This window comes from Cupressus sempervirens, chromosome 11, assembly GCF_028749045.1.
Source record: "Cupressus sempervirens isolate cs-2001-9-10 chromosome 11, ASM2874904v1, whole genome shotgun sequence".
Lineage (NCBI taxonomy): Eukaryota > Viridiplantae > Streptophyta > Pinopsida > Cupressales > Cupressaceae > Cupressus > Cupressus sempervirens.
Window position 1 is genome coordinate 486895186 of NC_143128.1, and position 72089 is coordinate 486967274.

At 35.2% G+C, this 72089-nt stretch overlaps 1 protein-coding gene across 1 annotated transcript in view; it reads right to left on the bottom strand.

Annotated features, from left to right (window-relative positions):
- Positions 1-70052: 70052 nt before the first annotated feature.
- The window catches only part of LOC149530492 (pleiotropic drug resistance protein 1-like), a 14431-nt gene continuing 12394 nt past the window's right edge, over positions 70053-72089 (bottom strand). The window contains exons 20-24 of the mRNA XM_089809568.1: positions 72027-72089; positions 71492-71719; positions 71180-71351; positions 70645-70899; positions 70053-70563 (exon numbers count right to left, since the gene is read on the bottom strand). The exon at positions 72027-72089 is cut by the window's right edge and continues 71 nt beyond it. Coding sequence (XP_089665694.1) covers positions 70294-70563; positions 70645-70899; positions 71180-71351; positions 71492-71719; positions 72027-72089 — 988 coding nt within the window. The 3' untranslated portion in view covers positions 70053-70293. The remainder of the gene's footprint in view (positions 70564-70644; positions 70900-71179; positions 71352-71491; positions 71720-72026) is intronic.

Consider the following 72089-nt stretch of genomic DNA (forward strand, 5'->3'; position numbering starts at 1 on the left):
GTAATTACACTATATCTACCGAGTCTCCAATATTCACTAAGTTTGAAGCTATGTTGAGTTATTAGTATGGACCATGCCTCTACTTCTACTGAATGCATGACAATTTCAAGTAATGCAGTGGATGTCAAGTATCAAAAGGTCACCAAGTCAGCTTTTAGAACCTGAGTTTCTACATTTGGGCCAACTCAGTAATATTGGTGTTAACTTGTGTTTTGGCTGACCTTGTAAATATGAGAATTGGGATGGTATATATGTAATATATTGTATCATACCCAAGCATGATGAAGAAGTAATGTGTTGAGAAGATTGAATGGTTTATGTTGTTAAGTGCTAAATTTGTTAAAAAAATTGAGGTTACTGATTCACCCCTCCCCTCTTAGTAACCTAGCTAGTCTTGATTATTTCCAATAGGCTTAACTTTAGGTCTATGGAACTTTGCAGAATCATAAGGGCACACAAGATTACAAGAAAGGAGCTTTGTGAATATCTCTTCATATGACACCCAATTTTGTAAAGTTACATTTCTCTCCTTTAGGCCTTTCTTGATATCTTGACTTGTTACTTTGTTGGTTAGCACTAGCCAAATGGACAACAGCTTGGTCTTTAGGCTTAGAGGAATCCACAACTCCATCATTAACCACTTGTTTGTTCTTATTTCAATATGTTTTCTTTCCTTTATCCTTGTTATTATTGTTATTCTAACCATTATTATTGTTGTTTCCATTTTTTGTCAAAATACCTTACTCTCTCAAACATCCTCAATTCTAAATGCAACTTTAACCATGGTATCAAAGGATACAGAAAACATCTTCTTAACTTTGTACTTCATCTCAGGAACCATGTTACTAATGAGAATTTCAATCTTTTCTTTCTCAAGAATAGTCCTAGAATAGCGAGAGCACTATTATCTCCATCTTTGCAAGAAAGTAACAAAGGATTCTCCTTGATTTTTCTTTGTGTGACGTAAGTCCAATAGCAAGACAGATCATGAAAGATTGTATGCAAAGTGTTAAACAAATCTTTAAATTAACTCAAGGAACATCTTAACAAGAGGAGTTATATTGGTAAACCATTTCATTTCTTGACCCTTAAGACTCCTTGGAAATAATCTCATAAGATATGAGTCCTCATGATGAAACTCAAAACTCATAGTATAGAACTAATGCACATGATCATTTGGATTCCCATTTCCATCATATTTGTCATATTGGGGGATCTCAATTTTTCTAGGAAAATCTTTCATGTCAACTCTCTTATCAAAAGGATTAGGACAAATTGAATCAAGTGAAAAAGAACTCTTGGGTGTCAATATTTTCTTCAATTGGCCAATTTCTTCTTTCATAGAGGGATCATGCTTTTGAATATTTTCATCTACATCAAAGTTGTAAGGGACCTTAGCACCCTTTTTTATTAAATGTTGAGATTATGCATCTCTGTTTTGGTACATATATGCTTCCATACATTGTTGCAAATGTGGGTCTAGTTGCATAGCTAGGAAATCATAAGCATTATAGTCAAATTTTGAGCTACCACCTCCATATCATGAACCATGATGAGCTTGTTGTGAAGGTTTTCTTGAAACTCTAAGAGGTGTTGGTCTCCTATAATAATCATGTCTTGAAGCTCTCCTTCCTCTAGGGCTAGGGGATCAGGAAGATGTTCTTGAGTGTCTTCCACTTCATGAGGTCTTAGGAGGGGCAAATGGAAGAGAGTTGTTTCCACCACCAATGTGCACATTGCTGAATTGATTGTCAAGTTGTGAAGCCATGAGAAGGTCATGTGCTTCTTGATAGGATTTCCTTTCCATCTCAATAATAACTTGCCTTTCTTTCTCTAGGCATCTAACTTTTTCTTCCTTCTTAGCTTTTTCATCTAGAAGGGTTTTTCTCTCATGCTCAAGTACTTTGAGTCTACCACTTGCATAACCTAAAGGTGTCATGAGCAGTGTACATGGTCTTGACTGTCTAAACTAGTTACTAGTAAATGTTGCATTCACATGAGTGTTAGAAGGCTCACTCATTCGATCATCATATTAGGATTTCTCTTCTTGATATGCATAATGCTTACCTTTCTCAGCCCTTTGGTATGCATCCAAATATCTATCCTTAATATGGGGCGAGGTTGGTCTATTTTCATGACTAGGACCACCACTCAAGAGGTCAACATAGTATTCACCACTTTGATTCTTCTTTTTTGAAGCCATTGTAAAACCCATATCCATATCTGAGTGAGGTGATACTAAGGGTGTACTCAACTCAACAAGGTCACTATTAGGGTCAAACAAAGCTTTTGGAATATTCTCAGGCGACTGAACAAACACAGGTTCTTTTCCCTTACATCTTTGATGAGTTTGAACTAAAGGTAATTGTTTAAAGAAGACTTGAGGTCGCCTTCCTTGATCTACTTGGTATCTTGTTGAAACTAGCATGAAGGAAAAGGTACTAGGTGATAGGATAACCCTAAGAAACATTGGTACCAAACTAGGATAGTAAAAGCACTCACTTGTCCAAAAGAGATGTGATGAGATAGAATTTTGCAATAGGCATAAACCAACACTGCCACAGAGGTGCCAACAACTTTAGGTGAATACCTTAGCACATATGGACTAGGAGGATGATTTACCCAAAATATAAATAATTAAAATTGATTTTGTATGAAAGTGGATGGACAAGAAATTACTAAGACTCTCCAAGCATAATATCAAAGAATCCAAAGGTATATCTTTCTCAACAAGGATGGTCTCTAACTCATCAACTCCAAAAAAGGTCACTTGTGAAACCAAAGATCACTAATTCAAGGTGTCAAAGTACAATAACCCAAGGTAAAAAAAAGTTTCTAACAATGGGGTAAGTAGCCTAATCTGAACTAGATCAACCTAGGGAGACTAGAAATAACTAGATAGCAAAGAAGTTTGATCATAGAGTCTCGATTTAGGAAATTAGATTTCATTTGTTTTAAATATCCAACTAGGTGTGATAAATTTTGAATCATAAACCAAGCACGCAAGATAGAAATTAGGGATTTCAAGAAAACATCTTCAAACAATGAGCAAGGGGCAAAGAAACCTTGCACATAAACAAGAATAGTGTCATAGTATCAGGCTAATCCCTAAAACCACTACTATGTATGTTCTCAAAATGTTTTCCAATCACACACGTAGTCCTAGAAAAAAAAATTGGCAACACTATGGTTCTTAGTAATGTCCAACTCTACAACTTTTACAATCTAGAGTGGAAAAAATCCAATCTTGTCGCACTTGGGTTTTGACATCTTATGAGAATTTAATCAATCAGAGATATTAAAGAGATCTAACAACCAAACAAAAGACTACACCCATGAGGATTTCCCCCACAAGGACATTTATATAGTGATTTCTACTACCACATCAAAAATGGCTACTACCGCTTAAGATTTTGTCCATGTGGTTGACCCAATAAAGGGAATGTCCACTACAGTTAAACCTCTCTAATCAAGGAAGACTCACAAAGTTGTACCATAAGGGGACTTTGTTTGAATTCAAGGGTTCCAAGTTTCTAATGTGTCCAAAAGGGAACAGAGCATACTCCTCTAACTTCTTCACCTTACCCAAACATAGAAAAAAAAATTCTTTGACACAATAATTCAAAATCACCTAATCAATATTTTGGAAAATCTAACAACAAACACTAGCAATCTCAAAAGAAAAATTACTAATGGAAGTTGAGAACAAATCCAAGCAGAATAGTGAGATAATAACAAATATCCTTCCCTACCTACAAGGGGATCTATCATTGAGAAGAGCTTTGCATGTAAGGCAAGTGAATGAAACACATTCCCTCAAGAACTCCACAAATAGTGTTCATAAGGCCTAATTACTATGTGAAACACATATGTGTGAAAGTTAATCTAGATCCAATTTTAGAGAACCAAATGAAGTGTGAATTTATGAAAGCATGTAAAAGCACTCAAGCCAAACACATGAGAGGATTCACTTTACTTCCAAATCTAAATTTTATAGAGATCCAAAAAAAACCTGGTAATCCTTGCAATGCATCTTTTCTCTATTGTACCTTTTTTTACGCTTGAATGCTTGCTCGCAATGAACAAAGCAACAACTAAAACAAGAAAACACAAGATATGCAATATATATCCAACTTATGCAAAACTAGGGGCAAATCTAAAAATATAATTTTTAAGGGTGATAATAAATAGAAAATAACCCTAATGAAAGTTCGCATCATGCATTGATCCATACGAAAATTAAATGCAAGCTATTCATTAAATTCCCTTTTTTAATTTTGATTTTTGACCTAGTCAACAAGATTGGACGTATATGATATGAATTTAGATCCAAAACCCTAAATGCAAAAAAGTGACCCACATCAAAAATCAAAGATATTTCCAAAAAAAATAGAATTATGAAAAGATCTTTTCATTTGTGCCCTAGAGAGCCATTTTTTCAAAATAGACCAATTTTTGCAAATCAAATTATTGAGCCCTACTATGATCTCTAAAATCAAAATACAAAAAACCAACTCTATTTAAAATTTAGAAAGCTTTCCAAAAATGTAGAGTTTTCCAAAAAAAATCGTTAATTTGTGCCCTAAAATGACTTTTCATGAAAAAACAAAAAAAATTATAAAAAATTGAAAGTATCTTAGAAAAATCTAAAAATTGGCCTAAAACTTTTTTGATATGTTGCCACCCTGAAAAAAAAATCAAACCAAAAAACCAAGTCGTTTGGGAGATATGATCAAATCTTTTAGATCTAGGATTTTTTGTCTCCAAACAAATTTGCACAAGGAGGTTAACTCCAAAAATATCTAAAACTAGGAAGTAAAGGTGGGTTTCCCCATAGTGGGCACCAAAGATGTATGCCTAAAATGTGAGTACACTTCTATGAGTCATTATATCCAAGATTGCTCAAGAATGAGGTCTCAAATGGTGGCTCATAGCTCTCTATTCATGGAGTGCAAGGGTTTATGATGGAGGCCCTCAGTTTGACCTAGTTTATCCCATACAAGTACACCATAAAATGAGAGATTCAAAGATCAAAATATGAATGCAAATGAAGATGCAAACTAATCTAAATGATAACAATGCAAAGCAATGCAAGAAAAGAAATCTAATCTATGAATGGAAATAATAATGCAATATTAATCTATGAAAAAAAATATGACTCTAAGATAATATGAAAATGGAAGGATGAAACCTCATGATGGAAGCCATGGATGCAAGAGAGAATAAGACAAGAAGAGAGAAGTTGCAATGAAGATCCAATGTCCAAACCCTAAGGCTCAAACTCCTCCAAAATTTCTCTCTAAACCTATAGCATAACAATACTATAGCAACGAGCTATTTTCTCTATATCTCTCTCTATTGCTCTATATTCCTCTATATTTCTCTCCATTGCTCTATATTTCTCTCTATTGCTCTTTATTGCTCTATATATCAAAATGAGAAGGAGAGGGCTCCTTATAAAGGAAAATGTGGAGGTGAGTGGCTTCTCACAACCAATATGAGATAATAGAGTTTGATCCATATGAGACAAAATTCTACCAACGATAAAAGATGAGTTTTTCAGAAGAAAGTGGAAAGAGGAAAAAGAGTAATCCCACTTAGAGATATGCGCATTTAAGTGTAGAGGAAAAAAAGAATTTATTTATTTTTATTTAATTTATTTCCTTTTTCAAGTGGGTTTAATTTTTATTTATTTAATTTCCTTTTTCACATGGGATTTTATTTAATTAAAAGGGAGCAAGTTCTTTTAATTAAATAGGAAATATTTAATTTAATTAAAAGAGGGGTTTTTCTCTTAATTAATTAAATGTGGATTAATTATTTAATTAAACAAGAGGTTTCCTTTTAATTAAATAAGACTTAGGATAAAATGATCAAACCTTAGGAAATGTTGAAATAATTGAATTAATTACAATTTGATCAAAGAAATTGATTTAATAAAATATTGCAAACCATTGATTCAAGAAATTTGATAAATTGAATAGTGGGGGCCCATAGTCTAGGAAACCATTTTAGGGTGCATACAATTAATATGTTAACTAATGGTGATTAACTATAGAGACATGTCTCTTCATGAGACATGTCTCCTCCTCTCATATTTATGAGTCTTCAAATCTACATTTGGAAGACATCAATTACAATGACAATGTTAGTACATTTGCAAGAAACATTCCATGTTACTCAACAGTATCTTCTTATATTATCATGTTAGTATGACACATTTAATTTATTATGACACATTTTGTTAGTATATGGTATGTTCTTACGTTATCATCTTATCCTAGATTTTATGTTATCATACATTAGACCATGCTATATTATGTTTGTACAACATGTTTAGTAAATAGTATGATGAACTTTTAGATTTCATCAATTTTGTTATCATTTTTATTTGACATGTTTACACAAGCATATCTAATGTACACTTATATTTAATTAAACATAGGAACAATAATTTATACATGTTTGAATGTAAAATTAATGGAAACATATAGGAGATAATTAAAAATTGACTAAGAATTTAATATCAAGTGGACACCAATAACTTTCAAATACAAGTGAACTCATATATTTTAAACAACTAAAAAACATATCATATATTTAAAACAAGTGAACTTGTATATTTAAAAAAAGTGAACTCATGTATTTAAGACAAGTGAACACATATATTTAAAACAACATGAAGGACATAAATAGAAGTAAAATCATATTTTTAAATGTTTACAATATGTTTCAATTCAAATACACAATTGGATGAAAACATTTTTTTTCAAAAGGGACCTTGCAAAATAAGAAATGAATTGGTTGAAATGTTAATAAAAGCATGCTTTTATAAGTTTTGAATCTTCCAACCTTCCCATCTTTCAAAGGATATTCAATAGTTTTGAATCTTTTCACTTCAACTAATTGTTGTCCAAAATTAGTCAAATAATTTTCATGCAAACATGCATCTAACAAAGAAAGATTGCCACACAAATCACATGTACTAGAAAGACATGCATTTAAAACAAAATATTGCTGATAAGGTGACTTGTAAAAAAAACCTAATATGAAATCCTTTATAATTTGAGGTGGTATTTTTATACCACATTCCTACAACATTTCATTAGTATGCATGGTACTATGTATAGATCAAAATATATCATAATGGTAACGAAACTAAAAATGAGTTTTGCAACAACGTGTAACTATTTCCTTAAAAATCCTTACATACCATGATTCACAGTTTTCAAAAGATCTTTGACTAATGCTAATAGTTTTTTTTTTTTTTAAATAGTGACAAAGCCACTTAATATATTTATATATAAATTTAATTCTATTACAGTTTTAACTGATTCTAAGATATGGAGCTCCCAAAGAAAAGAATCAGGAAGAAAAACTCCATTCATTACCCCATCAAGAAGAAGAAAAGAGATAAGAGAAGAGGAAAGAAAATGGAAGTTACACAGATCTGGTTATAAAAATCTAGGAATGAGACTTCCAAATTTAAAAAATACATTGGAAGAATAGGAGGAGAAGAAAAGTATAACTAGAATGTACAATGTATCTTAAATGTACAAGTATTTACAATTATAATCCAAACCAGTCGACTAATTTAGCTGTTGTCTAGAGTGCTGAAAAACTCCATGCAAATACCTACACACAAAAAGAGTGCAAAACACAAGACCAAAAATCCACAAGAACCAAGTAACATTATTCCTCCATATCCCCTACCATGAAAGCACTATAGCCAATCTTAAGAGTAAGATTGGGAATGACAAAGGAAGGATTAGCCACAAGTGAAAAAGGGGCCTAACAAGGTTCATGTTCTAAAAGATCTAATAAAGCAAAGACAATTTGATGCACATTATTGACACAATTTTTGGGTAAGCATCCACCATGTTGCTACAATGCAGCCTTAACTAAGAAAAGCAATTGCCTCTCTAGAGTTTTTTTAATGCTCTCATAAACCACATAAACACTATGATTACTAAGGAGTGCATGACGATGAAACAAACTACCAATGAGGGCAACACCACTCCAAAGGTCATATTTTTAACTGGCTTTATTAACTTTACCCCTTGCAAACAATGAGGTCTAATAAACTTGGTAACTATCAACTCCAATTGGAAAGACGACTGCAATAAATCCATAGCATTAGAAACAAAAAAAAACCAATAAAATGTGAGATAGATATATTAATCTTTTTCTAGAGGGAAAAAGAATCTCATGCCCAATAATCCTCTTGATTCCTCTATGGATATGAGGTTAATCACAAATGAACATGATAGCTAGCATGTCATCTTTGCAATCAAGAAATGGCTTCTCCCAATCTTCTAGCTCAAGAAACACCCTAAAATTCATTGGATAGTATTCAATATGAAGGGAGGAACAGGTCGAACAAACTTCAATAGGATAGCTTACTCCAACCAGAAAACTATGTTGACTTGACATTATAATGCTATAGACACCTTGTGAAAAATGACTCAAAGAAAAGTAGAGACCAAACGAGAACCACCCAGGATCCCAAACACCTAAGAAGAATTCAAAATTGAGTACTAAAAAGATCTCACACTAACGAGGGGCTCAAAAAAATGTAGAAGCCAGAAGCAACCAACCTAAAACCTAGAAAACCAAGAAAAATGCAAGAGCCAACACTAAAGAAATCTCCCACTCAAAACCATAATGAAAAAATATATCTATAATCGACATCACTAAAACACAATTCAGTCTACATGAGTTGGATAGTGTAAAATGAAACACATTAAAAACACAAGAAAAATCACACAAGATGGGTACTAATTAGCAGGACAAAATGGAGAAAAATAAATATCCACACAAATATAGTAAAAGAATTGGATGCCAATCAAAGAATAAAATAATAATAAAGTACAAACTACAAGAGGCCAATTCCTAATAATGTCAAAAATATAGCCATCTAGTGGATCTTATAGCCACAAGGGAGTACGACATGATACTAACCAACCACACACACAAAATACCCTCGTAGGATAATCCTAAAAAGTACAAGTGACAAATCCTCCTAATGCCACTTGAAAACATAAATGTCATCCTTGAATAAATTAGAGCTTTCCCCACTTGATATCACTTACTAATCTAGTGCAAAAATAATTAGTACATCAAATATGTCAGCCCACTTTAAACCATATCTAACCAATAAGATATGCATAAGAAAAATGTATCTAGATGTATTAAAAATCATTGCACTAACTTAGTAAACCACACCAAGTAGGAAAAGTAACAATTAACTTATAATACAAATGACCAAATCATGCATCCACTACAAAGGACAAGAAACCAAGATTGTATAGACATTCATACTGATCTGAAGCTAACAATTGTGTGCCCTATATACTTTAATCCCACTTGATGCCAATTACTAACCCAATGCTAAAACGATTAATGCCACAAAGATATCTTCTTGCTCAAAACCATATCAAATAAATTAGATATACATAATAAAGCATACCTAGTGACATTAACCACCTTAACACAAACCTAGTAATTCCCACCAAATAGGAAAGTTAGGATTCACTTCTATTGATAGAAGTAATACAAGGAAACATGTCTAGCATATGCTTAGATGAACAAAAGTCCAAGATAGTACCATCATAGCCAATATTGGCTAATCTGTCAGCCAGAGCATTACCTTCCCTATACACATAAGATAACAAATAATAATCCAGAGAATCAATGAGGTCCCAAATATGCTGGAAAGTAAAATCCAAATGCCAATTATTGATCTTCCTATGGATGCATGCATTAATAACTATAGAAGAATCACCTTCTATATGTAAACATGAAAAAGAAATGTACTTAGCTAAGATTAGCCCCTCCAATAGAGCTATGGACTCTACCATATTATTAGTTCTAACCAAGATCGGTTGTGCATAAAAAGCTACCAAAACCCTGGAATGATTGTGCAAGGATATCCCAATACCTAATTTTCCAAGATTCCTTCTAGATGCCCCATCAAAATTTAGCTTAATAATAGAAGAATCAAGAGGCTTCCATTTGATAGAGTTCCTATAGATTGGGATAAAAGACGGAGAAATAAGCTTCCAATTACAAAGAATTAGACTATCCCAAGAGGAAAACATACCATTGGTCTTAAAATGACCATTAACAAATTTATTGACTAATTCAAAGATAATTCATTCAATTGTGTCAATCACACTGTTTACATTAAACACTTCCTTACAAAAGATCCTCTTATTTTGTTCCCACCAAGTAGACCAAATGATTGAAGAGGGAACAAAAATCCATAAAAATGCAAAAATAGAATTGGTAAATAGAATTGGCCAATATTGGAATAGGTCTCATAGAGACTTAGGAAAAGGAAGGTAAAGAGGCAATTTACCCAAAACAAAATACCAACACTGCATGGAAAAGTGACAATGCACAAAAAGGTGATCAATAGTTTCACTATAAAGACCACACAAGACACACTTAAAGGAATCTACAATATGTAGCTTACATAGCCTATCACTAGTCAAAATTCAACCTTGAATGGCCAACCAAGCAAAAACTCCCACTTTTAGCAAGACACTCTTATCCCAACAAAAAGTGAAAGCCTGCTTTGCATCATGCTACTTGGACATTCCTAGAAGGGCCTCATATCCATATTTAACTGATTACATCCCAATCTTAGAAGGGCACCACATGAGCCTATCACACCCTCTGGACAAAAAAACCACTTTGCTAGCCAAGATGACATCAAAATTCCTACCTAATTCTCTATCAAAGGGCAACAAAAAGGGATCTTTCTAGAAAACCTTATGGGATAGAATGTCAACATAATCCACAAAGTCCATTAGATGAACTCCCCATCTATTACACGTAATATCCATAACCTCATGCAAAGAAGGATTATGACACAATGGATGATTTCCATTCCAAGAGTCTTTCCAAAAGGAAATATCAATGCCAGAATGAACTTGCCAAGACAAGAATTTAGTGACAACTTCCCTAGATGATATTATAAAATTCTATGAAGGTGATCCTTATGGAGGATTAGAAATGATAAAGATTCTATGTGTACAATTGGAATCAAGATACTTAGCTTGCATGATTTGACACCATAGAGATTGAGATTTAAAGTACATATTCCAAACTAATTTCCCAGCAAAAGCTTTATTCCTAAGCGAAATATTATGGACCCTAGCCCCACCATAGGACTTACACAGTGACATCTTTTGTAAGGATATCAGAGGTATTTTCCTAACATTGTTCATATTAGAAGACCATAGAAAATTATGAAAGATTTTCTCAATCTAAGCAATAATAGAAGATGGAGCTTGAAGAATAGAGAAGTAATAATTAGGGATGGCTAGAAGGATAGTTTTAATCAATAAAATTCTCCCAGAGAGGGAAAGCCACCTCACTTTCCAAGCTGAAATCCTACCTTTTAATCTATTAATCACATTATCCTAATACGATGGCCTCACTGGGCCCAAGAAGAACGAAAGCCCCAAATAAAGAGACGACAATTCCTCCACTAAGAAGCCAAGAATCTTAACTAATCTATGTTTGACTGACTAATGCTAATAGTTAACATCTTATCATCTAACTTTTTTTTGAACAATTCAGTTTGAGTCATGTCCAAAAGGTGTTTAGGATGTGGATCACATAGTTTTGAGCCAACTCTCGATTTAATAATATCTCTTGAATTAAGTGATACTCTTGTATTATCATGCCAAAAAAATTCAACCAAACTTTTGACTTCACTAGTAAGTTTCACATCAAGTTTCATACCAGATCTTGGGAGGCTACCACTAGAAGTCTACAAACTATTTGCTAGATTGCATTCAAAGTTAGTTCCCCTCTCTTTACAACTCTTTTTAAATTTTCACAACTCACATTAATATATCCACTTATGTTACCAATCAAACTTTTATCAAAAGTTGATTTGTTAACTAAATCTTTTGTTATTACTCGATGTGCTGCATTCTTATCTTTAGAGCAATTTCTCTTTCCAATAACATTAAAGGTGCTAGCAACAATGGATACAACTTGTTTTAAAGACTCTTTTTTATCTTGGGTTTTGCATACATTCCTAACCTTTTCATCACTTCTCACACTTTAGACATTTTAATTAGTTGCAATAGTAATTGACATTAAAACCCAAATTTCTTATTAAAAAATATTTATCTATATAATCTATTACCATATGTCCTAATCTGTCTCCACAAAGATTATCTAGCACATCATTAGAAAAATAAAAATGTTCATGTACTTCAGTATCATTCAAACATGTTTCTTCACTACTTGGTGTTTCCATGTTTGTATTCATATTGTTGTTTTTAATTGGCATTTAATTTTCAATGTTAATTGGAATTTGAATCTCATTTTTATTTTTTCTTTGTATTTCTTTTGTGGCTTAAATTTCAATTGGATTTTTTTGTGCATGATCTTTTTTCAATCTTTTCTCATGAAGAAAATCTAAATTATCTAAATTGTAACCTACTTCTAAAACATCACCAATTTCATTATGAGAATAAACTCAAGGTTGTGCAGACACACTTGTATTGAATGTTTGATTAGAATGTGCACCTAAATCTCCTTGTTTTGGGTTCTCTTTTTTGACATCTTCATCCATCATGGTATCCTCAATGTCCTTCTCTTCTGAAATAATATTTGAAATTGAAGCCCCAACATTGCTCAACTCTATAATTATTTGTCTTCTCTCTCATTGACTTTGTGCTTCCTTCTCTTTGTTTTCTTGCAATGATTGATTTTGCTTCCTGTGGGCCAATTTTTGGACCCAAAAAAAGTTATCTATGAATTAGGTGCAATATTTTTAAATCAAGTGCCTAATTGTTTAAATAATTAGGTACCCAATTTTTGAATTTAATAACCGAGCACCCAAGTCTAAAGCCATGCACAAGGATATTTGATTTCCATCAAGATTTTCCTTGGGGAAAGGCATGGTATAGGCTTGGTGGGACCAAGCATGTGCCTTGATCTATCATTGAAATTTGACTAAGGCAATTATTTGATGATTTTAGGCATTGCTAAAAAATTTAAAGGTTCTTCCTCATCGAATATTTTGACATAACGAAAACCCATTATAGACCTCACTATACTGATTCCATACACACAAATTTTATATTGTTATGATTTTATTTTTTATTTTTATATTATTTATTAATAAAAAATGTCACCTAAATGTAAAATAATGAGGTTCACTAAAACTTCAAAAACTTTATTAATTTTTGATATTTCTTGACTTAATTTACATGTCATCAATTTGTACACAATTATTTTGAAGTTTTTTTTTTAAAAAAAAAAATTAAATTAAATTTTGATCAAATTATGGTGTCCATACACAAGAAGTTTTAAAAATTAGCTTAATTTTCATTTAAAAATTAATAAAAAAATATTCAATAAAAAATAAAGGAAAACAATTATCATCAATCTTCAGTGTACTAGGTAACTTCCTTTAAAAGGATTCACAAAAAAATATTTATTTAAATTTCAAATTATGGTGTCTATACATGAGTGTGGTATGGTCCTAAAACAGTCATTTTGAAAAAGGTGGCTTTTAAAGATCCATATAAAAAAAAAATCTATCATATAAGTATTCAAATAAATTACATATTCAAAAAGTAAACCCTTAACACTACAATTTCTATTACTAAATTTTTATGATATTCAAACTATAAGTGCCTCAAATTTTGACATCATTTGACAAGAAATTCTAAAAACATAAATAAAATTAAAAACACTTCCATTTTTTGCCCAAAAGTGAGACCCAGCTTCTTGCACTAACCCAAATGTTAAATGTTTGATCCTCAAACTTTAGATTTTCTATCTCACTTAGTAAAAGTTATTTTCTTCGTTCATTCATAAGATGCTCTGTTTGGGTACAATTTGTTTGAGGTTGTCTTGCTAATAACTATTATATTCTCTTAAAATTTTTGTTATAATGGATAATATTCATGGTAGTGTGGCTCAACTTTAAAGCTAAATTATTTTACCATGTTCCGTAATAGGTGAAGAATTTTTGCTCTATTCATAGGTGTTTCAAGAGGTTCCTCTCATCCATTTATTAATAGATTGTTATCTTGTATTGCTTCGATCAATATGTGAAGTAATTTATTGACATTGATTCCTTCCTTGTTTTTCTTGTTGGATTACACCGCTTGGGTTCGTGTATGCAAGGGACTACACAAGCAGGATGATGAAAAGCATATATCTCATGGGAAGTTCTTTATTTATATTACCTGTAGCTTTTGTTGTACATTTTCCTAAGTATTTTTCTACCACACTATCCAACATATTGTGGGTGTGTTTGATTTTTCCTTGTTCAATGACAAAAACATTAGATTGGATATGGAATTGGAGGGTTGAGACTTGGTGATTTTGCCTTGGATTGGACTTCAATATCGACATTTATCTTCAGTCCTTTGATTTCTCCATTTTTTGCTATCATAATGTGTTTGTTAGTTATTTGAGTTTTGTCTACAAAAAATGTTTACACCAACTGTAAGTCCTTGGTGAGGCATTTTTTCACCTAGTATCACTCATGCATCTCATGTAGAGGTTTCTAATTTACTGGTATGAAATGGGCATGATTCCAAGATAAATATTTTCACTTGTTTTTGAAATATAAAGAAACCAAAACAAGGGGGTCAACCCTTACAAAAGGAAAGCTGGTAACCAATAGACTACTGGCAAACACCTATAGAATAAATAGGAGGCAACATAGCCACATACTATACTAACTAACAAAATTCAAAGAGAAGTAAGCAAGAGTAGCATAAGCTTGTAATGATCAAACCATCTAAGATTATTTGGAATAACCACTGTTGGCAAAAGTAAGCCAACCCAATCCAAAAACAACACACAACCAATAACAACAACATCTAAATTACAATACTAAACAAACTATAGAGTTTTGAATAAAAAATTGTTGGCATAAATAGGCCAACCCAAGTCTTAGTAACAGCTGAAAACCAGCAAACTATGAAGTAGTAGAAAACAAAAGAAACTAGGATCATTAGATCCCCTAAGAAACAACCAAATTATTTCTCATCTTTTTCTCTTGACTAGAAGAACTTGAGCCTAGTCATCAACAAGAAACTTATAGAGGAGCTTATTATCTTCCATGTCCATCCCCGAATCATCCTTCTTCTATGCCAACAATTGAAGGGTGGTAGCAGTTGCATGAGTGACCTTTAATGTAAATTTAGAGAACGTGTAGAATCCCTCCTCCAAGGTTTTGACTCTTGTTTCTAGCTATGTGGTCTTTTCATTTTGTTCCTCTTCTTTTTCCTTACTTTCTTTATCCACCTTTCTAGTCCCCTAATTAATCTTTGTTAGTTGGTTTTCATCTTGCAAAACTTGAGGTTTAGTAAAAACATTACATTTTTCCTTAACTAGAGAGGAAATTGTGATGGGGAAGGTGTCCACTTTGTTACTATCTTCACAGAAAGTAATGGGCTAGAGAGTGAAGCTAGCTGACACATGAGTCTTGGTGGTAATGTCTTTACCAGTCAACGCTTGGATATTACCAACAAACACCTAGGTATTATCCACCGAATTCTCACTTTTTTTTTCCATTCCTCTTTTTCTCTCTTGGAGTTAGAGAAATTCTCCTCCTCTAGCTCCCTTTCATTTTTCTTCGAATGCTCCTCTTCCACCTTATATCTTTTGGACTTTTTTTTATACCTAGCCTGGGTTTTAGCAAGCCTTCTTGACCTTCTCCTACCCTTTCCTCCTCCCTCCTCTTTCAAATCCTCAACTTCCACCTCCACAGGTTTCTCAACCTTAATTTTTTTTATAATGCTTTTGTTCAATGGTCAACTCTGATTTATTCTTTTTCTTATTATCTCTGCTAGGGGAGGGTCATGGGGTGTAGATTTTAGTACTTGTGTTGGTACTCGAGGAGGGGGGGAATTTTAGTGGTGACGTTGGTTATCAACCACTATAAACCTAGGGGGACAGAGAGCAAAGTGGAACTGAGATAGTCTAAAAATATGGCCTTGGTGGATAATGGTAAAATTTTGACCCTTGCTCCTTTTTTCCCTAACATCACTAACCATATCCTCCAGAGAATGTAAAAAAAAAATGGAATAGAAATGAAATCCCTCTTTCTAAAATGATTGAGCAAGGGAAAGTGATAGTAGTACTAAACTCCAAACTTTCCTTCTAACGTAAGGTATTTCATGATCACTAGGTAGATGTCATCCCACAGGGCCAGTAGCTTATCCCTCCCAAATCCTCCCCTATAACGCACTAGTTCCTCATCTTCCACAAAAAAAGATCATACTAGCCTCGTCCATTGTTTTCATGACCTTCCTCCATTTTTTCTCATTCATGGACAACCCAATGGCCATTGCAATTACTTCCTCATTAACTTGAAAAGTAATGCCATTTATAGTAACCTTGTGATCATTCCACCCATTCACAAATTGGAGTGCATAATTTTCATCATGTCCCGCCATCACATGCATGTAGAGAAAAAATCCTCCCTCCTTTAACAAAAACTAGGTTGCCATTCTGTCTTTAAAATTTTCAACCTTTGATGGTTCCAGTCTATTCAAGTCTCCACCCATTTCTTCCTGACTAATTTCTGACCCTCCAACCTCAGCAATTTGCATTTGAACTTCCCTACCTTCAGGCTTCTTGTGAATATTAATCACTAACAACACAAAAATGATACAAATAACACCTATAGGGGTTTTAATCATCTCCCAAACTAGTTTTTGAGACACTTCGAAATCCCAATAAATTTTATGAAGGGATTCGCACATACTTAGCATCATTATTTTAACATCCTTGAATTCACTAACAACCGTGGTATTGTAATTTTTTATACTTTTGAAAAGGGAGTAATTCAAATTTTTCTTTATGTTACCACAATGGAAAAATAACTGCCACCTCAAATCACCTCCATTTATAATCCAATCAGTACGGTGCTATCTATCAGCTTCCCCTTAAAAATTTTATTAAATTTAGCAAATTTCATCTTCCTAGGTATAATGTTGCCAAAATTGGCACTAACCTTTATTTGCCTAACCATACTTAACTTTTATTCCCCTCCTTTTCCTTTCCTATCAAGGCCTTAATTTCCTCCTTCAAAATTTCTATGTTTCTCCAACACCTTAATTCAAATCCCATGACGACAACAACATCTGCCACCCTATTTCCTTCTCTATAAATATGTTGCAACTAGACTTTCTCCATCCCGTCTATGATATGTCTTATATCCATGATAAAATTTTGGATGTTCCAACTTGGTTTGGAAACTCCCTTCACCAAATCAAGGATTAATTTGCAGTCACCTTCTATAGTTATTTCCTTTAACTACATTTCTCTTATCAATTTCAGACCCCAAAGCAAAGCCATTGCTTTAGCTAGATTATTACTTCCTCTGCCAACATTCATAGAATAGACTAGCAGTGCTTCTCCATTTTCATTCCTCAGCACTCCACCCACCACTCCTATACCCCCTTTTGCAACACCATCAAAATTTAGCTTGAATTGTGTTAAAGTTGGTGGTTTCCATCTTATTTGTTGTCTCTTTAAAACCTTGGAGTTATCAAAATGGTTAAAACCCCCTTGGATACCCCATCTTTTTGCTATTTGGCTTTCTTTTCTACCTAGTTCTTCCTTTGGAAGCTTACATTTGGCAATCATTATGTTTTTCTTCAACAGTTTCTGCATGATTCCCATAACTACCTCCTTTGTTTTTTCCTCCTCCTGAAAGATTCTATTATTTCTCTCTTTCTAGATATGCCATCAAATATATGGTGGGACACTTTTCCATAGGAGTATATTAGCTTAGGGTGATAGAAGGGGCAATCCTAGTTTTCCACAAATTGACATAAGTTATATTTCAACACCCAATATAGTCCCAATTTCTCCCATACTAGCTCCCAAATCTTTAAAGCATAAGGGCATTTCAAGAATAAGTGGGGGATATTCTCCTCTTCTTCTTTGCAAAGATAACATCTATTCATTATAAATAAATAAAAACCCTTTTTTTTAGATTGTCCAATGTTATAATTTTACCATGTTGAATAGTCCACCCAAAAAAAATGATTTTGGGAAGGAGATTACTTATCCAAACTTTACTCCATATTAGGGAGTACAATTCTTTGCTCCATAGATGTTTGTAGGTAAATTTGACTATAAAATTGCCACTAGGAGTTAAGTCCCATACTACTTTATCCTCCTGTATTAGGATTGGAATTCTTTGTGCTTCCATCAATTCTTTAAGAAGTTGAATATCCTCCTAGGAATACACATCATTTTGAAATTTCTTCCACCTTCTTCCTAGGTCAATATAATCCACCACTCTTAGTCCCATATCCTCCTTCAATTTTTCCATTAGTCCCCTAAATTTACTGTAAACTAGTGGGTTCCCTCCCATCCAGTTATCCTCCTAGAACTTGATATTATGCCCATTTCCCATAATCCATCTTACCCCTTCCTTCAATAGACCTCTACTCCTAACAATAGTCATCCAACTTTTGGAGCCTCCCAGGAGGTCATTATTAAAGAGATTAGGGGTGAATAGGGAGTTTGAGAGATATTTAGCTTTCATGATATTGTTCCAATCAGTATTGTCTTCTCCCGGTCTCCATCCAACTTTCACAAGGAGAGCCTTATTTAGCTCTCGAAGTCTTCTAACTCCCCATTCCCCCCTCTCCTTTGGTTTACAAACCTCCTCCCAATTGACCAAGTTTAATTTGTTCTTGTCTTCCATTCCTGACCAAAGGAAGTTCCTTTATATTCTCTCTATTCTATTAGCCATGTTCTAGTTAATTTTAAAAAGGGACAAGAAATAGATTGGAATACTCTGTAGAGCCACAGAGAGTAACTGTAATTTACTAGCATTAATTAGAATCTTCCCCTTCCATCCTGCTAGCTTCTTTTGGATTCTTTCAACAATAGTATTCTAGAATTTATCGGTCACCTCCTTAGTGGTTAACGATAGTCCAAGATAGGTGTCTAGGAGGTTGGCTGACTAACAACTTAATATGTTCTTTATCCTCCTCTTCACAACAACCTCCATGTTAAAAAAATAAAGCTTACTTTTAGAGTAATTTATTTTCTATCCTAAACAATCTTCATAATTTCTAAGTATATTCTTCCATGCCTCAACTTCCATTATAGAGGATTCACCAAATAGAAATGTAAATTGTTGTAACACTTTAGTATCAACACTAGTTGTAGGTTTTATTCCATTAACACATCCTGAATTAACCAATTTAGAAAATGATCTCCCCAACACCTCTGCCACCATAATAAAAAAGTAAGGAGATAGTAGGTCACCCTGTCTTAGTCCTCTTTCTACATCAAAATTGCCCTAAGGAGAGCCATTTAAAAGGACCGCATACTAGACTATCCCCACCATCATCTTGATAAGATTTATGACTCTACCATTAAACCCCACTCATTCAAGCACATCATATAGGAAGTCCCACTTTACCTAATCATATGCCTTAGAGATATCTAGTTTGAAAGCCATACTAGGTTTTTTTATTCCTTTCCATAGAATGTATGATTTCATGAGTAGTAATCATTGCATCTAGGATTTGTCTACTTAGCTTAGTACAAACCCCTTCTATGGTGTTCCTATGATGCTCTCAAGGAAAGGCTTAATCCTGTTGACCAACACTTTTGAAAATATCTTATACATTGTGTTACAGAGGCTTATAGGTCTAAAATCTAGGAGACTCATGGGTGTTAGAGTCTTAGGGACCAAGGCAATAAAGGTTTTATTTATCCTTTTTAATAGCTTTCTCATTTTGAAGAAATCTCTAGTGGCCCATATCAATTCACCTTAACGACCTCCCAAAATTGCTGGAAAAACACTGGGGGGAAACCATCAAGTCTTGGGACCTTATAGGCTTTCATGCAAAACATAGCCCTTTTTACTTCCTCTTCCATGATGTTTCCTAGGATGCTATTATTTTCCACATCTCCCAACACCAAAGGGATCATGTTAATCAAACTTCTTCTAATAACTTGATTTCCTATACTATTATCCTTTTTATAGGCCTTGTAGAAATACTCTATCGCATATCTTCCCATCTCCTCTTGATCCTTGTATTCTCTTTGCCCTTCTCCTTCCAACCATTTGATCATGTTTCTTCTTTTATGATTGGAAGCTGACCTATGGAAGAAGGTGGTGTTCTTGTCTCCCTCAGTTAACCATTGAACCCTTGATCTTTCCTTCCAAAAAATTTCCTCCCTTAATATGATGTTCTTCCATTTTTTTCTATACTCTTCCTCTTCCTGAGTAGCAGTATCTAGATTATTACACTTAGTTATCTCCTTTTATAGCTTATTAAGTTTTTCCTCCACCTCCCCTTTGATTTTGAACAAATCTCCAAAGGAACATTTAGCCCAACCCTTAACGTTTCAGGTATGTGCAGGATCATGGTGTGCCAAAAAGTGGCGATGTGAAGAAAAAAGAGTTTGAAGATGCCTAAAAGCGCTTCAGAATCGGCTCTGACTTTTTTTCGCCTATCCAGGAACCAAACCTGGAAGGTAAGGCCGAGCCTTATTGGATATCCAATATGATATCTTGACATCGGATATCCGATTTTAAATCGAATAACCGACATGTGACACTATTATTATGCCACTATTATTATTGTTGTTATTTAATATTATTATAATAATTATTATTATTATCATATAACAGTATGATATATTATTTAATAATATTATTATTATTATTTAATATGATATATTATTTAATATTAATATTTACTACATGATATTATTATTATTTAATATAATATTATTATTAAATAATAATAAGATATGATAATAATATTATATTCAATAATAATAATATCATATTAAATATTATTATTAAATAATATATCATATTAAATAATAATAATATTATTATTATTATATTAAATAATATATCATATTAAATAATAATAATAATATTAAATAATATATCATACTATTATATTATAATATTATTATTATTATTTAATATTATTATTATTTAATATTATTATTATAATAATTATTATACTATAATATAATAATAATATTATTATATTATAATCGTATAATATTATACTATAATAATAATATTATAATGTATTATATTATAATAATATAATATAATATTTAATATATTATAATATATAGTAATGTAATATTATATATATATATATATAAGATATAATATAATAATAAAAAGTAATATCTTATAATATAATATATAATAAAAAAGTATAATATATTATAAATTATAATAATATAATATTATAATAATATTATTATATAATATAATATTTTATATTATAATATATAGTAAATTAATATAATAAAAAAAAATATAAAATGTAACATAATGTAATATATATTATATGTTATATGTTATATTATATATATTATACTTATTAATATCGGATATTCGATATAATATCGAATATCCGATACTTGCGCATTGGATAAATAAAATCACAAACCCACGGGCCCTCATTTTACGCAAATTTGAGGCCAATATTACCATTATGGATCTAATATCGAATACGAGATTGGATATCAGATATTCGGGTATTTTTTTTCTGCCAACTCATTTTTGACCTAAATTTAATAGATTTTAGGATGATTTTATTTGTTTTAGTTGAATGTAGGGTTTTTTTGACAAAAATGGTTAAAATTTAGATTTTTTTTAATATATATTACATTTTGCAATTCAATAGGAATGGCTAATCAAAATGATGACACTGAGGTAGGGAATAATATTCCTCGTAACCCACCACCAAATGATCCAGTATCCCCACAAAACCATCCACAAAATGATCCTCTACCTCCTCAAAACCCTCCTCAAATCGAGGATTTGATAAATAAAAATCTCACCGAGTTGAGAGGTTTGCATAGAACATATAATAATGTACCTGCACTGGCTCCTATGTTATCCATGTTAAACACCATAGTGGATAACATTGAAACCCTTACGAACCAACAAAATGCCGCTCTTCGTTGGCATGATGAAATACACCAGATGTTTGATGATGGTTTGGATTATGATGAGGTCGCGGTCCTCAACATAACCAAAGACGATTTGGCTAGCTTTTTTGCTAATCCAAAAATGGGTATACCAGTTGACCCAAAAAAAAATAAAGTATCGATTAAATGGTGCACAAATGACGCCATACGTGCAAATTTTTGGGATTGTTGGTGGATGGTGTTTGATAGCCCTCCACATGGCAATTTAGACATACCATTTTATTTCCTTAGAAAATTATATGCAGAATTTGTGTTGAAACTTAAAGTGAACTATTGGAGCATGAAGCCCAACATGGGCTTAGGACTAGGAGCTCCTCAGGGTAGACCCTCTTCCCAGTAGAAGAAACTTGGCACTTTTGTCCCCCCCCTTGATATCTCCCCCCCTCCTCTAGTGCAACATCTAGATATTATGGCAGAGGCTAGCTCTTAGACCATTAGAGCCATTCATAGGTTGAGTAGCCTAATGATATCTCAGGCTAGGTCAGTCCTGCCTCCTCGTGTTGATGATGTTGGTGCTAGTTCATCATCGGCTAGCTCATCACACGTTTGTGTGCCTCACACTTGCATTACATGCAAGAATATTTGCTTGGGTCCCATAGGTGATCTTCCTGAGTATCATTTTGTATTAGACAAGGATACACTAGATGCACGTGCAGAGGCTACAGACCCTGATGCGAGAGAGGAGGGGAATGCAGAGGCATGGACTCCTTCGGTGTCAGTACGTGTATACATTTTTTTGTTATGAAATATGTGATTTAAATTTAATTTTTATAATAGATTAATTTTAATTTTTAAGCCATACTGACTTTTACATGTATGTGATCTTCATTCATGTTTAGTTGATGAACGAGGAGGAGCTCAAATAGATAGACAATGCTACACTCTTAGCCATTTCATTTGGCCTTGAGACATCTACGGTACATTATGTTGTGTTTGCATTTTTTTTCTATTTGATATTGTAGCATATATGGTTGCTAATCTTTCTTTTATCTTGCAGATACCACCTGCCTCAGGGGGAGAAAGTGCGGGGGGTGAGCCAGCATGCACTAACAAAGGAAAGGTAATTAGATGTTTTCTAATTGATTAAATATTGAGTTATTCTTATAAAATGTTTGTGGTAATCTCATTTAATTACATTCTTTATTGTATATAGGGTGTAGCTATTGGCAATGAGCCTGTATAGATTCGGCGTCCTAGATCATCAGGGATTTCCATTCGCACAGAGAGCCCCATTGTATGTATAAGTATCATTTATTTTTTATTTTTCTTATTGATGCAGAGGAAAGTATGATTGTTGTTCCTTACAATTTTTGTGATTTTTTCTATACCAATAATGATTCATGTCTTGCATATGTTCATTACAACTTAAATAGGCTTATATGCACCTGTCAATCGACCAAGTTGGTTACAAAGGTTTATTTAATCAAAAAAATACCAAATTACTACTTTCCCTCCAAAACTAATATGACCGTTTGAATTTGAAATTCAAATTTCAAACTATAGTTTTTATGCATTCCCTAACTTTCTAAACTATTCCATTGACTCAAAATTGGTCATATGGATTTATTAAATGCAACTAAGTGTGAAACCATCCTAAGACTACCCCATATGGCTCTTTTGCCCATTTTACATCATGTTGCCCTTAGGTCCTTACTAGGACTTTTATGACTTTTGTCTTTCAAAGTACATTGTTTATTACATAATTCTATTATTGGTTTTAATATATCCCAATTAACAATCAATGATGTCTTTGATACTCTATCTTCATCTGGTACCAAGGCTCTCTTAGATGATTTAATTGGTGCCCATACACTAAACACCCCACCTTCAAAGCAACTCTTGTCCCAAGAGTTTAGGGGTACTATCTTCTTTCCTCCCATCCTTCTAGAGGGATGTTTGCAACTTTGCACCTGCAATGTATTACCCTGCACACCTGCATACAAATCATTAGAAACAAAAAGCATTAGATCCTTGTTACCAGTCATGGTAACCTTACTGCCTACTGATTGTGAGCAGTCATGTTTTATCCTTGACAAAGGTTGAATAACTTGTTGTGTGAGGTCATGCTGACCCTGTCTCTTATCCTCCATGGATATGTTCACTTCTTTGTTCACTCTCGTCATCAAAGGACACCATACTATTCCTATCATCACTCCTTTTGCTGTCACTATCTGCTTGTAAGAAGAATTCTGAGTTTTGTCTTGAACAATCTCATCCTTCATAACCAAAAGAGATGGCTTCAGTGGCAGATCTGTCATATCATGTTTACTCTCCCTCTACTCCTGCAAGTCCACAAACTCTTTCTTGCCAAAACAAATAACTCTTTCCTCATCATGATCAGTGAAAGGATTTAGCTTAAACTTCACGCCATCTTTGTGTACTATATAAACATTTGATGAGCCAAAATGAATAGTGTTCCTTGAGGCTTGCCAAGGCCTTCCAAGGATTACATGGTAGTATGTCATTAGAATGACATCACATATAACTTTATCTTTATATTCTCCTATAGAGAAATCCACTATTGCTTGCTCCCTTACAACAATATTTTGTGCATCACTGACCAAAGATGCCCTATATGGTCTATCAATAGGATACTTCTTCAATCCTAGTTTATTTACCATTTCATAAGACACTAAATCATCAAAGGAACCAGAGTCTATTATCATCTTACAATCTTACCATGGCTCATGCAATTTGTCCTGAAAATGGATGGTCTGGTCTCCTTTTTCTGTTGCATTTGGGTAAAAGCACAAACCTATGTCACCTTTTATAAAGAAATGTGATATCAGAATGTGACAGTTCAACATTAATGACAAAAAAAATGGTATTTGTGTTTAAAATATGAAGATGATGTAAACTAATGAAATGTGTAGAATTGTATGAATTTTATGCCTATAATTTTTATAATTTTTTTGACTAATAATTTATTCATTTTATTTTATTTTGAAGTCCCTTTTTTAACTGTAAAAAATATAGGATGTAGTTCCCGTCAAACAAGTATGTGCAAATCACCTTTTTTTGTTCTAATTTGAAAATATTTTATAGATGACATGTATAGCTAGTGCACAAAAAAAGAAATAATTATTTTTGATGTATATTTTCTTTGTTATAAGTACTCAAGTTCGACCTTGTCAGAATCCAACAATTTTTTCCTCCCGTCAAAACTTCCCTATCAAATCTATACCTTCTTGAAAATAAATTACATATTCGTGAAGAGGATTCTCTCCTCTAGTGATAAATATATATTTTTTATTTTTTGGATATGATTTACTATTTTTTATCATTTTTTGAGAGGGCATCTTCTGAAATGTTGAAATATTGACTTATAATATTTTGAGATTATAACATATTATAACTAATCAAAACACTCAAAAATTTATATAACGATGATATTGAATCTGAAATCTATAAAAGGGTATTTTTAGTTTTTTTTTTAAATTCAATTTTGATAGAGAAATGAGATTTGACCAAAATAGGTTTTTGTATCACAAACGATGACACAGATCTATGCTTTTACCCATTTGTGGTCGTCTTCTCACCATCAAAGATTCTCCTTCAAGTTCAAGGTCTGCATTATCATACTTCTTTTCTTCCTCTTCTCCTTGGGTCAAGGTGACTCTCCTCTCCTCCTTCCTGAAATCCACACCTTTCTCAGGGCACTTGTAGGATTGATTGCCTACTCCTCCACATGTGAAGCATTTACCTATGAAAACACTATTACCTCTTCCACTTCCAAATCTTCCTCCCCTGAAACTTCCTCTTGTCTCAGATGTAATCTCTTTTCCTTTATCTTTTTCTTGATTGTTTGAAGTGTCAAATTGAATTCTTACACCTCTTCCTCTCATTGTTCCACCTCCTCTCTGATTTTCTTGCCTCTCATTCTTTCTTTTCAAATTCTCCTCTGTTCGGATTGCCAACTAAAAACATTCTCCAAGTGTCCTTGGTACATTCAATCCTATTTCATCTTGAATATTTTACTTGAGGCCATTAATGTATCTAGCCACCTTCTCATCTTCATCTTCTAGTCCTCCCCTAATACTCAGGGTATGGAATTGCTTAGTATAGGACATGACATCCATATCCCTATGTTTCAAATTGTTCCTTCTTATCTGTATTTGGATTGCTAAATCAGATGGCAAGAATTGATTTCTCACCATGGTCTTCATTCTCTCCCAATCTAAAATCTTATTCAATCCCCTTTTATTGTAGAGTCTGTAGAAACCACCTTCCACAAGCCAATAAATGGCTATCACAATCCAACTTAGGATTCTAGGACTTCTCACAAGTCCTCTTACCCACTCCAGGTATACTCAACCTCCAAGCCAAACAAGGCAATCCCACTTCAAAAGCCTCACCAACTGTCACCAGAAATGGAGACAATCATGGACATACTGTTCCAACCCAAAATCATCAATTTGTTTGGTTCCACCAAACTCTCAACACACCTTTGCACTTCTAGGCCTACAAACCTTGTAGCCTTCCAATTAGCTTCTTTGCACTTTTCTCCCAATATCCCTTAACAGCATAGGGACTTCTCCATAGGTCCAAACACCCTTCTTGGCACCTACTAAGAATCCAAAAGCTTTTGGGCTGATCTTGCTCCAGCACCCTCCAAACTGCTTCTTGGTACCTAGGCCTAGTTGATCAAATTAGGCTAGGGCTTCAAGGAAGAATGGGCAAGGTGGGTTCCCAAGACCCAAAACACTTAAGGAAATCTCCAACACAGTCAATGCATCCAACTCTAGCACTCAAACTGATCAGAAGTGCCTGCAACCATGACTATCACCAATTACCTTGCAAAAACCAGTCAAGCACATGGGCTTGCTTGACCTAGGGCCGACTTGGAAAAATAGTAGCCCTTCTCTCCAAGCTGCCAACCTCTGGCATTATGTTGCCTAGTCTCCTAACTTGCATATCCCTCTATTTTAGAGGGTGCCACCAGTGGGAATGCAAGTTAGGGATGCATTTGTGGAAGGGTCTAGGAAACAAGGCTTTTCAGACCACCTTCTACTAAAATGCAAATAACTTTTAAATCCCAACTCCTTTTTGAGTCAAACCAAAACCAAAAGTTTCCTAACTCACCCCTGCAACTATTTCATTCACTTAGCAATTATAAAAATTTTGTACGGATCTGTACCAGCGTAACAGCCGAGTGATTACCAGTAAATTTCTAGAAAATTGAAGTTTTTATTTTTTTCTCCAAACCACCATACACTCTGATCTCCCCCTTTCAACTGAGATCACATATGACATATATAAAGGTCTACATGACTGTTGGAACAACCATATAGGTGTTACCAACCATAAAACAAACAAACAACCACTTTTTGCTAATACTGTTTAGACTCTAAATACCCTATTCTAAGGCCTTTTGGTCCCATGGAGTCACTTGGTTTATAACCACAGCAAAATTCTTGTGGGCTTTACATGTGCCTTTATTAAAAAACATAGACCAACTTGTAAAATATGGACCAAACCTTTATTCCAACTTCCTAATCTACTTGAATCCTCGCTTTCATCGAGTGGCAAGGTGTCCGGCAACATAGATACTTGTTCCCCCCTGCCACATAGGTTAGGTGCCCTGTACCACCTTTCCTCTCTCTCATTTTGAACACTAGTCCACCAAGTGAGTGTTATTCCTCTCAGTCTTTCTTTTGCTACTTTCACCTTCTTATCTGCCTCTATGTCTTCAAGATCAAAGTAGTTCTCAAGGGCCTCTATCCACCCTAGAACTTCTTTACTATCCATTTTACCCTGGTATATTGGCAAATCAATATGGTTCTTCCCACCATTACCTTGTACTGCCTTAATGATTCTCATAAATCTCCTTTCTTCAGGATCATTTGTTGTCTCATGCTCTTGCCTTGCATTACCAACCTTTTCTTCTTCATGGTTCTCTCCATGATTTCTTCCTCTAACCTCTTCTCCTCTAGGTTCTTGCCTTTCCTTTTCTAAGGATTCTATCCTCGCAATAAGCTTTAGCCTCTCTCTTCTCATCTATCTTTCTTCCCTCACTCTAGATGCTTCAAGTTCTCTCCTCTCTCTTTTCTCTCTTGCCAACTCTTCTCTCAATTCTTCAAGCTCTCTAGCCATTTGATTTTTAGGAGGCATTTTCACAACAAGTTTTCTTCCTTCCCAAGGGCCAACTCATTGATTCTCTTTCTTTCCTCACCAAGAAATCTCTGGACACCACTTATGTACCTTTCAACTTTGGGACACACAAGGAGGAATTAGACACGCCAAGGCTTCAACAAAGGGACCAGCACACTAAGGATGACAAAGACTCCTATGATGACGAAACCTACAACTTATCTACTCCCAAAAGACCTTGTTTATGATCTGATACCATTTGATGTAGAGGATGGAGGATCTAACCACAAACTTGCAAATTCAAGCACAATATGGACCCAACCCCTATGTTTCAATGGTGTTCCCAAATGCACACAATGCCACCAAAGACTCCAAACTTGGATTTACTTTCACCAAGTGTTCCCTCCACCTCTACACACCTTTAAAAACTTCAACCAACATGTTTCTAAGGTTTCCAAACCCACAAATCTTTAGTAGATACAAAAGAGACTAGTTTTGCCCTTTACTAGGCTATTCTCTTCTTTGGATCAGCAGACCCTATTTTCTTAATTTTTATCCCAAACTTTCCAAAACACCAAGAAAACAAACTATCTTTTCAGATACCCTTTTTTGATTTTTATAACATATCCAAAAATTAGATATCACTCCTTTGGAAATATTGTACGGAACAGGGCAGTTTGTCTCAAAATTAGGCCTAATTAGACCAGTTTTACAAAGCAAGTACCCTTCAAACTTGCAATTTGACTTAATCCTTTTTCATAGTCTCTATTAATGATATAAATCAAAGGATTTTCAAGATTATAGGTCTTTTTCATACTCCTAAACACCCAAACTTCAAAACCCTCCTTAAAATGGCTTAAAAACCAGGGCCTGCTTGTTCAAACCCCAAAACTCAATTCTAGAAATTCTCCTTCAGAATTCACCATGAATTTACATATCTATGATGATATTACCACTTATTCCAATATCATAAAGCACTTACAAAACAAAGGATTCTTCAAGTTGCTCTTGAAAACCAAGCACTTTCATTCAATTTTTTGAGACAGTCCGTACAAATCCGACCCTCCAGGCCATACAATCACAATTTATAAGTTTCAAGGGATGGTTAGTAACCCCCTCAATAACCTCCAATCAGTTTCATTTGTTAACTCTTCATAAAATTTAAATTATGGAGTTTCCCTCCAAAAAACACATAACTGTTACTATTCAAATTTCTAATTATTAAACTATGCTTTTAATGGGCTTATTGAACATTTTGACTTGTCTAATGACAAGATATGATCATGAAAACCTACATGAACCTATCAAATGACTCATCTGCCATATGAAATCCTAAAATCATATCTCATGCTCAATTACAACTTTTTTCCACATATGAGTCCAACATTATAACTTTGTATGCTTCCATGAGCCATAATTGGTGCAAGGATTGCCCAATTGACTTCAAGAGATGCTCCATGACCTCTATAATGCCTTGGATCTTCAATGTTCCCCTGATGAGCATGGGATGCTCCTGCATCACTTATCTTCATAAATAAATTCAAAACTAATTTCCGTGATATTAACAACTACTATATTGTATCTCATAGGAGACTCCTAGTGCACATGAGGTCCAACGGGACAGTTATGTAGATTTGATGATGCAGCCACTCACTCCTAACGAGGAGCCTACAATAGTAAGTTGTAGTTTGAATTCATGATTAAATATGTTATAAATTTAGCATGTTATGAATTATAATGTTATAGTTTAAATTGTAGATTCATCTGACAAAGGTATTTGAACATATATAGCCCACAATCAAAGAGGTACCAGCATTGCCGAGGGCATACAAGAGGACTCCTGGTCGGCACAGGAGGTTGATGAGAGAGGTATTTATTATGAAATTTTGATAGTATTAATGTCCATTACGGAAAAGATCATTATGCATTTGAGTAATTCAATGTTAGATATGTAGAATCATATAAATTTAGTAGTCTAACTTTGGGTTTTCCTTTTTTGTTTATGTAAAAGGCATCCGATCCACCTAGTGCAGCGAAGAGGCTACATTTTGATCATCCACCAGCACCCTAGGATAGTATAGTTTTCATAGGATGCATCATGAGACATTTTGAGATGGCATATGCCACATTGTATACAGAAACATTGATATTATACACATTTTGATGGCATGATCAGCCACATTTTGTATATGGATCTATGTATTTTGATATATATTTGAGTACTTTGTCTATGGATACATGATCTTTGATATATATTTGTGTAAAATTTTGTCTATGGATGCATGTATTTTGATATATATTTTTGTCATTTATGTGCACAATGATATACATATTAATTTAGTATCTAGTATTGTTCAATTTATCGTGGATCATGTGTCATGCCCTAAATTTTACTAGTAAAAACACAACAATTTTTTATTTTTTTTGTAGCTTATGAAGTCGCATAAGAAATTACATATTGTAAAACAAGGTTATCATTGAATAGGAGTTCAAGACTCATGTGGATAGTGTCATCTGGTTGTAACACTTTAGTCACAGGTGGTTTTCAAATAGATTGGATGATAGTCTAGTTCAAGTTAGCGTCACGAATCAAACGAGAAAGTTCAAGATACAACACTCATAAATTAGTGAGGTAATTCATATCCTAACAAGCCTTTGATACTAATATTCTATTAGGGTCTTTCGGTTGTATCATATGGACTAGGTCGTGATTCTAGCATGTAAGGGAAGGGGATCAAAATTACTTATTATCCTCATTACCAATGTACACACATTCATTAATCATTACAATATATATTAATGTGACAATTACTATATGGTGTGGAAGTGTAGTATATCTTAATCGATTAAACACACGTATCTAGAGAGTTTAGATTTAGTACTCATCACATGAGCACCCTTAGTCAAATAAGAAAATGTGCACTTACCTACCACACTATATCGGATCTAACCATTGGAAATTAGAAAAGATATGCCCCAAAGGTAGCTTCGAAGTCTACATGATGGAGAAGGGGCCACTTGCATTGATAGTATCCATCATTCAACACATTAGTTACACAACTTATGGAATAAACAATTTGTTTTATGTGCCAAACGTGTATCATGTGCTTGCATCCATATCTTACTAGTTACAGGTCCTCTCGAAGATTGGACTAATACTGAGTCATTTTCTCCTTCTTTACTCTATTTAGTCATCCTTGTGCATTCTATCAACATTGCTTCCTCACCAAACTAGCACTCACTATAGTTTCCTAAGCACAAAAATTACTATTTCAATACATAAATTAAACTCACTCTAACAAAAGATAATTACTAACTATCTAGCTCATCAACTACTAAATAATCTAGCTACATTTCCATGCTTTTACATTTACTATTTTAATTACTATAATTACTATACTATTACATTTACTTTTTACATTATTACATCTAATTATTCACCATAAGCTCACTTTCTCACTATCAATATTATTATTATCAAAGCATGTTAAGATTCAAAGTAGTTTAATAGTACGAATTAGTAAGCACATAAAATGAGGAACTCTTAGTAAGTCTAAGGGCCAATTCAAAGTACTTTACTCAATAATAATTCACGATCTGTATTTAAACACATCCTACTACACCATCGTATTGAGTGTGTCAATTTAAATTTTTTAGATGAATTGTTTATGCAAGGATTAGGTGCAAGCGTATAAATAAGGTTTGTATATAACATAGCTTGTCATTCTGACATATATGTATTCATCATTTCATGCAACTAACGTAGTAAAATGTAGTGTACATGAATCATATTATCATTAATTATACATAGGATACATGAGCTGATGAGCTACCTCTAATGACATGCCTATTGACCCTTATTACATACTAGCTAAGTAATGCTTTATTCCTACACTACATTTTCAAATTGGTATTTATATTCTATCGACTTTGATATTCTACTAATATCTTCAATCAAATCCACAACATTCATTATCTAACTAACATTCCCTCAAGCCAAATATAAAATTCACTTGACATTAAATCCAACATCTACACAGGTTTTTCATGCATTCAATTCTATCTAGTAACTCTTATCTATCAATGTGCTTTATTGACTAGATAAAACTAGATTTGAGTTATTATTTTAATCCATCATCCATCCTTATCCTTGATTCTCCAATCCCATCATTTCGACAACTTACTTCATATTAACCCTATTATATGTACATCCAACTATCCTAATTTACAATCTTAACACTAATTTAATTAAACTCTCCGTACTTAACATCATGTTCAATTATATATGCATTCTTGTAAACTTATTTATTTCATTTAATTTATTTTCCTATATTGAGCTTTTCCATTACCATATGGTTTAATTGTTACATGTTTCTAAATGAGCCCCTTGATATAAACATTACCCTTAAACTAAGCTCAAATACACTAAGTGTCATTATCCTCTATTCAAGACTTGAAATGATTAAATAATTATTTGATAAAAATAAAAACAAATCTAAAGGGTGAATCTCCTATCTATCTTAAATCATCATCATTCCCTAACTCTTACCAAGGCCACATTTCTTCCTACACGTGGTCCCCACAAGGTCCCACGTGGGTCATGTGCAAAATTTTGACTAATCCAAGCCTTAGGACATCTTTTTCTCATTCCTCCAATCAACGATCCTAATGTGAACAAGTCATATTAAATGTCAACTTGACATTCTCTTAAGTACAAATCCCTTGGGATTGCTATCCCACTCCCCCTTAATTTCAAGTCAACTACCTATGCTTGGGAACACGTGACCACTACTGCAAGAAATTTCAAGTTGACTACCTATGCTTGGGAACACATGACCATTGCTGCAAGGAGGGGGTGACTAGTGCATAAGACAAGGATGTGACATAAACCCTTTCTCATATGCACCCAAGTATATTAATGGGGATGAAACCCCTTTTCAAGGAGGCAAGCTCAAGGATAAAATTTTTGACATGACATGTCAGAATGAATGTTAGATTTAACAATACGCCTTGGGGAGTGGAGAAAACTTTTTACATTATGATGGCTTAGGAAATTTTGGGGGCTACTCTAGAAGGGCGGTCAAGATCAATCTTGGGTTTTATTTTATTTTTGAGTTAAATATTTAAATTTGTCATATTCTCTAACATGCACACTAATATGCCTTTATTTATTTAATTACTAATTCATTATTTGAGTGTTGGATGTGACTTAGAGGTCACAAGATTGTAATGTGTACCATTCTGTCACTTAGGAAATATATTAGTCTAGGACACTCATTAGTCTCTATATGCTATTTTTATTTTTATTTTTATTGGATAGCAGTCTAGAATCTGGGAATATTCTTTAATATTTTATTGCTCTGTATTAAGGAAGGGATTTATTTGCCTTTACCATACATTTTCCAAAGAGTAAAATGCATGCCTACAGCAATGTATCTCATAGATTTTATTATGTCTTCTCTTACAACAAACTTCATTTTGTTATATCATGAAATTAATTTGATGATTTCCTTGCTTAGAATTGCATTAAGTTTGGTAAAAAAAATCAATTTTATCCATGCATGTGATATGAACATAAAATTTTCCTTCCAAATTATTGAGTGCACAACAAGATTGTAAGCAATCTACTAAGTTTTAAATTTATACAATCAATGGTATCACATAACATCTATGGATTGTTATTATCAACTAGTCATTTACAATACCACAAGGAGAAAACTTTCTTTCACATTTTCAAACGATAACAATCATGTCAAAGAAAATCTGTGACTCATACCAATGCTTTCATAACAATATAAACTCCAAATGAAACATGCATATACAACCTTATCAATTATTTCCTCTATACGTACATTAGGTAACAATGATACAATCTCCTTCCATCACAATGGGGCAACATAAGGGACTTTTCAAAATCATAAGGAACATGAACATTGAAAGATATGGACAATGAGTCATAATACAACAAGATGCACAATGGTTTCACACTAATCTACATGGAATGAACACCATTCAAGCACTCACATGAATGCTACTCCACAATGCAATGCAATGCATACTCCATTGATAAACTCCACACTTGCATATTTTCTTAACCATGCTAAAAGAAAGAAATGGAAAAGAAGCAAGTTTGAGATACCAACCTTGGTCCAAGCTAGGGTAAGGATAGTTGTAGTAGAGCTCCCCTAATCTCCCTCCAAAACCTAACTGTCTCTAAAATTAGAGAGTGGGCAAACACCCCACTAGTTTGGCCAAGACCCTCTAATAAAGCCTTCCCACTAACTTATTTTAGAAAAAACACTAAGCCACTCCATCCTTACAAAATTTTCTCCTCTAATAGTTCATTGATAGCCCTCATGAGCTCTGAGTTATGACCCTCAAAGGATCGACCTCAAAATGCACTTAGAGCACCTTGGAGACTCCTCGGTATAGGGTGGTCGCAAATGATGGATGCTCTTCGTGGCTAGAACAAGGGTGTGAGTAGTGTTCACCCACCCATCCAGAGCTAATGGCACTGACGATTCGATGCCAAGATCAGTGGTTTCAAAGTTACATTGTGGTGCACCTATGAATTGAGGCACACTGTGAGTTTTGGCATTGAGCGAGATCGATGTGCTGAATCCAAACGAAATGTGATCTCTCAAAAATGAGATAGGTTATTTTAGGCCTCAATATCACCATCCTATAGCATTTGACAGTTCATCAATAGCCCTCAAAAGCTCTGAGTTATGACCCTCGAAAGATCAACCTCAAAACGCACTTAGAGAACCTTGGGGACTCCTTGGTACGGGGTGGCCGCAAATGATGGATGGTCTCCGTGGCCAGAACAAGGGTGTGACTAGGGTTCACTTGCCCATTTGGAGCTAATGGCACTGACAATTCGATGCCAAGATCAGCGGTTTCAAAGTTACGCTGTGGTGCACCTATGAACTGAGGCACACTGTGAGTTTTGGCATCGAGCGAGATCGCTGTGTCGAATCCAAATAGAATGTGATCTCTCAAAAATGAGATAGGTTATTTTAGGCCTCAACATTAGCGTCCTATAGTATTCAATAGTTTATCGATAGCCCTCACGAGCTCTGAATTATGACCCTCAAAAGATCGACCTCAAAACGCACTTAGAGAACCTTGGGGACTCCTTGGTACGGGGTGGCCATGGACGATAGAGGGTCTCCATGGTTGGAACAAGGGTGTCACTATGGTTCACCCACCCACTCGGAGCTAATGGCACTGACTTGTAGCCATTAGGAGTTAGATTTTGAAAAGTTTTCAAGAAAGGTTGACCCCTTTGACTTGTATCATGAAAGGTTGCTTTGTGCCTTTCTTGATTGTTTGAAGACTACTCCATGTGTCACTATCCTTCTTGGAAAAAAAATTTCTTTTGAACATCAAGCTTGCAATATTATCGATTATTGTCAGACTTTTTCAACCAAGTCAAAACGTCAATTGCAAATATTTGTTTGCATTTTTTGCTAAGGGGAGTTTCATAAATTGACTTTGATTTTCTATGTCTCTAGTGCTTGAACATGCTTAAAATGGCTCTTTGGTCTTAGAGCTATTCGTATTTTCTAACTTCATGGTCTATGATATTCATACTAAGAATTTCTTTCACTAAATGGTTTCCTTGATCTATTGGCTACACTTAAATTTGTTCACTTGTCATCTCTCTTTCTTTATCTACATTGCTATTTGGGATTTTTTCGTAGCTCTTGACTTGAGTCACTAGTGTTGTAACCTGCTTGGAAAATTTGTTTGACAAGTCACTCATTCATTTCTACCTCTCTTTGACATGTGAACACTCTACCTCTCTAGTTTGGACATCAAGTTATCTTGTGTCACCTTATTAGCTTCCTCTAGTCTCCTTCATGCTTTATTATCTATCTACCACTATGGTATTCAAACCTTGTGCTACCAAACCTCAACCAAATCTAGATGATCATGATATCCTCCATGCCACTAAAGAGTTTCAAGATCTATATGTTCAATACAAAGAGCTAGAAGAGACAAATAATCTTTCTTACCTTCATCTCTCTAAGCACATGATAGAAATCAATTCTAAACTTGAGAAAAGGTTAGAGGAGAATATTGCATTCTTAAATTAATCTCCCTTAAGACCAAACAAAGAACCTAATTCTTTCCATATAGACCATGTGTACCCTCAAGGGCTACAACTAAAAGAAAATCAAGCTAACCTTCACTTGTCTGCAAACCTTTTCCATGCTACTAAGACTAAAGATCCTCAACATTCATGCAATACTATGATTACTATTACCACTTTTGCTAATCCTGCATTATTTCTTTAAGATTCTATCATGCACACCTCACATTTTCCCTTGTCCTTAGAAGGTGCTCCATATCAAGATGACTCTCAAAAAGAAAAATATATAAATAAAGATCAAGATCAAACACCTTTTCATCTCATCCAAAATTTCACCTTTCTATATCCTATGTGTTACGGACCTCCTACATATGATGAGGATACCATTTCCACTACCTCCATTGAGCTTACTGAAACTTATGGGAAAAGTGATCTTTCTATTCTATATAAAGAAAGATGTCAAGATCAAAGTGTCCCCTCATGTTCTACTTCTCCATATCCACTTCAAAACTATGCTCAAGATTCAAACACTCCTATCAAAGTTCTTTCTCCTATAAAAGGTACTCATGAGTCTATTGATGACTTTGGTCATGCTACTCACTCTAAAGATGTTGAAATCCCTAGTCACTATGCCTTTGCATTTCGTAATTCTATCCTTGGTCCTTATCCATCTAATATAAAGTCTTCAAACCTTCTCCTACACTTTCTACTTCTAGCTCTCCAAAGTCTCTCTTGAAAGGCTTTAATATTAAACATAAATCTAAGTTGACATTCAATATTCCAAAGGCTTCCACTCCATTTTCTTCCAAACATCTTTCTCAAAAGCTTAAAAATATTCTACTCAATCTTCTTCTAACATTGTCCTACCAGCTCATACATCTAAACCTTGATCCATTTCCTCCATGATTCCTCCATCATTCGGAAACCCTCCAAGGTGTGTGTAAATGTTGAACTTCCCCACTTTGTCACCTACCCTTATGCAATGTTTTCAAAGCTACACTTACCTACTATCCATACTCATACAATCCTTCCAAGGAATGAACTCTTATCCTACTATCATCTCACTTCCTTCACCCTATCAACATCATTGACCATACTTATCTAAGGTCTTGGCTTATCATAACTTATCTTTCCTTTAGGAACACTATCTAACTTGAAAATAGTTGACCTGTTTCTAAATTTTTTTTTAAAAATAGAAAAGAAGATAAAAAATGTGCCTTGGTGAAAACCATTATCTTATCCATGAGATTCCCTATTTTACTTTCTCATTCACTCATAGCCTTCATATCCAACTTCATATCATGTCATTATGCATGTGCTATCTTTCTTATTGGCTTTAATTGTGTATCCTACATGCTATCTCCTTTCATGGATTTCATGGCTTATCCCAAATGTGCTTCATACAACTTTTCAATATGACAGTCTTTCAAAACATTATACAATATTATGACTCTTTATGCTTTCAAATGCTATGATTGGTTGCAAAATGGAAGAAATCAAGTATTTTAATTGTTCATCCATACTTTCAAGATTTTTCTTATTTGATTAGTTTGATAAAAATAGTTTTAATAATCATAATGTCAGCTTTATGTCAAATAAGGAAAAAACCAAATTTGTAATAAGATATCCGCATGCAATTATCTTTCATATAGTTATAAATGCTCTTAAAATTGCCCTTATAGCCTTGTATCACATGCAAATATGATTTGCAAGAGCTTGTTCAATATCTTCCTCTTATAATTCCTTACAAAGAACCTACCAAAATACAAAAACCATATACAAAAAAAGTACACATTTTACATCATAATACATCATAAATTTTAGAAATTCTCCCCAATACCACCCCCCTCCAACTCTTCATGATGTACCTACATTCCAATATCATAAAAAAATTAGTAACTTATTGTATTAAACAAGATAATAATCAATTCATTAAATCATTATGAAGAAAATAACATAAGAAGTATATATACCTAGTCGAGTATTCCAATAGGGTCCTCTCTCTATTTTAGGGTCTCCAACAAGGCTTCACGATCAACATTAGCAATAGTAAAAAGTTCTTTTACTTTTGGTCTTCCTTGATGCTTCAATAACTTTACATTTGTTGCTATAATAAGATGCGAATATATGAGAATTACTTTGTGCTTCTGATAGTCTTCAAATGCAAGAATTCCATTCCTTCTAAGCATGTATGTCCACAGCCATGTTCCAACAACAACCATTGAACCAGTAGGATATGTGAATCCATCATCATCTGTGATCGGTTGTGCAAATTTTTGTTTGCCTCTTACACAATGTGCTAACCAATAATCGGATTTCTCATCATTCCCCTGTGGTGCAACCAATGCAAAGACATATTTTGGCTGAAGTAGATCTGATAGATGGTTATGCTCAAGTGAACTTTCCATGTCATCATTTTTTATAGAGGGTATGATAGACAATGGAGTAAGATAATGTGGAGCCCATGTGTCCACCCACTCACTTGACTCACAGTGATCCCAATCACACTGAAAACAAGTACAACAAAAATAAGCTAGTTGTCATGTCCAAATGGTCCATGTACTAGAATCAGAGCTCCAAAATGAATGTATTTTTGATGAGTCTCTCATTGTAGCACAATCTGATCTATCACCTATGGACCCTTCCTCAACCAACCAAAAGAACCTGCGTACCACTAAATCAAGAGTCCTCCCCTGTGATAATGCTAAACTACACCAATCAACAATGCTACGAGCATCAAGAAGCTTTATTGTTGAAATCTTCAGTTGCTCCTTAACTAGAGCTCTCTTCACACATGCCCCTGCTCCATCATGTTCCCCTTTTCCATGGCCGAACTCAAAAAAACTCCAAATATGAGGCACCCCTCTCTCTACGTGCATCCTACACAACCAATAAAACATGCGAGCATTTTTGAATTGACCTGTACAGTTATCTGACCAAATGATATGTCTATCCATAGCAATTGCATGCTCATGTAAGAAATCAAAAAAATTCTCAAAACAATGTTGCACAAACTCGTGAGAGTGAGATCTATCATCACTCATAAAAAAATGATACTCTCTAATAATCTTTCGATTATCTTTCGCATTATCAGGGGCATGTCTATTGTTATGTGAACAAAAATAGCAATGTGAATGGAGTTGCAATACTAAGATTGTGTCTCATTTTGAGGTTGCAATGTGTAGTTCTTAGCAAAATCAACAATTGATATAATAGTGCCAATGGGAAAAGTCTCCTTACACATTCTAAATTGTTGATCCAACCACTGAGACCTGTGACTATGTCTTGCATACTTGTAAAAAATATTTGCCTTGAAATCTGAAATAAAATTAGCCACACTGATATCTTTTCCAACCAATTCACATCTAGAGCTCTCACTCCCACTCTTCAATGTGTATTTCACTGTTTCATATACCCTTTTTTTCAGTATTGTCTTTCCAAGATCTTGTTTGCACCCCTCATGGAAAAATGTGTCAAACTTGGATAAGCCACCACATTCTGAACACTTCTCATTTAAGCAAGCATTTCTATAAAAGGAACAACCATCAACTCTATGACATAAGAGTTGATCTAGCAAGTCTCTTGATGATTTTGGAAGCCCACTAGCCCCATAATCCTCTAACATTTCTTTACTATGAAAAGTACACTAATACATTAGACCTCAATTTGTGACGTTAATTTGTGACGGCAAGAAAAGGTAATGTGTTTTTGGCTTTTTTTTTCAATTTTAGCCCGATTCTGTCGCAATTGCGACGACAGAAAAACCCTCATTTGCATGAAATCGCGTGACACAGGGTTCTTGTGAAAGGAAAGGCGCGCGCATGGGAGATCACTTCGGCAGCATTGAGAGGGTCAGGGCATTGAAAATTCATGCATATACATGGAAAATGTAAGTAGCATTGAAAATGGAAACCTCACAACTATACTGCAGTTGCACAGAGTATTCTCATTTGTAGAGAATCTAATTGCACAGTGATTAATAGCTTCTTCTTGCCATGAGAAAACATGTTTAAACTAATTCATTATGCACTGGAATGCCTCACATTTACTACAAAATTTTGGGTATAGAGGATTTTTTTTTTAACAGTTGGCAACATCTGTAAATTATAGACAAATAAGGTTATTTTTGGGAAAAATAAGGATGTATGTAGTAATAAATGTGCAATCTGATGTTATAAATGTATCAAATAATTTTTTAGTTTTTTCCTATAGTCATGTTTACAATATACGGTGAATCTTGGATTATTGCTTCTACAATTTTATGTAAGCATGACACGAGGCAGAATTAATATATGACTGTTGGAGACAACATAATCTTCCACTCATGCAATTTTGTAGCTAACAATGTTGCTAAGAAAAGAACTCAATAGATTACAAGATCAATTAGCTCACAAAGAGAAAAGATCTGAAGCATGCTGCACTTTCTTCTTATATTTCAACAAATATAAACACATAAAACTTATATGTCCTTGGAAAAATCTCATGTGTTCCTTTAAGTCAAAAGGCCAAAGTGTTGTGTCTAAACCTATTGTTCATAGCTACTAATTATGAAAGTAATGAAAATAGGAATAAGTTAAGTCACAATTAACTACTTATCCAAACCTATTGGGAGAGTTTGGGAGCCTCAAAAAGCAGATGAGAAAAAAGGCTTGGTTACAAAGACTGTTGGTTTTAATGTCCCAAAATATTCGAAACCCATAAAATTTGTATCAAGGGGAGATATAAGTGTATCTCATGTTGAGATTACAAATGTTGATAATAGAAAGTTCAAACATCTAACCAACCCAAAAGCAACATGTACTAAATCTAATAATATTCAAATTTTCTCCTACTATGTACATCAAAGTCATCTTCAAGATCTATAAGGCATATGAAGTTTGGTTGGATAAACCATTCGTAGTGGAGATCCAAGGTTGATTTACCACCCAGATCTTGCGAGAGTTCAATCTACTTTGGATGGTAAAAAATGTGCCTACTACAATGGTGATGATGTTACTCAATATTCTTCTAATTCCAGTAGATCTCGTTTAGCCTACATTAACTAGAGTTAATATTGATACTTATAAGATGTCACTGACAACATTTGATACACATTCAATTGTTACAATATGATGATGTTGGTTCTTGTTAATTTACTCCAATTATTTAAGGCTATTTAGATAACTTGTGTGGCAAATTTAACTGGAGACATGTCCCTCCATAACATACTGATTGTACCCAATTTGTGATTTTTGATATTTTCTTCACTGATAATATAGAGTTACTCTAGAATCATGTTGGCTACTCATACTGGATAATGATGTTTGGTCATTTTTTCAAATTGCAGCAATGGGCAAAACTAGTCCCTGATTGAGATTTATCAAAATAACAAGCTCATTATGAAAAGTTGAGATCTGTCAGAACCAGTCTCATATCAAGTTTGAGACTTTTCAATGTCACGAGCTTATTATCAAAATTTGGATCAAGTTTGAGACTTTTCAATGTCACAAGCTTATTATCAAAATTTGCAACATGCAAAAACAATAAGATCAATATCTAAGTTTGAACCCTATCAAGACAACTGAATTAGTCCATGCAAGTTGAAGTTGCCATACTAATAGACCTATTAGCCTTCAAATCAGCAAGCAAATGTTTCCACCAAAATACCAGGCCAAGAGAAGTTTAAGTAATTCAAAAATACTGCTTAATGTCATTATAGTTGATGTTAATGTGTCAATAACCAAGGTTAGCTCATATACAAGCCTTGTAAACAATTTTTCAGTTATTAATGAATATAGTAGTTAAACCATCCTGTTGCCTAAAAATGTAATCACTTTTTCTATTAGGAATGATTTTGACATTTGATCAAATCTATTTTTACTATTCCCCTATTGGTCCTAGCATAAAGTGTGATATAGCTTCACTGATGGTATTTCTTATATGAAATGAGGATCATGTCTGGAAAAATAGAAGTCCTTACAAAACAAGAAAGAGAAAATTTAATGACATACAAAAATCTAAAACTCACTCCTCGTATCTTTTCTTGAAATGAGTAATTGACATCGTTCCCAGGTATGTATCAGCCACCAAACCTGCTTGCATGGCTCGAAAGCTTGTGTAAGGCATAGGAAGAAATATTCCAGAGATCTCCACAAGATCACCTGGCCCAACCTAGTCAAAATAATATCTAGTTATGGAAAAATTATACATATGTTATCAACTTGACTTTTCTATTAAAGGCTCTCATGCTGAATTGAAAGCCAGGTAAAGAAAAAGATATTATACACTATTTTGTTGGTACCCTGTGCAGCACAACAAACTTGTTCTTACTATAAGAAAATTTTCTTTTCTTTTATTTCATTGCAGATCTTCTGCTTGCACGGAGGTCTCTCCCCATCATTGGACACACTTGATAACATTCGAGCTTTGGATCGCATACAAGAAGTGCGTCTGTACACATAAGTATAAAATTCTTCTTTTCCCGCAACACATATAACAACAATTTTAAGTGCTTGCAAGGTATATACTTATGAATAAATATTACATCCTGATTTAAATGTATGAAAACAATTTTAATTCCTTTTAAGCTTCATTCATCTCGAGGTGCAATTCACAAACTCAAGAATAGTGGCTTTTGTTCTTCAGGATACCTTTAGGGGAAGAGTATGTGAATGCCCCCTCGTGTTTGGAGTCTAGTTTAGAGGAGATGGCTATTTACACTGCTAAGGTTTGTTGAATCTAATTCTGAATAACATTGCTTTCTATTGTTGAATCTAATCTAATGTATATTTTAACTAGACTTGTAGCTTATATGTTTTGAAATTTTTGTTAGGCCTTGTAGTTTGTATAATTTGATTGCTGGAGAGCTTCTACAGCTAAGCAAGAAGGCTGTTGCACGAGTTATAGCCACACGCTCAAGTATGAAAATTGTTTTTTTTTAATTCTAATGTATATTTTAACTAGAATTTTAGCTTATATGTTTTGAAATTGCTTTTAGTGGCTTAATGTTGTAAGGTCTCATGAAATAAGACCTTCAGGCAGTTGGTCAAAGTTTTACAAATAATCTTAGGAATAAAGTCAAAGAAATTATTTTTAAAATATTAAAGTATTTAGCTAGGTCTAAGAAGATTTGTGTGCTTTCAACAGTTTTGCTTAGTTTTTGAAAGTTGCAGTAGACCGAAGTTTTCATAGCCCTATTTTTGCTTCCTGCAAAGAACGATCATGTCAGATAATATAAGTGAAGAACAAAACAGGGAGACAATCGCTAGATTGTGGTCTAACTTGAAAAGAAAAGGTGATGGAAAATGTTATTGTCCTTGCAATATTTGTAAGGGCTTAAACCGTAGAAGACTGCTAATCAAAACAGTTAAGAGACATTGTAGGGAGAATGGTCACATTGAAGGGGGGCATGACTATCATCCACTGGTAAGTCATTCATTATATCATTTTAACAATTTATATACATATGAAATCACTTGATGATGAGTTGATGATCATGGTTTATTTATGTTAATCAATTTTATATAGGTTGATCTTCCCAGGGAAGTATATGATATGAACCACAACAATCCGAAGAATATGGTTTTCAAAGTGGAGGAACATGGAGGTGCAAATATCCAAGGTGAAGATAATGATCCCATGGAAGATGACGATCATGCGCCAGAAAAAACAATTGAAGAGGATGGTATAAATACATTGATCCATGACACATCTAGTCCAAGCATATCTGATCATGATGATGATGATAGCCTCGATGTACCTCTACTTCAAAAGGCATACAAGCCCCTATACAAAGACTCCCAAACAACTCTTCTCTCTGCTATATTATTGTTGTTGAACTTGAAGGTTATGAATGGTTTATCCAACATAACAATGTCACATATGTTAAGGTATGTCATATATGTCTTTATAGTTAACAAAGGGTGAATAATGTACCACTAATATTGTTTATATTAACAACTTATATTTTTTGTTGTAGATTGATAGGCGAGTTTATGTTTCCATCATCAAATATTCTACCTCACTCATATCAAGAATTAACTACTGTTATGAAAGATATTGGAATGGAGTATGAAGCAATACATGCTTGTCCCAATGATCATATTATATATTATAAAGAACATGAATTTGCAACACAATGCCCTGTATGTCATACGAGTAGATATCAAACAGATCAACTAACAAAAAAGGTGCCTCAAAAGGTTCTTCATTACATCCCCATTATTCCACGGATGCGACAATTATTCAGGTATAGTAGCTTGGCTCAATTTATGGATTATCATGCATGCAATAGAAGTCGAGATGACATTATTTGAATCCTTGTAGATGGTTTGACATTTATGCACATAGAAGAAAGGTGGCAACACTTCAAAGAAGAACCTCATAATCTCAGGCTTTCATTGGCAGCGGACGGTGTCAATCCATTTGGAGAGATGAGATCTGTTTACTTGGTGTGGCCTATTTTTGTTATCAACAATAACATTCCTCCATGGATGTCAATAAAGAGGGAGCACATTATGTTGGCAATGATTGTTCTAGGTATCTTATCATTTGATAGTTATTAATTTACACGTACTTACAAATCTTGCAGTAAAATGGTCACAATAACTATGTAATGTTACTGTTCATTCAAGTAGGTAAATATCAAGTAAAAGACATGAATCTATATATTGAGCCTCTTATTGACGAGTTGGTGGAGTTATGGAAGGATGTCACTATGTATGACATGTCTAGACCAATACAACAAAGACAATTTCAATTTCATGCAATACTTGCATGGACAATACATGATGCCCCAGGGCTAACACATTTTTGTGGTATGTTATAGTGAATTCAAGTTGTGTACAATAATTCTAATTATAAAAATCAACATATTTAATAATCCAATTACATCATTATCTTGTAGGTCTTCAAACAAAGGAAAAATTTGCATGTCCAATTTGTGGTCCAAAGATGAAATCTCGTCATTCAAAAAGCTTAGGAAAGTAGGTGTTTGATGAGTGTAGACACTTCCTCCACAAGAATCATAAGTATCAAAGTACGGAAAAACATCTTTTCAATGGGAAAGAAGAGACTACATCAAAGCCACGAAGAATGACACCTTGCCTATGGAAGTTGGAATATAATAGAATTAATCATCGAGGTAATGCCATTCCACCTAATGGTTTATGTTTGTAATTTATATATTTCTATTGTGATTTTTGTTGACTAATTGTGTAATTGATGATCATGAAGGTCGTCAAGGCAATACTGACAACCTTCCAAAGGGACTAAAAAGCTATCCCGGACAATTTAGTAGGTTGCCCTACTACGAGCACTTACAAATTGTGCATTTGTTTGATACTATGCATATTGGAAAGAATATAATAGAGACATTGTGGAAAATATTGGATGGAAGGCGTGACAAAGAAAAAATTGTCAAAATTTGTAATGACATACATGAATCCAATCATGCATTGAAAAGTTTCATTTACTCAAATAGCAACAGAGATCAGATTAATATAAGTGCCCTTCCATGGTTATTAACGGAGCAGCAAAGTGATGTCATAAAAGAAGTCATATAAAAAATTTGATTTCCCACAGGATTTGCTGCGAACATAAACAATCTCATATCAAAAAAAAGTGAATTTGGGCCAGGGCTCAAAACGCATGATTGGCATACTTTCGTCAAGGTATGTTATGTTCTTCTGTATTTACAATATATTCATAAACTACGTGAATTGTTCGTTATGTTATGTTAGAAAACAATGAAATGATTGGTTTATAATTACTGCAGTATGTGCTTCCTCTATCTCTCCCAGAGCACTTCAACAATAACATCAAACAAGTGATATACGATCTTGGAAAATATATGAGGTAAGCAGTAATATCTGTTCAATTTTTTGTATATATTTATTATATTCGTGATTTGTTTTTCTTGCTATGTAATCTATTGTATATTATTTTGTAAAGTCTCATATCTAAATATTTTTTGTGACTTGAATCTCTTAATGTAGGTGGTTGTCATCTAAAGAAATCCATAAAGAAGATATAAACTATTGGAAGAGAAGAATTCCTCATTTACTGTGTGAAATGCAAAAGTGTCTACCTCCAACTTTTTTCAATGCACAGGAACACTACCTCATACACCTATTTGAGGAGATTGAATTGTGTGGACCTGTACACACTAGGTCAATGTGGATGGTTGAGAGGCATTTGAAATATTTGAAGGCTTTGGTTCGACAAAGAGCATATCCTGAGGGTTCTATGGTAGAGGGATATATGGTATACCAAACTATGGTGTACATTACTGAATATCTTACTAAGTTTGCATCAAATATCCATGTAGATCGTATTTGGGATCTCGAGCCTTTTAAAAAATTAGAAGCGGAGTACTTGATGGGGAAAGGTACATTGAGGAAAGTGAGAGGTAATAAATTATAAGATGTTATTGTAATAAATTATTTCTTAATCTTCAAAATAAATCGGTTGTAAGTTGTCTATTTTTTTTTGTACAGGTGCTCGAGAGTGGGATGCACTACATTTGTATATTGCAAACAATCTTGATTGGATGATGGTATGGATTGAACAATGTCAACATTCTAGTCGCACATTAACATGGGAAGGTGTATCTTCATTGGTTAAAGAAGCTCATCGTAATGGAGATTCCAATGTTACGCAAAGGGAAATAGATTTAGCACGTGGTTCAAGAGATTTCCAAGTACGTACAAATTTATTAATCACCCGTATGTTTATCAACTCACGATACAATAATTTTGATATGTTTCACATATTATTGCAGGTTAAACACCACAAGGCTATGTTCTGTAATGGTCAAAAATTTTGCATCAAAGTTTTGGATGACACGAAGAAAACTTGTGATTCAGGAATAACTGCAGTCTTTCAAGTGACTAATATTTCATCCAGAAACGACTTACATCCTCAAGAGTCTGAAAATCGATACTATGGCATTTTGGATGAGATAATTGAGTGTGACTTTAGTTCCTTCAAATTAGTACTCTTCGTTGTCAAATGGTACAGGCTACAACTTAATCCAAATGATCCTAATAGAACTATTATTGAACATGATAATGGATTTACAATGGTCAATACAAGGTTGTTTGAGCCAGTTGGGGATGAGCCTTATGTTCTTCCAAGCCAATGTGAGCAAGTATTTTACTTAGAGGTTCCACATAAACCAAGTTGGTCATTTGTTGTTAGACATGAACCGAGAGGAAGGCCAATAAAGTATAATGCGATGGAAGAAGAAGATACCGAAGAAGTAGAAGATGATCTAGATGGTGATCACGATCGACAGTTATTGGATGATGTTCCTGACACAAATTTTCATGAAGAAGAAGAAGAAGATGACGACGATGATGCTGCTACTGATCATGATGATGAAGATGATGTTGATGTTGATGATGATGTTGATGACGACGACGAAGACGATGATGACGATGATGGCGAGGAGGATGATGATGATGACGACGACGATGATGACGAGGACGATGATGATGATGATGATGATGATGACAATGAGGATGATGATGATGGAATTTAGAGGTATGCCATCAATCCTTAATCTATTTAATATTCATTTCTTGATAGAAATATATTTGTCTTATATATATCGTTACATAGTTTATTCATTATCTATTTAAAAGCTACAAGTTTCAACTACAAATAGAATACTGCTAATCTAAATTAACTATTAATCTAAATTAATTAAATAAAAATATTTAAAACACATATTGATGCGTGAATGTATTGAGCCTTATTTTCTTTCAGGTCAAAAGCATTTATAAGTGTTTAGTTTAGAAAAGGGAATTCATTAAATATCTATAAAAGGGAGTTGTACCTAGAATAAAATTCATAGGGAAAACATAATATAAGTGCTTACCCAATTTGTTGGTTAATAATTCAAGTATCTCTAACATTTCATTTTAGAATAGGAATAACATTGTATCAGTATGTTGATTTACAGACTAAAACTAGAAAACTTATTTCAGTACATGTATTTGGATCTATGGGATTTACACGGTAAGTAAAAAGAAACCAGTAATCCATTTTAAAATTATTATAATGGGTTTTGGAAGAAATTACAATTATCTTAATTAATATAAAATATCTAACTGAATTTCAAAATGTTATGCAAGTGGCTTTAGTCTAGGTGTTTCCTCCACCTCCACACACATCAAATAACTTCAAATAGCATGTCCCCAAGGTGACTAAGCCCTCAACTCATCAGCTGATACAAAAACCCAGTTTTAGCCCTTCACTAGGCCTACTTCCCTAGTAGGCTTATAATGTGAGCCTGATTTAAGTGTTTTATTGTGTACCTTTTAATGTTTTTAATTTTTATGTGATGCTAATGATGGATGTGATTATGATTATGATGTGATTATGCTCACGATAATTGAATTACATTTGCAGGAAATTGAACCCCTTTCAGGAGCATCCCGCACAATCTCATGGATCGACAGGTATAAGTCAATACTCCTTATAGACAGTCTATTTAGTACACTTATCAATAGTAGGATTGATGTCTTCTAAGATCTCTCCCATTTGCAGGTACCAACGAATAGGTATTTGTCAGAAGTGTCTTCCTCGAGTGAGGGAAATATAGGAATAGAAGAGGAAAGTGAGACATGCAGTTTATCTAAAACGGGGAGATTAACTAGAGGTCAAAGGACTAGAAGGAAATTCAATAAACGCGTGAAATTTTTCCTTGCTCAAGGGGGGTCATGTTCTTATGATGATGAGACGGAAGGCAACATCGAGGTGCCCTTGAGGTACCAACATCTACAGAAACATTGGGTACCCAAGAAACTTCCTCCAATAAACACTGATTTTTGTGTTAACGAGAGGATATATCGCATAGCACCATCATCACTACATGGTTTGGGCCTATTTTCTACAGACGGCATAAAGGTGTCTTACAACAAAGTTTCTGAATTGATGGAGTATGTTGGACCATGTTATGATTACAAAAGTTGGATGCATATTGTTAAATATAAAAAAAGTATGCATAGGTATGCCCTCTCTGCAAATTATGTACAATAGCAAGACAATAATCAAATTAAAAGTGTGGCTATATACATTGATGGAAGGCCAAAAGCAACAGGGAATATTGCAGGTTTTATAAATAGTACACGACCTGGGTCAACTATAAAGCAACACGATTGCATATTTGAGGCACGCGAGGGAAATCGTGTATTCATCTGTGCGATAAAATCAATACGTGCAAGGGAAGAGCTTCTTATTGATTACAATTTGAACCGCATAGATACAAATGAGGCTACTATCATGGGGGTGGTACATACTATTAAACCAACTTCTAATCAATGACTCCAACATACCATTTAGTCAATAAATTTTTGGCTAACATTTTTATACTTCATCTTTGACACAGGGGCACAATATGGAGCAACTGCCTGGAGGGGATGCTGACGATGCTCCCGGCTCATCTACACATGAGCAGGTAAAACTCATTTGTAATTGTGCAAACTAGATAGAAGCAAAATGTTATTTTTTTAATGTTGTTTTCTTTATTGTTTTGGAGTAATTTTGATAATACTAATACTATTGTTGTCACAGAGGGCTAGTGGTCGGAGGGAGGGAAAGGAACCTGCAGTCCCTCAGCAAGCCCCCCCTGAGGAGGACCCTTTCTATATCGAATTAGCAGAGACCGATGACCCGATTAGTTCGATTAAAATTAATTTAAACAAAATTAGCAAAGAAATTCTACGTTTGGCAACCATAAAGCCTATGTCTCAACAAATAAAAGATAGGGCATCTGAATTGTTGCACACCTCTGAGTCCTTAAAAGTAAGTATTAATGAAATTTTTAATTATAACAAGAGTTCAATAATGGTTTTTATGTTATGCTCTTTTATGGCATTAATTAAAATATGGATGTGTTGTCTTTACAAAGTTTTTTGCTTGATTTCGAGCCCCGTTCCCATGATGAGGGTGCTACAGGTGGTTCAGGTAGATCGCATGTTCCATTCCCCACTTCTGTTTTCCACTAAATATATATAGGAATGATCATAATAATTGACAATACATGCTCAAACAATCCTTTTTGTTAATGCTTTAACAATCTTGTCCATGCTAGTCCACGCATTCTATATTTATGCATGCTCTAACAATTTTATTCTTTAGCTTCACATCAATTGAATCCTACGATGACGCCGCCTCCATCTAGGACAACCACAAATCTCTTTCCGACTTCTGAGTCAGCAACACATAGCTTACATGCATCGACTGTTGCACCATCTGCTGGTAAACAAATCCCTTTTTTTCTCTCTTATGACAGCAACAAATCGTTTCTTTTTTAGAACTTTATAACATCAATTATCATTTATTCTTTTATACTTCGATCTTGACAAAGACTTATGAAACTTATGAAACTTTTTGCAATAGGACTTGCAACATCATTTCCTGGATGTTCCTATGTTCCTAGTATGGGAACGGTGAAGGATGTCACATTGATCGTCAGCGACGATGAAGGCATTCCATTAAAAGTAGCCAAAGTTCCAGGTACTTTAAAGTTATTATTATTCTATAGTGATATAATAGTAATTTAGTTTTTGATCACTCTTCATCGACTAATGATCCCATGATTTTTTTGTAGGGAATGATCTTTTTTGGAGAAAACTTGGTGATGAGTGTTTGTGAATATTTGGGCCCACCATGCGTGCCTGGTGGAACATCATATCCTAACTAAAACCCCAAACCACTATTTTGACTTCATATCATTGCTATAATAGTTTTCCTTTTCGTCCATTTCTTGAACTATATTAAAGGTAGCTTCACTTCATTTATGAGTTTAACATGTTTTTTTTTACTTAAAAGGTGGAATCACCAACGCAAATCGTTAAAGGATGATCTTATAGAGAGCATGACCCAACTCTTTGGACCTTGTGCATTCGAGAGAAACAAGCTCCTTGAAAAAGTTGGTTTATGTTTGAAGTATATTAGGGACCAGTACAGAAAAAATTTACGGGATAACCCCAGGTATGAGCGTCCGCCCTATGTTCTTGAGGCTAAGTGGCAGGCTCTGATTTTGGATGGAAAGTATAAAGCTAACAAGAAAAATAATATTACACCAGTGGAGAGTACAACAAGGTATGTGATATTGTTGAGAATATAATTATGTACTAATTAACCTCCATATTTATACTATCTAACATATTTCAAACTTTTCATAGATTGCCTGACACATCAAAGGCAACAAAGGCAAGACTAGAAAAGCACGGGACGCACAAGCTCGGCTCTGGTGGTTTTTCGAAACTTCAAGCAAGAGTTGTAAGTATTAGTAAATGAAAAATTATATCAAATTTTTTATATAATGTGAAGGGAAATGCTAGGACTCCCTTATTTAGCTCATCAATTATAAATAGGTCAATAGAATATAATAACAATAGTGGATTTTCATATTCAATATAAACAATTCAACAATTGAAGTCAAGACTCTGAAATCTAGATTAGTGAAGAAAACTTGTGATTCACTAATATGACATTATTTAAAATCTCACCCTTGACTGAATTTTCCTCCAATAGTTGAGAATAAAGGAAGTGATTGAAAGAATGAGGGAATGCAGTAGCACTTGCAGCCATTTTTATTTCCAAAGAGCTGAACTAACTCTTACCCAACTTAAGAATTTGGAGAAAATATGTTGGTACAAGCAAAGCATACAAACACACAACATTTATATAGTAGATTGCTCCATCAAAACTGCTCGATTTTTCTCCTATTATATTGTGATGGATATAGATGATTTGTTGTTGATATTTTAACTACCCTCCATTGGTTGATGAAACAATGCAAGTAAAATGCACCATACCACGCAAAAATGCAAGGCTCAGTGTTCAAGAGATGCCTCACAGAAGACGATAAGAGAATTGGCTTCCAACAAGGCTATAGAGCCGTGGCTGAACGACTACAAGCTGAAATTAGTGTGGAAGGTTCTAATACTAATGCATCTCAGCCACAAGTAAATAAGCTAAATGAAATTTATTTCAAATTGAATACTTTACCAATTAGTCTATTTGATGTTAAGTTCCAATATAAAGTGAGTATATCTATTTTAAGCAAGCAATGATAACAATGCGTAGGATGTTGGAATGCAACCTGACAATCCTTCTACACAATCTGTGGATGTCGAAGGTTCGCATGATGTGCATCCTAGTGGTGGAGGTATACATTTGCTATTAAATTTTTTATATGTAATTGCAATTGGTGTTTGGATTAACGTAACATTTTGTATAGCAGTTGTAGAGGATCGAGGGGTCGATGTTCATGACCATGTTGACGTTGAGTCCAGACAAAATGATGTGGTCAGATCAGGTAAAGAGACACAATTATGTTATTTAAAATAATTAAATACTTGTAACAATTATAATAAATTATTTTTAATTTAACTCTTTTATTTGTTATTGCAGAGGACCCCCCTTTGCAATAGCATAGGAATTTGAGATCATCAAGAACAGAGAACAAAACAACTAACGAGGGGGGAATTGATGATGACACTGATGCTCCTCTTAGAGCTTACATAGAAAAAAGAAATAGAAAGAAAAAAAGAAATGATTGTCACCACATACCTTACTTGATAATGACTGTATTTTATGTCTCAATGAATTTAATTATGTGCTAATGAATGTTCATGAATTATGTGTTAATGCAGAATATTGATGAATGTTGCATGTTAACGAATCTAATGTGTTAATGAATGTTATCATGTGATATTGATTGAATGTTACATTTTATTAATGGTTGAAAGAATGAATGAATGTTAGATGTTAACGGGGAATGTAGAGTGATGTTAGGGGGAGGGGGGTGGGGCCAAATGAGCTTCCACCTTCACGTGGTTGGCCCTGTTTAGTAGAGAATATTAAACTATTCTCGAAACAAAGTGAAGCTCAATAAGATACTCAAATAACCACCCTACCCCAAAACACACGAATGTGTGTTAATTCTCCATATAGGTTGTGATACACTCATAAACTCCAACGCTTCATAAGAGATCACCACTCTTATATCAATTCATAGTACAACGTTTGAACTCCAATGGCTATGCAAGGACTTCATAAGTACAAGGGTTACACATATCAAGAAGGGTTAATGTCGTAGTATGTAGAATGAGAGACTAGCCATATTGATAGTTTGATAAGATGGTTTGGCTCTTCCTAATGGGTTTTACAAATACCACATAATAAAATCATCTTGGATTAGCCATATTATCTGTTATTGTTGTAGTATTCTATTTTATATCACATACACTCTCTTTCACAAAAATATTTATGCATGCCCTTAATCTCCAATCAATGCATCCCATCTCTTGGTAACATTCCCTTAAGCCAATTTTTCCAACAATTTGGATATACTGTCTATACTCCCATATTATGTTGCGATTCTAGCATGTGTTGTGCTCCATTGGTCTTCTTTTTTATTTCACACACACTACGCACTCTTACTCATTCACACATATCCACACCTTATATTTTTCCAAGATAGAGCCTTTAAAATTTATATTTGAAATCTAAAATTATTTCCATCCCATTGATATTGATATGGGAACCCTAGAGTACTTGTATGAATGGATGTGTATTTTCATTCCCAACTCCTTGTAAATGCAAAGATGTCAGCAGTTCAGTCAACAATATAATATTGCTTTATCAATCTTATGCAATCCCTTGCAAGCAGATTAGAAGCTCCCCAAAGGACAGTAATTGCTCCCCCTGCATATTCACTACTGCTATGTCAAGGTAACTTTAAGGATTTTATAAATGAGAATTTGTGTCAATGATTGGCAATTTTATCCATTGTGTTGGCACATCATAGCCACGGTCCTCTTAATTGAATGAGGTCTTATTTGTGGCATTTGTCCCACCACACAGCTCCTTTATTTGGTTCACCTAGCAGATGGGTCACCCAAAATAATTAACTTTTCAGTCTCATTGCCTTATTAGTATCACACTTCATTATACTTCTACCTTTGTGAGATATATAATTGTTGTTTTATAAGTCATTAGATATATAAAAGTCGATATGTCCTCCAGAAATTATGACTTGAGATGAGGAGCTAAGAAAAAAATAAATCCATAATATTTCATTATGTGCCATCCCAATATACAGTTTTGTGGTTGTTATTGTTTTAAGTATGAGGTCGATCATCTGGTACCAGCAATGCTTGAATATTGTCTTTGTCTTCACCAAAATAAAATTCTCCATCAACATAGACAAATTGCAATTATGATCTGTAATCGTAGAGTGCTCTAAGAGGCCCTATGCAGATCATTTCCACTGCATACTCCCACCACATACTTTAGATCTTAATCTTTTCATTGCCTTTGCAGGTGACATGGTAAGTAGTTTTGGTAACAATACTTGCTTTGCATAGAAGATAGCTACTCATTGAAACTACTATGACATCTTCCTTCATCCTCATAGTTGTATAACACGTTATGTATATCATGATTCACTACGTACACATTGTTCTTCATTCCTTTCTATTGATACATATCGAGTTCTAACCCAGTAATCTTCCATCGTTGGTTCCTATTACAAAGTTGATGCCGCACAAGGTGAGTCAGAGATATAGTTATTCCAGTGGTTCAAAAGTTCTCCATCATTATTTCAGGCATGTGATTCTATTATTCCTAGGAAATGATCTGTTGTGATACTAGGTCTCTGATTTGCTGTCTTGATCAAGATATTTTCCCAAAAAAAGGTTGATCAGGATTTTCCAATTTTTTCCAGAATTTTGGCTTGTCAATAATTTTTTTCCCCTTAGCATTAGCTAGTAAGGAGGAAAATCAAACTTGTTGACTTCTTGCCTCCAAATCTGACAAGAACTCCACAAGCTCTTCATCTAAAAACACAGTGATTCTTTTCAAACGCAAATACATCACTAGCAATTCATTTTGTTTGGCCCATCACAATAAGCACAACATTTATCCTTTCCATGTCACTATTTGTGATTGCTATTACATCACCATTGCCTATATAAGTTGAGTAGAAATGGATCAATCGAGAGCACTTTATTATGAATTTAGCTTTCAAATTGCACAACACTAGTTCTTCTGAATCGTAAAAGATGGTAAACAAAACTTGTGAAGCCTAATATGCCACATCTAAATTTATTTCATAGCATCCAATCACCATACAATTGGAATCAGGAAGCTTGTGGCGGGGCCGCTCTGGAAGCGACGGCAATTGGCGTCGCCGCCATAGTGGCCCCGCCATATTGCTAACCACGAACGTCGCAATTGCGACGTACGCACATGCATTGTGACAAAATTAGCGTCGCGTGCATAGCGACGCGGTCGCTGATGATTTTGCATCGCAATTGTGACACATTCGCAAACATTGCAACGGCCAGCAGCGTCGATTACACCGTCGCAAGTTTCCATGGACGTCGCAATTACGACGCCCACGGATGAACTGTAAAGGCTCCCGCCTCAGCGAACTCGTGGGCAGATGCCGACGCCACCCCATCGCAATGCGTGGTGAAGACGTCGAAATTGTGACGGGAACTACATCCATTGCGACGAGAGCAATGATGGGATAGAATGTTGAGCTTGTGACGGATAGGCGTTGAAATTGTGACGTCCAAGAATAGACGTCGTAATTTGCGACTAAAAAACAACAACGTCTGCTACCGTCACAGTGGTGACACATTTGCGTCGCAATTCCGACACTTGGTCGTCGCAAATCGATGCCAAATGTATTAGTGGTAGAACAGATGGAGTGTAATAGTTCATGGTGCATTGAAAACTCAACATGATATTTGCAACAACATGTATTTCGAATTTTGAGTGGCACACAATAAAATGGCTTCAAAGATTCAAAAGCCCTTTGTGATATATGAAGACTTGGATGACTCTCTCTAAATTGTTTGAACAACATAGTTTGACTTACCTCTAAATGGTGTTGAGGATGTGGTGTGCGGTCTATGATGCCAATTCTCAACTTTAAGACATCTTTAGCATTGGGTGATACTCGTGAGTTAGAGTGCCAAAATTGTGTAATTTCTTTGTTCACATTGTTGGATAGCTTCTTATCAAAATGTGGAAGTCTCCCACCAAATGCCCATGTTTCATTTTGAAGAGGATCATCAATTTTATCTCGTCGACTAAGTGCTCTTCTCAAAGTAGTATGATTTAGATTCAAATCAATACAAGTTTGTCTCATATATCTACCCTTTCTCAAATGATGACTTACCAAAGAGGTTGTAATGACCCTTCGAGCAGCTCTATTATCCTTCTCTCTGCTATTTTTTCCAATGCTATTGAGAGCACTGAAAAGATTCTTCACGATAATGGCATTTCTTTCCAACTTTTTATTGACATGAATCTTCAATTTGGAAAGCATAGGTCTCATCTTTTGTATCTTTAATAAGTGCATGAAAAGTTGACATTGCTCTACCATTGTCTTGTTGCCGAAAAAAATCTGATATAGTCTTGAAGCCCATAACTGAATGGTTCTTTCTGATTTTTTTCCTTCCAAACTAGTAATAATCATTTCATCAATTTCAATTATCCATTTTGGTGTTTTAAAACCTTCATATCGATTATAATTAGGAGATATGTAAGGTTCTTGTGCATTAGGTTCTTGTGCATTGTCATCTTCGACATGGTCAATTATGCAATTTGAATTATGACTTGGTGGCATTTCTTCTTCAAAATTTTCATTCTCCAAATTTTCAATTTCGGCATTATTGTTTTCAATAGGCACATTTTCATTCCCTAACTGTACATATTCATTATCTGACTCTATGATTTCACCTTTGATTAATTCATCATCAACTCGACTGATATTTAGCATACCTTGTCTTTTTCTTCGGTGTTTCATTTTGTCTCTTTCCCTATATGCCACAATGTCTTCATTGGATATCTTCCTTTTGCGTTTATCCTTTCGACGACTGTTGCTCCCCATTTAGATGAAAAATTTGAATGCCTAAGGTTATATTTTCAATTTTTTTCTATTAGTTGGGCCCCAAAATGTGACTTTTTCCAAAACCCGTGAAAATAGAAGTGAAAAAGTGATGTTGTCAGGTCTGCAGGGACAGGGAATTATTAGGAATTGGTGCCAGTAAAATCGGATATCTGATTTGAAATCGGATATCCGATTATGTAAAATGAATTCTTGGGGGAAAACTTGTTATAATTTCCCTCCTTTGCCATAATTATATTAATATTATGAAAATCATTGGAGGAAAACCGACTTTGGTTTATTACTAAGCTAATAGTATAGTAATATTAATATATAATAGTATCAATAGTATAATAGTATTAATATATAATACTATTAATATATAGAAATATTAATATATAGTATTAATATAGCTATAGTATCAATATTATTATTATACCCATAATAGTATTAATATTATTACTATAGATATAATAGTGTAAATATTTAGTGTTTATTTATATTATTATTATTATTATCATAAAATAGTATAAATAGTATATATATATATATATATATATCCTTTCATTTTTTAACCCATATACATATGAATGATTCGAATATGTCCCTATAGGTCCTAGAACCCCTAGGGACTTATGTCATCATTTAATGGGTCAAAGGGGGTCATAAATCACCCTATGACCCCCTTTGACCCATATAAACGATTCAAATATGTCCATAGGGGTCCTAGGACCCCTAGAGACATATGTCGTCGTTTAATGGGTCAAAGGGGGTCATAAGTCACCCTATGACCCCCTTTGACCAATTTGAACAATTCAAATATGTCCTTAGGGGTCCTATGACCCCTAGGGACATATGTCATCATTTAATGGGTCAAAGGGAGTCATAGGTCACCCTATGACCCCCTTTGACCCATGGGAACAATTCGAATATGTTCATCATCATTTAATGGGTCATATGAACAATTTGAATATGTCCCTATGGGTGCTAGGACCCCTAGGGACATATGTCATCGTTTAAAGGGTCAAAGGGGGTCATAGGTCACCCTATGACCCCTTGTGACCCATAGGAACAATTTGAATATGTCCCTTGGGGTCATAAGTCACCCTATGACCCCCTTTGACCCCTAGGGACATATGTCGTCATTCAATAGGTCAAAGGGAGTCATAGGTCACCCTATGACCCCCTTTGACCCATATGAATGATTCGAATATGTCCCTAGGGGTCCTAGGAGCCCTAGGCACATATGTCGTCGTTTAATGGGTCAAAGGGGGTCATAGGTCACCCTATGAGCCCCTTTGACCCATAGGAATGATTCGAATATGTCCCTAGGGGTCGTAGGACCCCTAGGGACATATGTCATCGATTAATGGGTCAAAGGGGGTCATAGGTCACCTTATGAACCCCTTTGACCCATAGGAACGATTCGAATATGTCCCTAGGGGTCCTAGGACCCCTAGGGACATATGTCTTCGTTTAATGGGTCAAAGGGGGTCATAGGTCACCCTATGACCCCCTTTGACCCATATGAACGATTCGAATATGTCCCTATGGGTCCTAGGACCCCTAGAGACATATGTCATCGTTTAATGGGTCAAAAGGGGTCATAGGTCACCCTATGACCCCCTTTGACCCATAAGAACGATTTGAATATATGTCATCGTTTAATATGTCAAAGGGGGTCATAGGTCACCCTATGGCACACTTTGACCCATATGAATGATTTGAATATGTCCCTATGGGTCCTAGGACCCCTAGGGACATATGTCATCATTTAATGGGTCAGAGGGGGTCATAGGTCACCCTATGACCCCCTTTGACCCATATGAATGATTCGAATATGTCCTTATGGGTCCTAGGACCCCTAGAGACATATGTCGTCATTTAATGGGTCAAAGGGGGTCATAGGTCACCTTATGACCCCCTTTGACCCATTAAACGATGACATATGTCCCTAGGGGTCCTAGGACATATAGGGACATATGTCATCGTTTAATGAGTCAAAGGAGGTCCTAGGACCCCTAGGGACATATGTCATCGTTTAATGGGTCAAAGGAGGTCATAGGTCACCCTATGACCCCCTTTGACCCATATGAACAATTCGAATATGTCCCTAGGGGTCCTAGGACCCCTAAGGATATATGTCGTCATTTAATGGGTCAAAGGGGGTGATAGGTCACCCTGTGACCCCCTTTGACAAATATGAATGATTCGAATATGTCCCTAGGGGTCCTAGGACCCCTAGGGACATATGTCGTCATTTAATGGGTCAAAGGGGGTGATAGGTCACCCTGTGACCCCCTTTGACCCATAGGAACGATTCAAATATGTCCCTATGGGTCCTATGACCCATAGGGACATATGTCATCGTTTAATGGGTCAAAGGGGGTGATAGGTCACCCTTTGACCCCCTTTGACCCATAGGAACGATTCGAATATGTCCGTATGGGTCCTAGGAACCCTAGGGACATATGTCGTCATTTAATGGGTCAAAGGGGGTGATAGGTCACCTTGTGACCCCCTTTGACCCATAGGAATGATTTGAATATGTCCCTAAGGGTCCTAAGAACCCTAGGGACATATGCCATCATTTAATGGGTCAAAGGGGGTGATAGGTCACCCTATGACACCCTTTGACCCATAGGAATGATTTGAATATGTCCCTATGGGTCCTAGGACCCCTAGGGACATATGTCGTCGTTTAATGAGTCAAAGGGGGTGATAGGTCACCCTGTGACCCCCTTTGACCCATAGGAACGATTTGAATGTCCCTAGGAGTCCTAGGACCCCTAGGGACATATGTCATCGTTTAATGGGTCAAAGGGGGTGATAGGTCACCCTGTGACCCCCTTTGACCCATAGGAACGATTCGAATATGTCCCTATGGGTCCTAGGACCCCTAGGGACTCTATATGAGCAATGTTAGTATGCTAATAGAAACCAAATTTAAATAAAGCTTCTACAAACTAAACAAAATTCATAAACTTCAAGATAGACTAAGATGAGCTCTCAATTAAGAATATGAGCCATTAATGGGTTCTCTCAATAAGAAGCTCTCTTGTTGAGTGGCTTTGTCTAAATAGATAGGATGTATGCTTCAAAAAGGGCTTCAAATGGAGTTGGAATTTGGGTGTGAGTGTATGGTTTTGATGTAAAATGGCTTCTTAAAATGGCATTATGACTTTACTTCATGGATTGTGTTAAAATGGCTTGGGAGAGGATTCCTTAAATAGGCAAAGGACTTGAGGGATCAAGGGCTAGGATGCAACGATGGGAGAAAGCTTATGGAGGGCTCAGATTGCATGAGAGGAGAGCACATGGATTGTGCTTCCTTATAGCCAATCAGGGAGTGACACATGTCACAGGGTGAGAGGATGGAGGAAAGGGGAAGTATGAGTCAACAAAGGAGGCTCAAGGGATAAAATCTTCATCAAGACCCTCATAATGGCTTGTAAGAGCAATAAAAGGGCTTGGAAGAGTCATTTATGGCCTAGTGGGCTTCATAAAGTTTTATGGTTGGGATATTTTGAAGGAGATGAGAAGAATTTCGACTTGGGCTTGATTAGGAAGGTTTTAAGCTTGCTTAGGATTGTGCAAAAGATTAGAGGATGGATTAGGATGGTTTAGGATTAGCTTAGGGATAGGCAAGTGAATGGCATTTAATGAGGGTGGGTGAAGGAGGAGATATTTGTTAACTTTGGCTTGGGTTAGTAAGTCTTAACCCATTTTTAGGGAATGTGACAAGGTTAGGAGGGGATTAGAATTAGGTTTAAAGACATCTTCTAGAAGAGTCTAGACTTTGGATGAGGATAAAGACTTTCTAGAATAGTCTAGAACTTCTTAGGATGAGGATGAAGACTTTCTAGAAGAGTCTAGAACTTCTTAGGATGAGGATAAATTAGATTTTTAGGAAATAAATAAAGTTTTATTTATTTCAAGGGTTTGGGTTGAGGAGATATTTATTAAAACTTTTTTAATAAACATGAGGATTAATATTTAATCTTAATTAAATATTTTGAGTTGGGATTAGGGGTAGGAAATGATGGGATTAGCCTTTAATCAAAATTAAAGAAGGATTAGAAGATTTTGGAAGAGGTTAGTGGTCTTAAGGAAATTGGCCAAGTTTTGGGCAAAAAATAAATTTTTCATTTATTTTGAATTTTTTGGTAAATTTATTAATTAAATAATTAATAAATAAGGAAATAATGTTCAAATGAGATTTAAACATTTTTGGGAGGGATTCGTTAATTAAATATTTTTAATTAAGATAAAGGGATTTAATGGCATAAAAATAAATTAATTAATTAATAAATGATGATGTCATCAGGATTTTTTCAGAAAATAAAAATACTTTATTTTCTAAAAGTTTTTAGGTGTCTACAGGGACATATGTCGTCATTTAATGGGTCAAAGGGGGTCATAGGGCACCCTATGACCCCCTTTGACCCATATGAACAATTCGAATATGTCCCTATGGGTCCTAAGACCCCTAGGGACATATGTCATCGTTTAATGGGTCAAAGGGGGTCATACGTCATCCTATGACCCCCTTTGACCCATATGGCCCATACGAATATGTCCCTAGGGGTCCTAGGACCCCTAGGGACATATGTTGTTGATTAATGGGTCAAAGGGGGTCTTAGGTCACCCTATGAACCCCTTTGACCGATATGAACAATTCGAATATGTCCCTATGGGTCCTAGGACCCCTAAAGACATATGTCGTCATTTAATTGGTCAAAGGGGACATAGGTCACCCTATGACCACCTTTGACCCATATGAACGATTCGAATATGTCCCTAGGCGTCCTAGGACCCCTAGGGACATATGTCATCATTTAATAGGTTAAAGAGGGTCATAAGTCACTCTATGACCCCCTTTGACCCATAGGAACAATTTGAATATGTCCCTAGGGGTCCTAGGACCTCTAGGGACATATGTCATCATTTAATGGGTCAAAGGAGGTCATAAGTCACCCTATGACCCCCTTTGACCCATATGGCCCATTTGAATATGTCACTAGGGGTCCTAGGACCCCTAGGGACATATGTCATTAATTAATGGGTCAAAGGGGGTCATAGGTCACCTTATGACCCCCTTTGACCCATATGAACGATTCGAATATGTCCCTATGGGTCCTAGGACACTTAGGGACATATGTCATCGTTTAATGGGTCAAAGGGGGTCATAGGTTACCCTATGACCCCCTTTGACCCATAGGAACGATTCAAATATGTCCCTAGGGGTCCTATGACCCTTAGGAACATATGTCATCTTTTAATGGGTCAAAGAGGGTCATAGGTCAGCCTATGACCCCCTTTGACCCATATAAACGATTCGAATATGTCCCTATGTGTCCTAGGACCCCTAGGGACATATGTTGTCGTTTAATGGGTCAAAGGGGGTCATAGGGTGACCTATGACCCCCTTTGACCCATATGAAAGAATTGAATATGTCCCTAGGGGTCTTAGGACCCCTAGGGACATATGTCATTGTTTAATGGGTCAAAGGGGGTGATAGGTCACCCTATGACCCCCTTTGACCCACAGGAACGATTCGAATATGTCCCTATGGGTCGTAGGACCCCTAGGGACATATCTCATCGTTTAATGGGTCAAAAGGGGTGATAGGTCACCCTATGACCCCCTTTGACCCATATGAACGATTCGAATATGTCCTTAGGGGTCATAGGACCCCTAGGGACATATGTTGTTATTTAATGGGTCAAAGGTTCCCTATGACCCCCTTTGACCCATATGAACGATTGGAATATGTCCCTAGGACCCCTAGGGACATATGTCTTCGTTTAATGGGTCAAAGGGGGTCATAGGTAACGCTGTGACCCCCTTTGACCCATAGGAACGATTCGAATATGTCCGACATATGTCATTGTTTAATGGGTCAATGGAGGTCATAGATCACCCTATGACCCCCTTTGACCCATAGGAACGATTCGAATATGTCCCTAGGGGTCCTAGGACCCCTAGGGACATATGTCGTCGTTTAATGGGTCAAAGGGGGTCATAGGTCACCCTATGACCCCCTTTGACCCATATGAACGATTCGAATATGTCCCTAAGGGTCGTATGTCATCATTCAATGGGTCAAAGGGGGTCATAGGTCACCTTGTGACCCCCTTTGACCCATATGGCCCATTCGAATATGTCCCTAGGACCCCTAGGGACATATGTCATCGTTTAATGGGTCAAAGGGGGTCATAGGTCACCCAATGTCTCCCTTTGACCCGTATGAACGATTCGAATATGTCCATAGGGCTCCCATGACCCCTAGTGACATATGTTGTCGTTTAATGGGTCAAAGGGAGTCATAGGTCACGCTATGACCCCCTTTGACCCATAGGAACGATTCGAATATGTCCCTAGGATTCCTAGGACCCCTAGGGACATATGTCATCATTTAATGGGTCAAAGAGGGTCATAGGTCACTCTATGACCACCTTTGACCCATATGAACGATTTGAATATGTCCTTAGTGGTACCAGAACCCTTAGGGACATATGTCATCGTTTAACGGGTCAAAGGGGGTCATAAGTCACCCTATGACCCCCTATGACCCATATGGCCCATTTGAATATGTCCCTAGGGGTCCTAGGACCCGTAGGGACATATGTCGTCGTTTAATGGGTCAAAGGGGGTCATAAGTCACCCTATGACCCCTTTTGACCAATATGAACAATTTGAATATGTTATTAGGGGTTCTATGACCCCTAGGGATATATGTCATCGTTTAATGGGACAAAGGGAGTCGTAGGTCACCCTATGACCCCCTTTGACCCATATGAACAATTCAAATATGTCCCTAAGGGTTCTAGGACCCTTAGAGACATATGTCGTCGTTTAATGGGTCAAAGGGGGTCATAGGTCACCCTATGACCCCCTTTGACCCATATGAATGATTCGAATATGTCCTTAGGGGTCCTAGGACCCCTAAGGACATATGTCATCGTTTAATGGGTCAAAGGGGGTCATAGGTCACCTTATGACCCCTTTTGACCCATATGAACAATTTGAATATGTCCCTAGGGGTTATAGGACCCCCAAAGACATATGTCGTCATTGAATGGGTCAAAGGGGGTCATATGTCACCCTATGACCCCCTTTGACCCATATGAACAATTCGAATATGTCCCTAGGGGTTTTAGGACCCCTAGAGACATATGTCGTCGTTTAATGGGTCAAAGGGGGTCATAGGTCACCTATGACCCCCTTGACCCATATGAACGATTTGAATATGTCCCTAGGGCTCCTAGGACCCCTAAAGACATTTTTGAATCGTTCATATGGGTCAAAGGGGGTCATAGGTCACCCTATGACCCCCTTTGACCCATATGAACAATTTGAAATGTCCCTAGGAGTTCTAGAACCCCTAGAGACATATGTCGCCGTTTAATGGGTCAAAGGGGGTCATAGGTCACTTATGACCCCCTTGACCCATATGAACAAATATGTTCCTAGGGGTCCGAGGACCCCTAGCGACATATGTCGTCGTTTAATGGGTCAAAGAGGGTCATACGTCACCCTATGACCTGATTTGACCCATATTACCCATTTGAATATTTTTCTAGGGGTTCTAGGACCCCTAGAGACATATGTCGTCATTTAATGGGTCAAAGAGAGTCATAGATCACCCTATGACCCCCTTTGACTCATATTACCCATTCAAATATGTCCCTAGGGGTCCTAGTACCCCTAGGGACATATGTCGTCATTTAATCTGTCAAAGGGACCTATGACCCCCTTTGACCCATATTACCCATTCGAATATGTCCCTAGGGGTTCTAGGACCCCTAGAGACATATGTCGTCATTTAATGGGTCAAAGGGGGTCATAGGTCACCCTATAACCCCCTTTGACCCATATGAACGATTCAAATATGTCCCTCAGGATCCTAGGACCTGTAGGGACATATATCGTCATTTAATGGGTGAAAAGGGGTCATAGGTCACCCTATGACCCCCTTTGACCCATATTAACCATTGTAATATGTCCCTAAGGCTCCTAGGACCCTTGAGAACATATGTCGTCGTTTAATGCATCAAAGGGGGTCAATGGTTGACCTATGACTCCCTTTGACTCATATATATTAATATGTATACATATTTAATATAATAGATATGCATATTATTAACATATATAATATACCTATGACGTTATTATATATATTAATAATATATATATATATATATATATACATATATATATATATACATATATATATATATATATATACATATATATATATATACATATATATATATATATATATGTATGTATGTATTACTTTATTATATTTAATAAAAATATTATGTTTATATATATATATATATAACATACATATTAATATATATATAATTATAATACATATTATATATTTATATTTAATATATTACGTTATTTTCTATATATATATAATATTATTATACATATTAATATAATAATATAATACATATTATATTTAATGAAAATATTACGTTATTATATATATTAATAACATACATATTAATATAATAATATATAATACATATTATATATATATATAAAAATTACGTTATTATATTTAGTAAAAATAATAATAATATAAATTATATTTATAGATTGTAATAAGATTAACATAATATATTATTATATATTGCTAGATTATATCTTATATCTTTACATTACGTGTATATATATATATAATGTATTAAAATACGTCTTTACATAGTAATATAAGTGAAATAATTTATAAATAATAAGCTATGATGTTTAAACCCAATTTTCCCTCCAAAATGGGTTGGGATTTTGAATTTGCCAATCGCAACATATCGGATATTGGATTTATAATCGGATATTCGACGCAAATCAGATATCCGATTTGGAATCAAATATCCTATTCAGCTTGGTATTTACCAAGCCTACCTGGTCAACCCAAAAGACGTGTTTGAAGAGGGTTTTAGTGATACTCAGACTTCGAGTAGCCGTCTGACAATGTTATTTTGATCGAAATTGAATAAAACGAAAAGGGTTTTTTAATATCGCTCTCTAGATTCCATCAATATAATTTTTGTCAAATTTTGAGTTCGATAAGTATTTATTAGTTAATTATCAATGAAGATAATTGTAAAGTGCTAATTGACATACTGATTGAAAAATAGTTATAACTTTCAAACGGTATAACATTTTTTAAATCTAAAAGTTGCGTCACATTCTATACTTCGGCTAGTATAAGAAAAAATAATAATTTAAATTTGGTAAAATTTTCTATTAGTTAGGGTGGTCAGACACGAGACTTTTTTTTTTCTGAAAAAGTTTTGGTAGAAAGTTCATATTTAATTATTTATTTGGAATAAAAATTTCAAAAAATATGTGTCACATCCGAGCATGAGTCTACTTTTCATATCTATAATTATATTAAAAAAATATTATAATTTGATTTTGATTAAGGTGGTCAGACATACACCTACTTTTTATTTTCTCCCTGAAATTTTCTTAGTACTGCATTAAAATTCAAACTTTTGACCAATTAATTATTTTTTTCTCCTTATAAGGCCTAGTAGTTTAGAGACTACATTCAATTTCTTACAGATTATTTTCTTACAACTTTTTGATATAAAGTCCATAACCACTTCAAAATTATGTGTCAAGTTGACATAAACCTGATTTATTGATTTCTCATTGCCATTTAAGGCCATAGTTTGGTACACCATGATCCTGCACATACCCTTCCTCTTTATATTATCCAACTTTTGCATTGGTCTGTACATAGTAGTACCATCTATCATTATATTCCACCATTCTTGGACTCGATCTTTGAATTTCAGGTGGGATTGCCAAATAATTTCATATCTAAAAGGTTTTGGTCCTCCTATTAAACCATCCTCCCAATGAAAAATTAAAGGGGAATGGTCAAAGGAAGTTCTTGTGAGATTCTCCAAGAGGGAATTACCCAACCAATTCCAATTCCCTAACACCATCAGTCTATCCAGTCTTACTTGGATGAGATCATTTCCTTTTCTATTATTAGTCCACATGAATGGGTTCCCTCTTAAATTAGCATCAATTAAATCCATTCTTCCCATAAAATCATGAAGATCTTGCAAGCTTTTAGGGTTGTCTCTACTTCCCCCTAACTTTTTCGAATGATATATGGGGGTATTAAAATCTCCCATACACATTAACTATTTATCCTTCATGGTTTGAATAATCCTTTCCAACTTTCCATAAGTTTCCTTCCTCCCTACCTTGTTATTAGAAGCATAAATGTTTATAAGCCCCCATTTTTTATTACTGGTTTGGAACTCAATTATTATAATTTTTTTTTCCTTCCATATCTCAATCCCAATCAAAGAGCACGGGTTCCACATGGTTGCAATACCCCCTGAGGCTCCATCAACATCCATATGTATGAAGGCAACCCCTGGCTAGACATGACTTATGAGTCTAACAAAATTAGCACTAAACATTTTTGTTTCTTGAACTAACACACAATCAACTTTTTCCTGAAATATATACTCCTTTAGAGCATATTGCTTCTGGGGGTTATTTAGCCCCCTTATATTCCAAGAGAGGAATTTCATTTGTTACCTCTTGTTATAGTCTCCAGTGTAAGTTGCTTACCACTGGCCATATCCCTTGCTACTTGTTTTGTCCTGGTTGCTCTGTTAGTCAATCTTTCAGTTGTCCCACAAGTTCCTACATCTAGTTTCTTTCCCCCCTTTTCTTCCTTTTTTGAACTTCCCATTCCTCATTATCATCCTCTTGCGGTGAAGTGGGACTTCATTCCCTTTTAGCTTTCTCTAGACTTGTCATCACTTTAGTAGCAATCTCTGTTGAAGAGGTCTTTATCATTCTTAGAGGAGTGCAAACCCATTCTACCTCCATATGTTCCTACAAGCACATTTCACCTTGACTTGCTGGCAAACTAGGAAGGGAGTGGTGTGCCACTATTTCACCTTCCTCCATCATTTCTCTTTCCTTTATTTCCCCTAGGGGTGAACTTATTAATTCCTCTATCCCACGTCTGAATGGGTATTATTCCATTTTCCTATTATCCTCTAGAGCTTCCCTTACTTGGGCTTCTCTCTACCCCCCAAGTTCCTTAACAGGGGTAACCTGAATCATGTTATCCTCCATATTTTGAACATCAACAACCTCCTCCTCTAGTTTTGGGGCTTCCAAAGTTCTCCAACAACCTCTTTTACTATTCCCGGGGATCCTTCTTTTTGTTTCTCTTTTTGCAATTGGGCTTTACAGTGAAAAATAAGGTGTCCAAATTGTCCACACTTCTAACAGAAAAGTCCTGCATTCTCATACTCTATGGGTTGGTATCTCTTTCCCCATTTAGTTTTAAGAGTAACCACTGTCGGGAGAGCTCGGTTTAATGCCACATTTACACAAAATCTAGCATACACTAGTCTAGATTTTTGCATTGTCACCTTGTCCACAATCACAAAGTGACCAAAGGAATTCCCTATCCACCTTAGGATCTTCTCATCCCAAAATTTTAGTGGTAATCTAGGTAGCCTTACCCAGATAGGAGCTAGCTTATTAAGTTCTACACGAGCATCAAATCCCAGGTGCCACATTGTTAGTGCAAGACAGTGCTTCCCATAATACCAAATTCCCAAGAGTATTAGATTGAAATCCTCCTCCGTGGAAAATTTAAAACAGAAGAGGCCACTCAGCATAGCAGAGAACACTACCCTTAATCTTCCATTTTTGACTAACCCACTTACGAACCATCTCTATCGTGGGTTTGAAGGCCACAAATCTCCCTACCACACTAAATTTTAGGCCAGAGGTAATGCAGTCCAGCGAAGTATCCAGGAGGGAGATCACTAGCCCATTAGCATTGTGAGCAATCTTTGGTTCCTCCTTAGAAACATTAACCACCTGGGAACCCACAACTGCATTCTTCCAACCTCCTAAGGTCCCATCTGTCGTCTTCTAACCACTTTCCATTGAGCAGCCAGTAGTTTCACCTATTCCCAAAAGAGTAGGGTTAGATAGATTCTTCCCCTCCACCACCTCGGTCCCACACTAGTCTATCATGACCTCCAAATCTCTACACAAGGTTAACACCATCTGTAGATTAGGGCAGGGTGGGGGGTCCGAAGGCTTAGGGCCCACCATGAACGAATTCAAATTCAAAATTTGAAAGAGTGGTAATAGGTTGCAAAGTGTTAAGGAAGTTTTGAAATGGACATTGTGTTAACTAAATATTTTCACTTGTTATGATGGTAAGAAAAAGATAATTAGTGCTAGCGATACAGTGTAAAGATATCTAAACAAGGTTTCCTTTTTAAAGTGAAATTAGAATGTCTTTTTCTAGGAATTTCAGTGAGTTCTTGCAATAGGGAATACTTGAACTAAAATTGTAGGAAACACTAGATTTTAGTGCATGCAATATTATATAACAATATAATAGTTAGATATGGTAAATTCAAAACTATCACACATATGTGGATTGAGGAACAAAAGGGAAATAGAAGCAAAGTATAGAAATATGAGAAAATAAATCAAAACAAAAATAAAACGTGCTAATAATCCTTACATCTTCTCTTTGATGCAGATATAGCTCCAATAATCCAACAAACATATGTTAAATCAAACGCTAATCCTCCTCGGCCTAAGGAGGAGAAAAGATGACTCATGAGATCTATGTCATGATCTACCTATAGATCAATATGCAAGCTAAATGTTAGTTACCCACTAATATAGCCTTTTACCCTATATCAAAGAAGTTTCTTGAAATTATCAACAGAAAAACTAATCTCTCTGCCAAAAATTATTTTCTTACTTACTCTAACCAATGATAAATAAAATAAATCAGATTATTATATTATTGAAAAATATAAATTAATTGTTGTTAGTTATTATTATTAGTTATAATGTTTCCGCAAAACAAGATTTAATAATTTGATCTGATTGATTGATTGACCAGTCAAATTTTAAAAATTGCAAAACTGTTACGGCAACTACAAGCCACTTGTATATTTTATTTTTAAAATGCCAACAAATAACTTAACCTGAATAATTACAATCGTATTTGATTTTTCAATTCTGTCCAAACTTTCCCTCACGCGTGCCATAGTTCCGTTGTAGTTTTGGGGAAACCGTTGGACGGAGGGTCATCAACCTTGATCTGAAAGGTAAAATATTGAATTGTAATGCAGGCTGTTTGGAATGGGGATTTTACTGTAATCTGATCTACCGCTTCTGAAAGTTCAAAAACTTGATTCCCAAGCAAAAAACGAAGCCAAACAAAATAGCAAACCCTGCCATGACAAACCCCACGCTGCCCAAATGGTGTCGATAGTAACCAAAATACTCCTCCACAAAATGCTTAACAGACAGATCTGTACCGTCCGGCATCTTCAGACTTGTCCCAACATCTCCGTACTGGGAAGAAATGAGGCCATAGAGGCACCATGCCATTGGGTTTGCGCTGAAATACCATTTCCACCATGGAGGACACCTCTGCCATTGTTACCGCAGGTATATCAGTTGCTCCTCCTTTACAAGCTAACTTTCATTCAATCGGAAAGGAAGAGTACCTACCGTGCGAGAAATCATGACGCCTGAGAAGAGGATCCACAACATCAGAATAGGCACTGAAACAACTAAAGACATGTTATGGTCGGGAGTGATTGCTACGGTCGTCATTCCGAGGAACGTATAGGAAAGGAAGCCGAAGTAGAAGAAGAAGAGTTGCCACAGAAATTTCTCTACATTCCAGTCAAAGCCCATCGCGAAATACACCACGGAGCTGTAGGCAAGTGCTTGAATCAACACATGTGGAAACTCAATTATTACCTGCAGCGGCAAAAATGAAGGATAATTTGTACTGTACATGTAAGTAAAACATTTCTCCAAAACTATCGGGAATTCCAGAAAGGAAGAAATCTTAAATTTGTTACGAAATTGAAAAGCTTTTAAAGAATTTACTGATGCAAAGAGATCTACAATTTAAAGTATCTATTCTTTTAGGCCGAAAGTTTATATTCCCCTAAAGGCTGCGAAGAGTGTTTAAAATTTGTACGGTCGCAATTTAGGGAAAACCTAAAATTAGGGAAAACGTAAAATAAGGGAAAACCTGAGCCAGGGCATAAGGCAGTGCCGAATACATGCCAGCGGCCCTTTCACGGTAGAACACCGTCCTTTCAAGCCAGACCACAGGTTGTACAGACATTTCATTTGTTACCCCAATAAACAGGACAGATGCAAACATGGAACCAAGAGCGTTCAACAAATCCTGCTGCGTGCTTCTGCGTCCATTTAACCATATATTGTCATTGGCTGTAGTTTATCGACAATTTATGGAAAAAGTTACAAAATAAATTCTAAATTGTATGCATCAGTTTCTTGATCACAATTCATAAACAAGGATGGAGATCTTTAACAACACCTCTTTGAGCCAAGATCCCAGCAAATTGAACCAAATATCAAGGACATCGAAAGTGTGAAGAAAAAACGCACTGCTGTGTATTGGGGATTCCGCCAATAAGACCAATGCTGCTTCCACAGGCAGGCTATGAATTGCTTATTAAAAGGCTGAGAATACCGTGTAGGGAAATGGATGTCCTCTGAATCCCTGAATGGAGTGCTCAAACTTTCTACGACGGCCATATTTTCTCTGTAATAAATAGTGCTCAACCAAATCATGTCATCTTTTAGAAGGCAGTGGTATTCTTCAGTTTTGAAAAACCTAGTGATATTTAGGCCCCTTTACTTTTGCTCATTGGATAAGATAGGGAAAGCAGGGACAATAATATATATAATATTTACTTTCTACGAGGGCCATATTTTCTCTGAAATAGTGATTAACCAAATCATGTCATCTTTTAGAAGGCAGTGGTATTCTTCAGTTTTGAAAAACTTAGTGATATCTAGGCCTCTTTACTTATGCTCATAGAATGTAATACAATATTGATCAGACTTACTGAAACAATCGTGACTTTTGATAGATCTCACCAAAATCAATCCCAAGACGAATTTCCTCTGCT